We start from the raw sequence: 72,089 nt of genomic DNA, 5'->3' as shown, positions 1-72,089 counted from the left end.
TGGCCCACTTTGGCCCGCCTAGGTGCGTTTTCGGCCATAACTCGCCGAGGGAAGGTCGGACACTGTCGGACCCGACGGCTTTCCCCCATTAATTCGACCACGCTGAACACGATGGTGTGTGGCTCGTATTTTTCTGACTTACCGTTCTTGAGATACAGCCGATTTCGCCCTTCTTTTCGAGGCCACGCCCCCTTATTTTGAGAAAGTTGGGTCGGACTCGGTATCGTTGGAAAGCTTAGGTCCTCAGCTATCTACACACGTTGGTTTCACGAGTCTAGCACTTTCCTGCCCAGAGTTAGGAACTTATCATCCCTTGATTCACTTAGCCTATTTCTTAATTACACCTGGACATGTCATTTTTACTAACCTTAACCAGTCCAAAGTTCTTGCTGGATCGTCTGCTGCATGCTGGACACTCAGTGGCGCCACCTGTGCCCAAAAAAAAAAAATGGGGCACAGCCAAAGAGTCCAAATACTTCCCTCTTTTCACTCAACTGCAAAAAACTACTAGCGGAAATATAGAAAGTGACGTCGGACTTTGTTTTTCTGGATAGCTGAGGTCCGTAGCATTCCGTAGAACTTTTCCCCACGTCTCTAGCACATTCCTAGCCAGAGATATGATCCTGGGAGCATGTGGAGGCCAATTTTGGCCCACTTTGGCCCGCCTAGGTGCGTTTTCGGCCATAACTCGCCGAGGGAAGGTCGGACACTGTCGGACCCGACGGCTTTCCCCCATAATTCGACCACGCTGAACACGATGGTGTGTGGCTCGTATTTTTCTGACTTACCGTTCTTGAGATACAGCCGATTTCGCCCTTCTTTTCGAGGCCACGCCCCCTTATTTTGAGAAAGTTGGGTCGGACTCGGTATCGTTGGAAAGCTTAGGTCCTCAGCTATCTACACACGTTGGTTTCACGAGTCTAGCACTTTCCTGCCCAGAGTTAGGAACTTATCATCCCTTGATTCACTTAGCCTATTTCTTAATTACACCTGGACATGTCATTTTTACTAACCTTAACCAGTCCAAAGTTCTTGCTGGATCGTCTGCTGCATGCTGGACACTCAGTGGCGCCACCTGTGCCCAAAAAAAAAAATGGGGCACAGCCAAAGAGTCAAAATACTTCCCTCTTTTCACTCAACTGCAAAAAACTACTAGCGGAAATATAGAAAGTGACGTCGGACTTTGTTTTTCTGGATAGCTGAGGTCCGTAGCTTTCCGTAGAACTTTTCCCCACGTCTCTAGCACATTCCTAGCCAGAGATATGAGCCTGGGAGCATGTGGAGGGCCAATTTTGGCCCACTTTGGCCCGCCTAGGTGCGTTTTCGGCCATAACTCGCCGAGGGAAGGTCGGACACTGTCGGACCCGACGGCTTTCCCCCATAATTCGACCACGCTGAACACGATGGTGTGTGGCTCGTATTTTTCTGACTTACCGTTCTTGAGATACAGCCGATTTCGCCCTTCTTTTCGAGGCCACGCCCCCTTATCTTGAGAAAGTTGGGTCGGACTCGGTATCGTTGGAAAGCTTAGGTCCTCAGCTATCCACACACGTTGGTTTCACGAGTCTAGCACTTTCCTGCCCAGAGTTAGGAACTTATCATCCCTTGATTCACTTAGCCTATTTCTTACTTACACCTGGACATGTCATTTTTACTAACCTTAACCAGTCCAAAGTTCTTGCTGGATCGTCTGCTGCATGCTGGACACTCAGTGGCGCCACCTGTGCCCAAAAAAAAAAAATGGGGCACAGCCAAAGAGTCCAAATACTTCCCTCTTTTCACTCAACTGCAAAAAACTACTAGCGGAAATATAGAAAGTGACGTCGGACTTTGTTTTTCTGGATAGCTGAGGTCCGTAGCTTTCCGTAGAACTTTTCCCCACGTCTCTAGCACATTCCTAGCCAGAGATATGAGCCTGGGAGCATGTGGAGGCCAATTTTGGCCCACTTTGGCCCGCCTAGGTGCGTTTTCGGCCATAACTCGCCGAGGGAAGGTCGGACACTGTCGGACCCGACGGCTTTCCCCCATAATTCGACCACGCTGAACACGATGGTGTGTGGCTCGTATTTTTTCTGACTTACCGTTCTTGAGATACAGCCGATTTCGCCCTTCTTTTCGAGGCCACGCCCCCTTATTTTGAGAAAGTTGGGTCGGACTCGGTATCGTTGGAAAGCTTAGGTCCTCAGCTATCTACACACGTTGGTTTCACGAGTCTAGCACTTTCCTGCCCAGAGTTAGGAACTTATCATCCCTTGATTCACTTAGCCTATTTCTTAATTACACCTGGACATGTCATTTTTACTAACCTTAACCAGTCCAAAGTTCTTGCTGGATCGTCTGCTGCATGCTGGACACTCAGTGGCGCCACCTGTGCCCCAAAAAAAAAAATGGGGCACAGCCAAAGAGTCCAAATACTTCCCTCTTTTCACTCAACTGCAAAAAACTACTAGCGGAAATATAGAAAGTGACGTCGGACTTTGTTTTTCTGGATAGCTGAGGTCCGTAGCTTTCCGTAGAACTTTTCCCCACGTCTCTAGCACATTCCTAGCCAGAGATATGAGCCTGGGAGCATGTGGAGGCCAATTTTGGCCCACTTTGGCCCGCCTGGTGCGTTTTCGGCCATAACTCGCCGAGGGAAGGTCGGACACTGTCGGACCCGACGGCTTTCCCCCATAATTCGACCACGCTGAACACGATGGTGTGTGGCTCGTATTTTTCTGACTTACCGTTCTTGAGATACAGCCGATTTCGCCCTTCTTTTCGAGGCCACGCCCCCTTATTTTGAGAAAGTTGGGTCGGACTCGGTATCGTTGGAAAGCTTAGGTCCTCAGCTATCTACACACGTTGGTTTCACGAGTCTAGCACTTTCCTGCCCAGAGTTAGGAACTTATCATCCCTTGATTCACTTAGCCTATTTCTTAATTACACCTGGACATGTCATTTTTACTAACCTTAACCAGTCCAAAGTTCTTGCTGGATCGTCTGCTGCATGCTGGACACTCAGTGGCGCCACCTGTGCCCAAAAAAAAAAATGGGGCACAGCCAAAGAGTCCAAATACTTCCCTCTTTTCACTCAACTGCAAAAAACTACTAGCGGAAATATAGAAAGTGACGTCGGACTTTGTTTTTCTGGATAGCTGAGGTCCGTAGCTTTCCGTAGAACTTTTCCCCACGTCTCTAGCACATTCCTAGCCAGAGATATGAGCCTGGGAGCATGTGGAGGCCAATTTTGGCCCACTTTGGCCCGCCTAGGTGCGTTTTCGGCCATAACTCGCCGAGGGAAGGTCGGACACTGTCGGACCCGACGGCTTTCCCCCATAATTCGACCACGCTGAACACGATGGTGTGTGGCTCGTATTTTTCTGACTTACCGTTCTTGAGATACAGCCGATTTCGCCCTTCTTTTCGAGGCCACGCCCCCTTATTTTGAGAAAGTTGGGTCGGACTCGGTATCGTTGGAAAGCTTAGGTCCTCAGCTATCCATACACGTTGGTTTCACGAGTCTAGCACTTTCCTGCCCAGAGTTAGGAACTTATCATCCCTTGATTCACTTAGCCTATTTCTTACTTACACCTGGACATGTCATTTTTACTAACCTTAACCAGTCCAAAGTTCTTGCTGGATCGTCTGCTGCATGCTGGACACTCAGTGGCGCCACCTGTGCCCAAAAAAAAAAATGGGGCACAGCCAAAGAGTCCAAATACTTCCCTCTTTTCACTCAACTGCAAAAAACTACTAGCGGAAATATAGAAAGTGACGTCGGACTTTGTTTTTCTGGATAGCTGAGGTCCGTAGCTTTCCGTAGAACTTTTCCCCACGTCTCTAGCACATTCCTAGCCAGAGATATGAGCCTGGGAGCATGTGGAGGCCAATTTTGGCCCACTTTGGCCGCCTAGGTGCGTTTTCGGCCATAACTCGCCGAAGGAAGGTCGGACACTGTCGGACCCGACGGCTTTCCCCCATAATTCGACCACGCTGAACACGATGGTGTGTGGCTCGTATTTTTCTGACTTACCGTTCTTGAGATACAGCCGATTTCGCCCTTCTTTTCGAGGCCACGCCCCCTTATTTTGAGAAAGTTGGGTCGGACTCGGTATCGTTGGAAAGCTTAGGTCCTCAGCTATCCACACACGTTGGTTTCACGAGTCTAGCACTTTCCTGCCCAGAGTTAGGAACTTATCATCCCTTGATTCACTTAGCCTATTTCTTAATTACACCTGGACATGTCATTTTTACTAACCTTACCAGTCCAAAGTTCTTGCTGGATCGTCTGCTGCATGCTGGACACTCAGTGGCGCCACCTGTGCCCAAAAAAAAAAATGGGGCACAGCCAAAGAGTCCAAATACTTCCCTCTTTTCACTCAACTGCAAAAAACTACTAGCGGAAATATAGAAAGTGACGTCGGACTTTGTTTTTCTGGATAGCTGAGGTCCGTAGCTTTCCGTAGAACTTTTCCCCACGTCTCTAGCACATTCCTAGCCAGAGATATGAGCCTGGGAGCATGTGGAGGCCAATTTTGGCCCACTTTGGCCCGCCTAGGTGCGTTTTCGGCCATAACTCGCCGAGGGAAGGTCGGACACTGTCGGACCCGACGGCTTTCCCCCATAATTCGACCACGCTGAACACGATGGTGTGTGGCTCGTATTTTTCTGACTTACCGTTCTTGAGATACAGCCGATTTCGCCCTTCTTTTCGAGGCCACGCCCCCTTATTTTGAGAAAGTTGGGTCGGACTCGGTATCGTTGGAAAAGCTTAGGTCCTCAGCTATCCACACACGTTGGTTTCACGAGTCTAGCACTTTCCTGCCCAGAGTTAGGAACTTATCATCCCTTGATTCACTTAGCCTATTTCTTATTTACACTGTTAAAAAAAAAAATGTTGTTTTCACGGTAAAATACCGGCAGCTGTGGTTGCCAGAACTCGACCGTTAAATTGCGGTAAAACATTTTTGTCATGTACGGTAAACAAATGTATTGATACTGTTGATTTTACAGTTACAAAATGTGCTTATTTCATCATTTTACCGTAAAAAATAAATAAATTACATTTTAAAAAACATTGTTTTACCTGAAAATTTACATGAAAAGTTGTTGATTTTACTGTAAAAAAATGTGCTTAATTCAATACTTTACCGTAAAAAATAAAAATTTTACATTTTAAAAAAACTATGTTTAATTTACATGAAAAGTTGTAATTTTTTTACAGTACAATACCGGCAGCTGTGGTTGCCAGAACTTGACCGTTAAATTACGGTAAAACATTTTCCTCTTTTACGGTAAAAAAATATATTGTTACTGTTAACTTTCCAGTTAAAAAAGTTTGCGTTTTTGTAATGATTAAAAAAACTGAAATTCAGAAATAAAATCAGAAAGTAATAAAAATAAAGAAAATATTAGATGTAAATATTTTAAAATAATCAGCCAAATTAGCAGTTCTATTGTTGGATGCAGAACTTGCCAGACAATAGTGTATTCTGTGTCATTCATTCTATTCTGTAAACTTAAAGGCTGAATATGTAGGATTACCAGAACAACAGAAAAAGAATTCCAGCAGTTGATTGCCAGACCGTTGCTAGGTAATTTTGAAAAAATATAGCTTTTAATAAATATTTTACATATTCAACCTTTAACCTCTTCATGCAGAGGCCATTTTTGGCAATTTCCGCCTGTTTTTGTATCACTGCAATTAAAGCTTAATAACCACAGAAGTACTAATTCCACAACTATGGTTTATGGCTTAAATGAAAGACAACCTTTGTCCCTTTACATCTATATGTATAAAATATTGAATTGAGTCATTCCATAAAAAAATGGGCTTCTGAAATTACTATTTAAAAAAAAAAAAAAAAAAAAAACGAGTTTGAAATTTTTGGTGAAAAGGTGATATATCAAAATCCTAATTATAAAACAGGTTGAATTTTACATATATGGTTCACACACTCCCTGTCCACATATGTACCAAATTTTAGGTTGATAGGTAAAACTACTGAGGCACTATAGAGTTTTTCCAAACAGTGTCCCTTGGCGATGTACAGTATGCAAAACCTGTCCAAAATTGTCCAATTTGGCTAAAATGCACACTGCAAGATTTTAGTGAGTTTTTTTTTTTTTCAACAGATAACCTATTGGGGCCAATCACACACTTGATGGCTTTTAGGAACACCAGTTACATAAGTAAAATGCCATTTGAAAATTTACTTTATGGGGATGAATATTTAGTGTCCAAAACCCATCCAAACATGAATTTACCTATTTTCGCCTGTATTATATTGTTATTTTCCTTTATAACTCCAGAAGTAAACATCCCACAACCATCAGTGATGGCTTAAATTAACAAGGACATTTGAAATAGTTCATTTTGTCTGTTATTATTATTTTAATTAAACTTGGGGCAGTAAAAGCACACTTTTTGTGGAGACTTGTATTGCTTACTTGTTGACACTAGGGGGAGAGACAACCACAGGAACCAGCTGGGTGCAGGCTTAAGCTTTGCCCAATCAGGGATCATTATATATCAGGTCACACCTTAGAGTCTCTGCTATTGGACCAAAAAGTTTTCACCCCCGTGACTTTGATTGACAGGCGATGCCAGCTGCGCAAAGCGGGTGCGCAGTCTGACGGAGAATGACTCATTAGCATTAGCACTGCAGGTAAACGTACACACTGATGGATTATCTGGTCACGATGGATTAAATCGCCCATGCCTGTTTTGTCGACCACATCTTCAGCTTTAACAAGAGGGTAAGCTTGTAATTTTATTCAGTGTTTTAGTGGGTCAATTATTGATCATTGTCCGTATTTTTCGGCACTCGAAAATGACTTCCGGGTTTGTTTGTGTTGAGTGAGCAGGCTTGTTTAAACCTTTAATGGGGTAAAAACTGCATTTTTGTGCTTTGCTTTTGTTTATATGACAGTAAACGATTTTTTGGTGGTGAAAGAAGAGGTGTACAGATGGTACATATGTTTAAATCACCTTCGTTGTTGACGTGACGTCGCTTGTGGGCTGCCGTAGTCTGATATTGTTTGAGACATTTTCAGTGACTGTGAAAAAACCGTAGCACCTAGAAACTTCATTTTTTTTCTACTTGTTGCCGAAAGTGTCCTTAAAAGGTCTATGGTGGAGTTTTCATTACAGCATGCCTACTTTTCGTTATATTAAGGACGCCGTTCATGTGTTATTGATTTGGGACGCCGGCGTCCCAACCACTAGGGGGCCTGCGTGAACAGGTTAATACACAGAGCATTAATTGATATTGTCAAATTATTTCATGTACCAAAACAGCAAGAAAAAATATCCATATCACCGTAACATTTTTAAACATAGAAAATCTTTATTTGATATTTATCAAATATTTTAAGTTTAAAGGGGACCTATTATGCTCCTTTTTGCACCAACTAAAATAGTTCCTGGGTGTCTTAAAGACATGTCTGTGACGTGCTTCGGTCAAAATACCCCAAAGATCAAACATCACAGCATTCTCAAAAACAGGGCTCTGCAAAACGGTCTGTTTCAGTGGCCCCTCCCTTTAAATGCAAATGAACCACTCCCTCAGCATTGCGTTACCATGACGATGTCTACTACTAGTACCTATACTGATTTGGCCAAAATGTAGTATGCAAACAAAAGCTAAATCTGCAGTAGGCAAATTGCCAGATCTCCAGTATGCATCTGACCAGTCTACATTGTGTAATGAAATGTGCCCATGACCTAGTCTCACCCTAACCAAAGATGGTATAGAGTAGTCTTTGCCATGTAGGCTACTGTAACCATGTAACATGTAATATAAAAATGCAAAAATAAATATATAAAATAAATTAAAAATATATGCAGAATGGTCAGTTCATTGTAAAACAGTTATTTATTGATGTAAATGTGGTGATTTGTGCACATAGACTACAGCAGCACTGCTCCTCTCCTCCTCCTTCTCACAGCTTCACTTTTCATTCAAACTAATTCAACTGCCACAAGATTTCATCAATGAGACCAACATTCTGCTAAATAGACTAACCACACGGCGGTAAACGTCTAAAAAAACCTGCGGGTATGTTTATTAGCGATGGTTTTCTCTACCGCGATGAGCACGGACGCCTGCCCGGCCAAGGAGGCCTGCAGACGGGCTCTGCCTGTGTGAGGAGCCGCTGCAGCTCCAGAGCTCCGGTGCTCCGGCGGTCCAGCGTTACGTCGGTCCGGCGAACAACGTCGCCCCGGCGGTACGTCGCTCCTCACCAGTCTATGCTCCTCACACAGGTACAGCTTCACTTACATGAAACGTCGGCGTAAACTTCTAAATAAAACTTAGTAAAGTGACGCTACAGCGCTACAACATGCAGGGAAGAAGCAGGAAGTAGTCCGCTCCGCTCTCCGCTGTGACACCAGGCACAACAGAGCAGCATGGGTGGAGGCGGGGCCGGCTGGAGCAGAGACCTCGGCATGACCATGTAGGGGAGTCCGGCACGCATCGACGTAGACGCGAGCTCATGTCAAAAAAAACTCAGCGCAACCGAGTGTAACAGGTGTGCAGAGAAATCCCAATTATCTAGCAGGGTTTACCTCCAAATGCATTAACCTCAGGATATGACACTTCCACGGCCTCTAGAAACCATTATCCAACATTTTAAAACATATATAAAAGTCTGAAAAGCTGGAAAAAGCATAATAGGTCCCCTTTAAAGGAAAACCCGTTCCTCTCAAGTGATGAGTGTTTGATATGTGACTCTACAGATGTGTGATAATGTATTGAACGTTGTTGAGCCTGTAGTTTGTTCTAGATCAAAAAAATGGCAGGTCCTTTCAGTATATCCCATTACTGCGATTGTTGCAGCAGATACTTGATTCTACTGAAGTGTTGAATAGAGTTGTTGATACCCACAGAACACAGAGCAGTAACACTGACCAGCCTGAAAACCAGCAGTATCGCTCCATAACTCTATTCAACACTTCAGTAGAATCAAGTATCTGCTGCAACAATCGCAATAATGGGATATACTGAAAGGACCTGCCATTTTTTTGATCTAGAACAAACTACAGGTGTTAGAGGGTGAGCCTCTGAAAACAGGATTGCTGGTTGAGGCGGTGGATTATGGACGATGAATCCAGTTAAAGAATCAAGGGACTTGGAGAGAGGGAGATCAACTCTTTCTTCTTTAATAAAGCTTGTTGGACTTCAACCACATTGTACAACATGTACATATCTGTTTGTATGGATGCGTGTGTGGTATTTCTTCAAGAACACAAACAGGATAAGGAACAAAAGAACACACAGAAAGTCTGTGCAGCTTCAGTCTGCTCTGCTGCTGGCATTCCCCAACTTCACCAGCCCGCGTTACCGTCTCTGACCAGTAGGTGGTGCCTCACCTATAGGGCTTTCTCACAGCCGCCCCCAAATGTCTACCTTGAAGACATTTGAAATCATGGAGAAAGTCCATCAGCTCTCGTTATCCTCTGGGTCTCTGATCCTAGGCAGCTGGATAAGCCGGGCCACCGGCCGGATGTAATTCTTGCCCTTAACCTTGACCTTGGCTGTTCTGATGTTACCATCTGCTCCAGGATAGATTTCGACCACCTTTCCCACCGGCCAGAGGGCGCGTGGGAGTTGCGGATCGACAATCAGGACCACCTTGTCCATGGCCATCTGGCCTCCAGTAGTCTGCCACTTCGGTCTTCCCTGTAGACTTGGCAGGTATCGTCGGATGAAGGTTGACCAAAAGTTGTCTGCTAACACCTGACTATGCCTCCATCGTCGTGTCCCCAGGATACTGCTGGAGTCGTACAGGGCCTGTGGCAGCGAGGAATCATGACGACCCATGAGAAGAACATGTGGCGTAATCGGGTCAGGGTCAGCAGCGTCAGTCGAGACATATCCGAGTGGTTTAGCGTTTAAAATCCCCTCAACTTCGACGAGGACAGTGTAGAGGACTGGCTCTGGCACTGACTGATCTCGGAGGATGACTCTGAGCGCTGTTTTCACAGAGCGAACCTCCCGCTCCCAGGCCCCACCGAAATGTGGAGCACTTGGGGGGTTGAACTGGAAGGAGATCTTCTGTTTCGCCAGTTGATCTTGCAGCTCAGGTGCCATAGCATCAAAGGCCTCCCGTAACTCCCGTTCTCCCCCAACGAAGTTGGTACCATTATCACACAGGAGTTCAAACGGCGTGCCACGCCTGGCGATAAATCGGCGCATAGATAGCAGGAAGGCATCTGTGTCAAGGCTCTCTAGCAGGTCGAGGTGGACGCACCTGGTAGTTAGGCATTTATACACGATCCCCCATCGCTTCTCAGTCCTGCGGCCGATCTTCACGATAAATGGGCCAAAACAGTCCACTCCTGTGGAGTAGAATGGCGGCTTGTAGATGCGCAGCCTGCAGGGCGGAAGATCCGCCATCTTGGGAATATCTGGCTTGGCGCGCCAGAGCTGGCATTCCCTGCAGCTGTGCTGATGCTTCCGTATTGCCTCCCGACCACGGAGGACCCAGTACTGGCGTCGCATCTCAGCTAGTACCCGTTTCAGGTCCCGGATGGAGAAGCTTGTCGTCAAAGTCCTGAATCAACAGTTTGGTGATCTGGTGCGTCGGGTCCAGAATGATCGGGTGGATGGCATCTGCTTCTAGCTCCTCAGCATGCCGCAGTCTACCTCCAACGCGAAGTAGCCTTGTGGCCTCGTCATATTCAGGTGAGAGTGTGACCAGACGACTGTCGGCTGGAATGGGTCGGCTGGCCTTGAGGGCTTTTAGCTCACCAGGGAAAGAGTCCTGCTGAGCTTGAGCCAGGAGTACCTTCTCAGCGGAGATGTAGGTTGCAGCGTCTGCAGTCTGACAGTCACTAGAGGCAGCCGCCCCATGAAGGGAAGTGACAGTCTTCTGGACTAGATCCTTCCAGGTGTGGAACTGAGTCGCATCAGGTAGGTCTGGGTTCTGAGCCTCTGATATAATGCCGACGAGGGTGGACTTCCTGAGTTCAAAGGAGTCAGGGTCATCTTCCGCTGCTGCTGGCATAGTCGGCCACTGGTCAGGAGGCTGACGGAGGAAATCCGGACCATTAATCCATCGGTGAGGATCCGCCAAATCCGAGAGCCTCAGACCTCGCGTTATGTCATCGGCCGGATTTCTCGCAGAGTTCACATATGCCCAGCTGGTTACCTCGGTAAGGGTTTGAATCTCCGCAATACGTGTGCCAACGAAGACCTTGTAACGGCACGACTCTGATCTCAGCCATTGGAGCACCGTAGTGGAGTCTGACCAGAGGAACGTCTGCTGGATAGGTATGGTCAGCTCTGTCTGGATAAGCTTGGCGAGTTGAGCGCCAGTAAGCGCTGCACTAAGTTCCAGACGTGGCATGCTCAGGCGTTTCTTCGGTGCCACTCGTGATCTGGCTAGCACAAAGGAGGTGTAGACGTGACCTTGGTCATCGACGGTGCGTAGGTATGCTACGGAACCGTACGCTCTCTCTGATGCATCACAGAAGACGTGAAGCTCCGTGGATGCAGTAGGCTTGTCAGCACCTGGAGGTGCGTAGGTCCGTGGGAATTGGAGGTGAATGAGATCGGGGAGCTCAGTCACCCAAGCTGTCCACTGCTCTCTCAGGGACTGGGGTTCAATTGGATCATCCCATCCGATGTCTTGCTTCCAGATATCCTGGATGAGGACCTTAGCCCTGGTGGTGAAGGGAATGATAAAGCCCAGTGGATCATACTGGCTCGCTAGGGCTTTATAAATGTTCCTCAGGGTTGGCTCAAGGTGGTCCGCTGGACGGAGCTTAAAGCCTAGAGAGTCGGTGAGGCAGTTCCACTGGAGGCCCAAGGTCGACTCCTGCAAGTTGTTACTGCCCTTAGACAGCCAAAGCTCACAGCACTCTGATTTGGCTTCTGGGGGAAGATGCTTGATCACTGCTGGCACATTGCTCGCCCACTGCCTGAGATCAAATCCTCCTTCCAGGAGTAGCTTCCGTAAGTCATCAATGAGGGCTTTGGCGTCAGCAATAGTGCGGGTACTATGTAGACAATTGTCCACATAAAAGGAGTGCTCCACGACCTCGACCAAGCTGGACTTGTCACCACAGTTGTCTCGAACATGGCGCTGGAGGGCATATACAGCGCAACAGGGGCTGCATGTAGTGCCGAATGGCAGCACCTGCCATTCATAGATGGTTGGCTCCTCCTCCCTCTGCATGTCTCTCCAGATGAACCTCAGCACCGGTGTGTCAGTGGGCTGCAAGCGGATCTGGTGGAACATCGCTTTTATGTCCCCACTCACAGCAACCGAATGCTGACGGAACCTAAGCAAGACACCAAGTAGGGACGGCCCTAAGGTTGGTCCGGGCAACAGGAGCTCATTCAGTGACTGCCCTCTGTATTGGAATGAACAGTCGAAGACAACTCTGTCCTTTCCGTTGTGGTGGACCATGTGGTGTGGAATAAACCATGACTCTGATGACTGGCCGGCTTCCCCTGGTGAGACCTTTGATACGTAGCCTGCTTCCTCCAGCTTACGGATTTCAGCGCAGTAAGACTTAGCTTGTGTAGGGTTCTTAGCGAGCTTCCGTTCTGTGCTGCGAAGTCTAGGGAGCACTGCTTCCGCAGGTGCCCAGAGAGCTACATCAGTTGTACGGCGAAGAAGAGGAGTGGCATAGCGTGGAATGCCATCTACTGTCACTCTAGTGGTGGCTTTCTGGAGCAGAGCGAGAGCTTGTTGGTCTTCCTTGGAGCGAGTGGCAGCCTTCTCACTGTAGGGCAAGGTGTCCAGTTGCCAGAGGCGTTCCACATTCCTGAAAAGCTCACTAGAAGCTGAGACTGTGGCAACGTGCAGACACTGCTGGACTCCAGGTGAGAGATGGACAGCATCAACTGGCCCTTGAAGCGACCAACCGAGCTGAGTGCAGATAGCAACAGGTCCACCTGATGGCCCTGCATGCACTGGTTGGACTGGGGTAATCAGGTGTGGCATATCCGACCCGATTAGGAGTAGAGGTTGGGCGCGGTTCACCGGAGGTAAGGGAAGCTCTCTGAGGTGTTTGTATTTCTGCTGCAGCATGGCAACTGGATAGGTATGCTCAGCGAGAGCCAATCCCTCTGCAGTGAAGGCGTGAGATATCAGGTGCTTCTCGGATGGCCGTAGTGGTGATGATACCTCCAGGGAGACTGAGGCGCCATTGAGTTGCTTAACGCTTTGGTGCACAGTCTGCAGGGGTAGAGTCTCAGGATAACAGACGAGGTTGAGCTGCTGTACTACCTGAGGAAGGACGATGCTCCTTTCTGACCCGTCATCGAGTACTGCATAAGTTTCCATCCTCCGGTTGCCGTTATGGAGGAGGACCTTGACCACCTTCAGCATTACTCTTTGAGATCTATTGGGCCGGTCCAGATACACCTTTGTAGGATGTAGACTGACCGTGTACACCTTCTGTTTGGTTTCCTGAACTGACTCATGCAAGACCGTAAGGTGCGTTTCCTTACAGGTTCTACAAGGGCGCTTAAGCGTGCACCGGTCCTCAGTGTGATTGCGTCCGCATTTACGACACCGCTTGCCGTCCTTGAGCCACTTTAAGACCTGGTCGGTGTTCAGCTTCTTGAATTCCTCGCAGGAATTAAGGTAGTGGTCCTGACTGTCACAATATGGACAGTAAGGTTTGGGCTTGGGTTTGGCTTTCGCCTGTGTAGGCTCTGCCCCGAATGCCTCTTCCCTGAATACCTTCTCAGCTACACTGAGACACACAGTTGTTGGCTTCTCTTTGGGTTGAGCGGTTCGTTGATCTCTCCTGACCGGTCGGGGGGTATCAGTCTGATACAGCGTGGCTGCTCGACTGGAGATGCGCCTCGCTTGAGACTTTGTTTGGAGCCAGGTAGCCAGGTCCTGAAGAGTGTAGGTTCTGTCGGTGCCAGTCTGCAGAATACCATATCGCAGGCAATACTCAACGAAGCCATCGCGGTAGGTGGGAGGCATCTTGCTGAGCAGGCGATCAACGTGTGAGCCACAATGGAGCTCATATCCATTTTGTCCCTCGAGGGTCTTTAACATGCCTACCAAGGACTGGACGGACAAAGCGAACGAGTCGAAGGCGTTGGCGTCACCCATCTTGAGCGCAGGCGCGTTGAGTATGGCACCGAGCTCACTCTGGACCAGCTGTCGTGGCTGCCCATACTTATCTTGTAGAGCCTGCAGGGCACTCGTATATGGTGCCGGGTCATGCATGTACGCCTTGGCAAGCTGCAGTGCACTTGGGAGCTTTATATGTCCGATCAACACTTGGTATTTGTATTGCTCGCTGAGGTGAAGGTTGCTTCCCAGGACGTTGTCTAGTGCAAGCTTGAGCAGAGCAAAGTCACTCTCGCGACCACTCTCGAACACTGGCAGGGAAGGTCGAGGGATTCCAAGGGCTGTTGCGAGGAGTAACTCGGCTCCGGGTAGTGGTGTGTAACCAGGGAAGGGAGCGGAGAGAACTGGAGCAGTCTGTTGCCCGTGGTGAGTCGAGAAGAGTGGCGGAGCTCCATGGCTGGCGTGCTGAGCGGTGTTGAATGGATTCATGGCTGGTTGGCTGTAGCTGTAAGCGGACTGGTACACTGTCGAAGATTGAGACTCTACTGGATTGGCAGGAGGTGGTTGGTTCAAGTGTGTACTCGTTGCCGGTGCTGGACCACTAGGGAGTTGTGGCTGAAAGGACGACGCCACCTGAGGCGTAGTATGGGCGAGAGTTGCTGAGCCAGGTGGTAGTCTCACAGACCTAGGTGCCATTGGTACTGGACCCTGGAGCTGTGCTGTTGAGTTTGCCAGGGGCGCAGGTATCGCTGGGGTGGCAGCAGGTTGCATTATTCGCTGCGGTCCAGTAGGAGGCGCCGTAGAGACTGGAATGACTTGTTGCGTCGCTTGTGAGGGAGGGATAGGCGGCAGCACTGCAGGAGCAGGTGTTGGAAATAACTGGGTAGACTGTGAGAGCCGGGAAGTGGATAGAAACGTGTCAGCCTGTCTTCCCTGCACTGGCGTTGGTAAGCCCAGGTAATCGTCTGACTTGACGGAGTGTGAAGATGAATGTGCAGGTGTCCAGCTATTAGAAAGCATAGACGAACGAAGCTTAGCGATCTCAAGGTCCTTTTCAGCCCTCGTTAGGCGTTGCTCTATTTCTAGCCGCCTAGTGAGTGCTTCTCTGGCTTTGAGTGCCTCATCTTGGAGTCGCTGTGCTTCCTTGGCCTGATCATCCAGCAGTTTACACTCGAAGTCAGCTTGAGTCTCATGCTCAATCATATGGCGGATATCTTCCAGCTCCAACTGCTTCATTCTCTCTACCAAGATGGCAGCTTGTGCGGTTGAGAGACCCTGAGTGGGATACGTACCAACTGAGTAACCTGTACGCCTACTGGATCTGCTATGGCTGTGTGAACTTCTGTTGGACGACCTGCTATGGTTACTGCTGTGGTGGCTGCTAGAGCGGGAAACAGTAGCCAGTGGGTCTGGGTGCACAGATGGCTGGAATCCAACATCGTAGTCATCCAGGTAAGCAGGTAAGCGATGCTCTCTCTGTGGACGTTTTCGGGGCTCTGCGTCGTCTGATGCTGCGTTGTCCATAATCCTCTTCTTAGGTTGCACTCAATCCGGCTCGAAGGACCAATGTTAGAGGGTGAGCCTCTGAAAACAGGATAGCTGGTTGAGGCGGTGGATTATGGACGATGAATCCAGTTAAAGAATCAAGGGACTTGGAGAGAGGGAGATCAACTCTTTCTTCTTTAATAAAGCTTGTTGGACTTCAACCACATTGTACAACATGTACATATCTGTTTGTATGGATGCGTGTGTGGTATTTCTTCAAGAACGCAAACAGGATAAGGAACAAAAGAACACACAGAAAGTCTGTGCAGCTTCAGTCTGCTCTGCTGCTGGCATTCCCCAACTTCACCAGCCCGCGTTACCGTCTCTGACCAGTAGGTGGTGCCTCACCTATAGGGCTTTCTCACAACAGGCTCAACAACATTCAATACATCATCACACATCTGGAAGATTCACACATCAAACACTCATCACTTGAGAGGAACGGGTTTTCCACACCCATCTCTTATGGAGCGATACTGCTGGTTTTCAGGCTGGTCAGTGTTACTGCTCTGTTGCAGCAGATACTTGATTCTACTGAAGTGTTGAATAGAGTTATTGATACCCACAGAACACAGAGCAGTAATAGGATATATTGACAGGACCTGCAATTTTTTTTTTTATCTAGAACAAACTACAGGCTCAACAACATTCAATACATTATCACACATCAAACACTCATCACTTGAGAGGAACAGGTTTTCCTTTAAGTACACACCATCTCTTATTGATACCCACAGAACAGAGCAGTCACACTGACCAGCCTGAAAACCAGCAGTATCGCTCCATAACTCTATTCAACACTCAGGAGAATCAAGTATCTGCTGCAACGATCGCAATAATGGGATATACTGAAAGGACCTGCCATTTGAAACAACATTCAACACTTTTTTTTTAAAAGTAGTAGAACATAGTTAACTGAGCACCTTCCATTTCTAGCTTTCTGTGTTTGATTTGTGAATCTTCAAGGTGAACGTACAGGAACACTATAAACAAATGGTTATCGACATGTATGGGCGGTCTCTTCCTGTACTTCCTCCTCCCATCACCGCACCACCCCAAAAAAGAGTCACCTGAGCAATTTGAGTTTCAGTGCTTGCACTTTGGGGGAAAGCTTGGACGATTCCAGGTCCATCAGGATCTTCTGGTAAGCTTCGAATGTATTCTTCAAGCTTTTTGGATAGCTTAGATTAAGAGCATAGATCAACCCATAAAGCATTACGCATGCACGGTTGATACTTTGGAGGTTGTGGAGAACTTCGACCCCTTCCAGGACCACACCGACATCTGCAAAGAGTCCACCAGGACCATCATGATCATCACCCTCAGCTTGAACGGTGTAGATTGCCATGGTTGTCCCTGCGACATCTGCCTCGGCCTCACTGCATTCGATGTCCTGAAAGATGGAGGGAACAGAGAACAATGAGCTGTGTCACCCTTACCTTTGACCACCAAATTCTAAGCAGCTCATCATTGAGGCCAAGTGCATGTTAATTTGAAAAAATTCCCTTAAGGCACTGTAGATACAGCGTTCATGAGAATGGGATGGAGTTCAAGGTTACAATGACCTCAAGATCTTTGACTCCCTAAAAGCCTGGAAAACAAAACAAAAAGTCACATTATGTATAAATGGAGTTGTACATTCAATGATCATCAACTATTTAAATATGATTTAAAAAAGTGGTGTTTGAGCATTGTTGATCACAATGAGGGTTGTGTCAAAGAATCTCGATGCCATTCTTTACCATGTTTGTGGTTACTCTGTGCCGTAAAGAATGGCATGTCGTGTCTCACTGCTTAAAATTAATACTCTTACGGTAATCCTTTAATTTAGTGAATATTTAATGGTGCACATGAAACATAAGAGACTAACTTACATGTTCATAGGTTCGTCCTCCTCTGAGGCTAAGGTTTTGTGCTTCCTTAAGACGCAAGGATTTCCGGGAAGACAGAGGAGAGTGCACTTTATCCAACGAAGCCTTTGACCTGCCACAATAAAAATGGAGTCAACAAAACATCCCAACTTAAAAATGTAAAAAAAGAAAAAATACAGGGCCGGGAACCCATTTTATTCAGAAATTTGTGAGGTTTCATGAAAACATTCTCATAAGTAACCAATATAATAATAATATAAGAGCCAAAGTAGGGCGAAAGGACAGTAGGAAAGAGGCAAACCTACTGCTCCCTCACTCCTACCCTCCACCATCTCTCCTAATCTCCTCTCATAGGGTAAGGTTTACTCCTCCCTCCTATCCAACCCTCTCCAAACCTCTCTCGTGCTGCCCTCCCTCTCTCCTAACCTCCTTCGTTTTCCTGTTAGGAAATAGAAGGAACTAATCTTTTCCTATCCTGACCTTTTCTCCCCTAACCCATCAACCCTTGCAAATGCCCCCTTCTACTAAATAGAATCAGTCCCAACAGCCAAAACAAAACAAAGTATCCTCACTACTACGCTGTTTTATGACTTACCTCTTCACACCCGGCTTTGGCTGCCTCAGATCCTCAGCTGCCTTTTGACAGATAAAACAATACGGTAATTATCTCATTATTTTCTCCACATATATCAGCCCTAAATACACTACAAGGTATGGTAAAGGATGAATACAGGAATGGCATTATCTTTGTAAACCTCATTGTAGAAAAAATTGAGAAGTAACAATTTAGCCCTACTTTTACATCTTTTTAACTCATTGAGTGCCATGCTCCTTTCCAAAGTTTTAGTCAAGTGTACCGGCAATTTAGACCATTTTTGACTTTTTATGTAGAGCCATAGTGCATTCTATATTATTGCTACCAACACATAATGTAGCTCAATTGAAAGGTGAAACTTTATGCTTCAAATGACCACAAACCGTTTTTTTCTACGTGCCTCCGTTCCTGAGAAAACTCAAGCTAAACATGGCTGGGTTTCACCAAAATCCCTGCTTTTTTTCTAGAAAAGGAGATAGAGCGTCTTTTATGAAAGGTGCTCTGTTTGTGTCTGTCGCTCTTCTGACACTCGCATTTCTGGATCAAAGGGCTCGTGTACCCACTGAGCAAAGAGACGTCCAAACGACGTCTTTTCTAAGTCATTTTTGCACGTCTAATATTGGTCCCCTGAAGGTGCAGACTGTTACTCCAGACGACGTCTTTTTCCGACGTCTACTGAACGTCCAGTATTGACGTCCACAGGACCGCCGTATAAGGGCTATTTGTTGTCCAAATGTGGTCATTATAGACGTCTTTTCTGCGTCAAAATTTAAACCGACATCCACTGAACGTCCACAGGACCGCCGCATGAGGGCTATTTGACGTCCAAATGTGGTCGTTTCGACGTCTTTTTTGCATCAAATTTAAACTAATTTTAGACATTGTTTTTACACTGCTTCTAGGCTCTGTGCATAACTGTAGTCCCATTTCAGAAGGTGTCAGACTGTTCCAGTTCACTTTCCTATAGCTTCATTTGGTTTTCTCAGCAGCAGATTACCTAGAAATGCATGCAAAGGTGTAATGCATTTCCAGTTCAAACCTGCTGCTGAGCCAGATGAAGCTACAGGAAAGTTAACAGGAAACAGATCCTCCACCTCCTGTTAACATATGGGACTACAGTTATACACAGGTTTACCAATAAATCACAATTCAATCCCCATTCATTTATTTCCATCTTTATTTTCTTAATCACTGGCACAAACATGTCATTCTAATAAAGTTATTGGTATCTGTTGAAATTAATACTGCTGGTAAAATACTAATAAATACATAAAGTTACACAGCCCACCTTGCTTCGGTCTGTGGCACAACAACAAATATAACACAATAAAAATGAAAGTGATAAACTCAATGTGTTTTGAGAAGAATTACAAATCAGAACCAACTACTGCATACTTAACACAGAAAATACATGTACAAAAGTGATACAAAACTGTGACAAGATTCTCCACAATGGATAATCAGTCCTGGGTGACTGCTGTGTATCCCTCTCCTCCAGCATGTGTCTTTATGAAGTCCTCTCTGGCTGTGTCATCAAAATGTATGGCTCCATCTGCACAAGAAGAAGAAGACAAATAATTAGAAATACGCAAAGACAACCTGCAGCCTGTGTCTCCACTACCAATAGGCCTACTGGATTCATACAAAACCATCTCAGCAAATGTTAAGATATGACATATGGGCTTACCTTGTATTGCTCTATAAACCTTTGTCTTCTCCCTTGATATTAGATGTCACCATCAGGGCATTAGTGAAGAGCCTATAGGGAAAAAAAACATTTATAAATAAATGTGAATGATACAGTGCTTTGCAAAAGTATTCATACACCTTGAACTTTTACTTTACACATTTTGTCATGTAACAACAGCTTTAATTTATTTTATTGGGATTTTATGTGATAGACCAACACAAAGTAGTGCATAATTGTTAAGTGGATGAAAAATACGTGTGGTGTTACAGATTTTTTTTTTTAAATACATGCAAAACTCTGGTGGAAACTGCACAACACACCATCCTCACTGTGAAACAGCACCCAGGAAGAGTAGCTAGTGGAAGCTTGTGTGTATGACAGAGCCCAGGAGGAGCTCCGTACAGCAGAGTATAGGAGGGCTGTTAGCACTGTTAGCTGTCCTGGATGCTAGTGAGTGCAAGCAGTGGATGCTATCCGCTAGCCCGATGCTAATTTCCGCTAGCACGATGCTAACTTCCGCTAGCCCGATGCTAACTAGCGGTGGCGGCTAGCATCCGTGACTACCACTCACATCCCAGTTTACCACAACAGTCCTCATAGCTACTCATTACAGCAAATAGAGCAGACACTGGGGCCGTGAAGGTGCACGCCGCAGCGCGTCTTGTGTGAATGACACATCGGTTAAAATGGGCGCCGGAAAGAAACTGACACTATAAATGCATACAGTAAACATAAAATCAACTAAACCAACCAAACTTACCTTCCACTTAGTGGAAAACGATGTTGTTGTAACCAAGGCGTTATGTTGACCACAGTCTGCTTCTGCAGGAGAAGAAACGCGCCAGTTGCTTGGTGTATTTCCTCAGCCAACCAGAGTGGCGTTTGCTGGTGCCTCAGCCAATCAGAGTATGATCACATGCTGCCTCAGCCAATCAGAGTGCCTTTGACAAGTTTAAATAATAAAGGCTCTTATCAAAGACTTATATTTACTTCTCCCTACTCTTATGAACCATGATCGGGTGAAATTATTTTCTGAAGCCATAATCTCCCACAAATTTCATTTCAAAATATATAAATTAAAATATTAATTAATTAATTAATTGAAATACAATGAAATGAAATTGAAAAAAAAACAGTAGGAAAAACAAAGATGTAAAATAACAAAATATCACATGTACTCAAGAACAACAATGTCCTAAATGAGTTTAAATTGAACATAGAAGAGATGTCTACAATGCCCACATTTGGACGTCATCTGGCGTAACAGTCTGCACCTTCAGGGGACCAAAATTAGACATATAAAAATGACGTAGACAAGACGTTGTTTGGACGTCTCTTATAATGTTTAATCACAAACAATATATATTCGTATTTATTAATCATGTTGATAACAATATTGTTTTTTGTCCACTACTACTATTACTAAAACTACTACAATCATTAATCATGTCAATTTCCTGCACCTGTCTTAGACGTCCAAAAACAGTGACCAAGCCTGACGTCCAAATGTTTAACTGCATATTGACGTCCAACTGGGGTCATGAATAGACGTCCAAATAAGTGGACCTAGTTTGGACGTCGTTTAGGCGTCCAGAATTGGTCTTGGACCGACGGACGCAATATAGACATGATCTGCACGTCCATCAGACGTCCAATGTTTGGTGGGTAAGATAAATATATACAACAACTGTTGTTCTATTCACAAATCCACCATCGGGGGCGGGGGGGGCGCCACTAAACAACAATAACACAGACGCACCGTGCCGTGTCACAGCCTCTCACCGCAGAACGTGAGGGTCTGTCGGCCACAGCGGCTCGGGAACACCGGTCCCGCCGGTGGTCGCGGTCCTTCTGTGGTATGGGTCGGTGCCGGCGGCCTGCTTTGGCCCAGAGACCATCAGATTTTACCGCGGGAGGACTTTGGAGAGGACACGGTGTTGCTCCAGATGAAGACCCGGGCGGGACTGTCGGCTGAGAGCTTCCTGTTTCGGCTCCGAGCAGCTGGAGCCTCGCGGGTGAGAGCAGAGCAGCTGCTGCATCCACATGCAGAACTCCGTTTGCAGAAGCCCAGTTATGATAAAAACTTCCAGATCATTGTCATGTTCGTGTTCCAAGGATGAGGCCGTGTTGATAGCAAGTAACTTAGTTTAATGTCTCACGTTCTCAATAACATACATGTGGCCTCATCTAGACAATCTGGTCCCGGACCATGGAGTCCGACAGCGCCGCGAAGTTGCAGGACTGCGCCTTTAGCCGCAAGTCCATCAGGAAGCTATCGAAGGGCTCATGCTGGCGCTGTGTACGAGACCGAAACACGTACCTCTCGTACGTCTCGTTCTTCTTCGGAGAACAGTGAGTCTCAAACTTGCTCAGCACTACATCCAACTTTTCATTATCTTCAGGACTGTCAAACACGAACGTGTTACATACTTCCATGGCCTGTGGCCCTGCTATCGTTAGCAGCAGCGCTACCTTTCTTGCTTCCGGCTTTGCCTCGAGTCCCGTAGCAGCAACATAAAGGTGAAACCGCTGTTTGAAGGTGCGCCAGTTCTCGTCGACATTCCCCGTTAGTTTCAAACTTTCCGGTGGTTTTAAATCCATGTCGCCCATTCGAGTTTACTCCTGGTACCATGTCATGTTCGTGTTCCAAGGATGAGGCCGTGTTGATAGCAAGTAACTTAGTTTAATGTCTCACGTTCTCAATAACATACATGTGGCCTCATGCAGTCTTGCTCTACCCCGTTATATGGTACGGTAAGCTGACTACTAACCAGTACTGCCGCCTAGCGGTCAAACATGTAATAACATCCAATCATAACAATCATGAGCTGTCATGTGACTTTGATCTCATCTATTTCAGTTCTGCTCGTCGTAGAGTCCCCAAATTTACATATAATGTGTATTAAAGTGTCTATTTTCATAATTTAAAAAAAAGAAGCAAAAAAAACGAAAAATCTCGTTTTTGGCACTCAACGCATGGGAACGAAAAACGAGAAATTATGTGGTTGGCACTCAATGAGTTCAAATCCCATGCTTCATATATGTGTGAAGTTACACTGTGATAGGAGGTAACACACAATAAAGCTATATGTGTGATGTGTGTGTGACAGAGAGAGACAGACAGAGAGGGAGAAGACCTAGGGGAAGAGAGAAAAGGCAGGACGGAGAGACAGAGAGAAGAGGGAGATAGTCAGACACAGAAGGGGGGGGAGAAAGAAAAGAGAGAGTAGGGGGAGACAGACAAAGTGTAATAGGATAGAGAGAGAGGGAGAGAGAGACCAGTTGATCAATCTTGTGTTGGTTAGAGTTCCAGTCAACATGTCCACTTACTTGCAATAACATCAAGGACGATAAGAAGGCTTCCCTCTCTCTGATGTTCTTAAGGCGTTGGAGCTCATAAGCTGACAGTCCACAACATGCATCCTTTTGACACCCCCCCACCCCCCCCCCCCCCCCCCCCCCCCCCCCCCCCACACACACACACACACACACACACACACACACACACACACACACACACACACACACACATACACACCAATAGGGGGAACAGGGGACCTGTCGGGCCAAGCTGCCAAGAGGGGTCTTATGTTTACACTTATTTTGAAAAAACAAACATGGAATATAAAATTTACTTTTAAGGTGTTTTACCATAATATTACTGAAAATGTGACTTTTAATTATTTTTAGAGAAATTGCCAAGAGGGGACTTGGATCTCTGAGCGACATTTACCTATCAAAGAGTGGACCTCCACATACTGCAGTGGAGCTGTCTGTACCCATTCATTCACCTAACGACCCATTCACCTAATGAGTCTTTGTTTACAACAATGACTTTCTCAGTTTCTTTCAAAAATGGATAATATAACTTTAGAGTTATCATTACTTATTTTAAAGTCTCTGTAGTACAAATTGTATATAAATATATAATCATGGCCACATTTGAGAGTGAATATTTTTTATTGAATTGCATGCAGTTCAGAAGTAACATGACTGCATGCACTAATATCAAGTTCTGCAGTATAAGCAACAACATTTACTTTAAACCGGCTTTAATATAGATTAATTCTTTTTTCTTAACAAAGATAATTTGCTCGTCCGTCTTTACTCATCCATAAATGCGTTGCCTCTGTCATTCTTAGCAGTCCAAGAGGGGATCTACTATCATCTCAATTTTAAATAACATTTGGTTTCAACCAATTAATAGGAAATAGGAATGCATTTTATTTATTGTTTTGCATTGCAGAAAAAAGGTCCACACTTGGTTCATATGGAATGACAGGGGTCCACTGTTGGCTGGTGCATAATGACACAGGTTCCCACTTAGTTAGCATGGAGTGACATACACACTCCATCATGTATGAATATGAAAGAAATAAGCAAAAGTGATCATTCTTAAGATATTTTTTTTTCATCAAAACTTAACACAAACATTTCTAATAAAGTAGCACCAATAATGTTTTCATTATTTTTAAATGTAGGTTGTACTACTGCAACACACATATCTACAGTCTATTAATTTTTCCCCTACAAGAGTTTTATACTCCTTGACTGCATTTTTGTTATAGGAAAAAAATATTTGAATTAAAACTAAGGGTTTTAGGTCATTTTAATGTACTTGCATCATGAATCTGTATTTATGAGGATGTATTTTATTTACTGTTTTACATTACAGAAAAAGGTCCACACTTGGTTTATATGGAATGACAGGGGTCCACTGTTGGTTGGTACGGAGTGACACACACACTCCAGCATGGGTGGATAAGCAGAAATGAGATAAATTGCTAAGTTTTGAGATACATTTTTAATCTAAATTTAATACAAACATTTGTAACTATTAATACACACAACACACACACACAAACACATGCAAACACACATATTTAAACTAAAGTAGCACTGGTGAAGTTGTCATTGTAGTTTTTTTAAAACATGGAATGTACTGTGAAAACTCAATGGCAACCTATCAAGATACTTAAGGGAATATTTCAGTTATTGACATTTATGGCTCAACAATAAAACATGTATGGGAAAATAAAGGAGGCGCTGGGGGGTCATCAGTTTGTCTGAGATACAAGGGATAATTCTTCTAGAGGATGGATTAACCTCACTAAGTAATATGTTATACCACTGCAACACACCTTTCTACAGTCTGTCAAGTTTTTGACTTACTGAAGTTTCATACTCCTTGACTGCATTGTTGTCATGGGAAAACTACTTTAAATAACTAAACTCAGGATTCAACATGGTCTGATGGCCCAGAGCCACAAAGTGTTATTCTGTAGTCACCTAATGTCCCATATAGATTAAGCTCTGTGGTGGCCACCTATTGTCACTCTTCTACTTTTTAACAGCACATGGTTTCAATCAATTTTAATGTACTTGCATTCTAAATCTATATTAATAGGGATGCATTTTACTTATTGTTTTGCATTGCAGAAAAAAAAGGTCCACACTTGGTTTATATGGAATGACAGGGGTCCACTGTTGGTTGGTGCATAATGACACAGGTTCCCACTTAGTTAGCATGGAGTGACATACACACTCCCTCATGTATGAATATGAAAGAAATAAGCAAAAGTGATCATTCTTAAGATATTTTTTTTTCATCAAAACTTAACACAAACATTTCTAATAAAGTAGCACCAATAATGTTTTCATTATTTTTAAATGTAGGTTGTACTACTGCAACACACATATCTACAGTCTATTAATTTTTCCCCTACAAGAGTTTTATACTCCTTGACTGCATTTTTGTTATAGGAAAAAATATTTGAATTAAAACTAAGGGTTTTAGGTCATTTTAATGTACTTGCATCATGAATCTGTATTTATGAGGATGTATTTTATTTACTGTTTTACATTACAGAAAAAGGTCCACACTTGGTTTATATGGAATGACAGAGGTCCACTGTTGGTTGGTACGGAGTGACACACACACTCCAGCATGGGTGGATAAGCAGAAATGAGATAAATTGCTAAGTTTTAAGATACATTTTTAATCTAAATTTAATAACAAACATTTGTAACTATTAATACACACAACACACACACACAAACACATGCAAACACACATATTTAAACTAAAGTAGCACTGGTGAAGTTGTCATTGTAGTTTTTTTAAAACATGGAATGTACTGTGAAAACTCAATGGCAACCTATCAAGATACTTAAGGGAATATTTCAGTTATTGACATTTATGGCTCAACAATAAAACATGTATGGGAAAATAAAGGAGGCGCTGGGGGGTCATCAGTTTGTCTGAGATACAAGGGATAATTCTTCTAGAGGATGGATTAACCTCACTAAGTAATATGATATACCACTGCAACACACCTTTCTACAGTCTGTCAAGTTTTTGACTTACTGAAGTTTCATACTCCTTGACTGCATTGTTGTCATGGGAAAACTACTTTAAATAACTAAACTCAGGATTCAACATGGTCTGATGCCCCAGAGCCACAAAGTGTTATTCTGTAGTCACCTAATGTCCCATATAGATGAAGCTCTGTGGTGGCCACCTATTGTCACTCTTCTACTTTTTAACAGCACATGGTTTCAATCAATTTTAATGTACTTGCATTCTAAATATATATTAATAGGGATGCATTTTACTTATTGTTTTGCATTGCAGAAAAAAAAGGTCCACACTTGGTTTATATGGAATGACAGGGGTCCACTGTTGGTTGGTGCATAATGATACAAGTGCCCACTTAGTTAGCATAGAGTGAAATACACACTCCATCATGTATGAATAAGAAAGAAATAAGCAAAAGTGATCATCCGTAAGAGAACTCTTTCATCACAGCTCCACGTTACACTTGTTCCAGGCTCTGCCCGTCGTTTTTCTCTAGAAATAGAAACTTTTTCCAACTTTTTTATCTCCGTAGCGATCGCACTCGTCTTCTCCTTCTTCTTCACTTCTTGCTCTGATCTACAGTCTCATTCGTTCTACACATCCCAGAAGCCCCAAAATTACTCACAGTGTGGGCGACAGCGTCCCCATTTACCAGCCGCAGAAAACTGCGTTTGACATATGTCAATGGCACTCAATGAGTTAAGTGGGAGGTACACAATAATTCTATTTCTAATCAAATTTATTTTGAAAACAAATAGTAGACTGGCAATCTGATTCAGTGATTAATTTGTTACACATTTGGGTTGCTTCCTAATGATTTTTTGATGTTTTAGTACCCAGCCTAACACAAGTGTGTATATTCCTTACTATCTACAGTATGTATGTGCCTTGTAGGCACTTTACTTGCAAGTGTGTGTATGCAGTGTTTTATAAATCTGAATATTTTTTGTCACATCACATCTACCCCGACACTTTAGAGCGCTTCTGTCTCGACGCCGTGTTTGCCTTCGTTCTGACCTGAACACAGCATGTGTTGTTTGGGTTAGAAACATGCACATTTGCAAAGGAAAAAAAGCTAAATCGATTAGCGGAATCATTAAAGCAGAAGTAAGTGGTCCGGTCGTTTTCGCTAATGCTGCGTTCCAGGCAGGCTTTTGAAATCGTAAATTACAGCTTCAAGTCACAACTTACGACTTTGTAACGTTCCAGGCAACCCACTCGTGTTTTTCCGACCTGTTTTACCGGTGAAAGTCACTATAACGGCCACTCGTAACTTCTGACCCGTGAACTCGTACCAGATCGAACTGGTACAACTTCACGGTCGGAAAAATACGAGTTTCCTTGAACGCACCATAACAGTCATTGTCCCTACGTCACCACATTCAGGCACATCCCTTGGCTGCACACACAGCCCTGCATGCCGTTCTCTCTCCTCATTGGATAAAAACTGTAGTATACGATAAATGTTTTCAGAGCAGAGCAGAGTGACTGACAGACCCGTGTTTCAGACCAAACACTCTATATAAGTGATTGCTGTCGGAAGATATAACTATTTAAGACTTATATTAACACAAATATATCACTTACTTCTGCTTTAAAGCATGCACACACACAATCCCAAGGAAATGATCACGTGGGAACCAGTTCTGAAGAGGAACCGGTTCTCAGTTCCCACCCATAGACTTCAGTCTATGATGTGGACACAAAAGCATTCCTCTACATTGAAGTAGTGAAGTCATCAACACTCATGTATTTCACAGATCCTAAATCCTGGTACACACATAGAGATTCTCTAAATTTCAACCAATTTTTTTTATCTGTGAAAGACCCCACACATGAAGATAAAAAATCTGTGATTGAACAGTTTTGATCGTATTGTGTGTGGTGCGCTGTGATATTCCAAACACAGCTCACCACACACATTAAGATTTTTCAGAATCTTGACCCTCCGGTCAGAAAACTCAGAAAGAGATCCGTATTGTTGTAGCTACTCTTTCGGGTCTATTTCCGGAATGGACAATGAGAGTGATGTAATTTTTTTTTAATGAAAGCGGGACACTTCAGCCTTTACAACGATACCGTCTGTGTGTGTCTGTGTGTCTGTGGCTTCGGACGCCGAGCAGTCAAGGGCTGTGAGCGGCGGTCACATGATCGCTTAAACATGGCTGCTCTATTGCCGGCTATTGCCGGCTATGATCGCTACCGTCTTTGCTATCGGCTATCAGGAAATCTCCCGTGTATGCGTGAATGTCTGTGTGAACCTCATGTAATGCCAGGGTTGCACCGTGGCTCTCTGTGGGATTGCCGGTGTTGTGTCGAGAAGTGGCTTGCCGCGAGCAGCATGCAGAGCTTGGCAAGCAGGCACTTCTCAGCACAACACCAGCTTTCCACACACAAGATGACTTTTGATTTGTAAATATTGAACATGTTTAATATTTACGATTATCGGCGTCAAACGTTTTCCGAGGCGATTGTTGTGAGAATTTTGACTCTTAACACACCACACACTACAAGAGAATCTCATAAAATAATCTTAAGACCTTAGGATAATCGGCCGATTTTTGTCTTTGGTCGGAAGGGGGAAAATCGGAGCAAAATCATGTGTGTGGTAGGCTTAACTCTACCTCCACTCTCCACTCTAAATGTGGAACTGGCTTCTGAGAAGTGAGTGAAGTGAGTGAAGGCTTTAAATCTGTGCCAGACGACTTGTGTCAGTCCTTGACTGTCGGCAGTGTGGGGGATGGTTTCTTGTAGCTGACGATGGTCGTTAGCAACTCTGAAGGGCAACCTGGAAAAGACTAACATCCTTCAGCCAAGATCTTATATCCAAATCAGACTAGCAGACAATGGAATTCCCCAGTCCTAGGTTGGCCATGTGCTACACACCTATGGACTTCTGTGACAACTGTAAAGAGTGGGTGTCCCAGCAATAATCCACCCTGTCAAGTCTTTGATGAGTTTTGTAAAGGTGTGTGATGCCTTGTGATCAGTATAATATTTTGTCAGCCTTTATATGATCTACCATTGTGTGCCAGTAGAAATGTTGTCTGAAATTAGGATTAATCAGATTTCCAGAGATACAGGGGATAAATCAGCTATAGTGGATGGAATAACTCCAAAATACCCACTGTTGAACTACTGCAACACACATTTTTACTTACCAAACTGTTAGCTCTACTGGAGTTCATGTATACCTGTCTGAATATTTTTGGTCCACAACAAAAATGAAAACTAAAGCTAAATTTGTGTTTTTTTTCTGTATATTACACACTGTATCACATCGTCATACACATCTATAGATGAAATTGGTGTATAAATTGAAACCTAATTTAAAGTTGTCAAAAGGTACAGAATTGGCACAGGATCAGAGAGTTTACATTAAGTGGGAAGTACACAATAAAAGCTGTATTCAGTTCACACTGGTGCTCAGCAGAAATGGGTCTGATTGCTTTCAGGATGTGTGGATTGTACATTCAACAATCCCATATTACCTTATTCATAGCATCTGAAGTGGATTATAAACAAATTCAATTAATTGTGTTCAGAAGATGGTAAAACGTTATCTAATTAATGTATATTTTTAAGTAATTCATTTCTTATCTATTTTGGTTGTTTCCTAATGATTTTCTTTTGTTTCAGTACCCAGCTAAACACAAGTGTGTATATTCCTTATTATCTAGGTATAACCTTGTGCATGTTGTAGTAAGCAATGTGACTTCATTACATTTACACACAGTTTTCTAAGTCGAGTTGAACATTTTTAAAGCATTTTTTTTTTTTTGGCTTTTCATGCCTTTATTAGATAGGACAGTTCAGAGTGTGACAGGAAATGGGAGGCAGAGAGGGGGGGGAATGACATGCAGGATAGGGCCGTCCGACGCGGGACTCGAACCGGGGCTGCCTGCAGCGAGGACTATAGCCTCTACACATGGGGCGGGTGCTCTACCAACTGAGCTAAACACCGCCCCGAGTTGAACATTTTTAATGGGGTTTCAGTCTATGATGTGGGCACAAAACATTCCTCTACATTGAAGTAGTTAAGTCGCCAGCACTCATGTATTTCACAGATCCTATCTTTAAGGTAGAGTTGTTGAACTGGGATCTGAGAAGTGAGTGAATGGAGTGAGAGCGGAGTGAGAGCCAGATGACCTGTGTCAGTCCTTGAGTGTGGGCAGTGTGGGGGATGGTTTGTCGTCGCTGACGATGGTCGTTAAGCTTTTTCAGGTTGGGCTTCAGAGTTTCTACCTTCTTTCAGCCAATATCTTTATCCAAATCAGACCGACTGAGACACAGGTATTCCCAGGTCTTAGGCTGGCCATGTGCTACCTACGCACCTATGGCCTTTGGTGACTCAACTTCTGTGGCAACTGTAAAGAGTGGGTGTACCAGCAATATTCCATTTTGTCTAAAGAATTGTCAGTTCTTTAATGAGTTTTGTGAAGGTGTGTTATAATATTCTGTGACAGGGCCTTTATATGAGCCACCATTGTCTGCTAGTAGTAATGCTGTCTGAGAACAATTAACATGGAATGAGAAATTAGGATTCATCAGATTGTCATGGATACAGGGAATATGTCAGTGTGTGGACGGAATAACCCCAAAAACCCCCCTGTTAAACTACTCATTAAAAGGTATTTAGAAAATCAAGGGAAACAAAGGAACGCATAAATATAAAAAACACATGCAAAGCCTTACAAAGCCTTGTAAAGGACAATTAGGACACAGCAAGAACTATATTCCTCAGACACGGTCCACACCACTGTCAACTTTTTTTATTTGTGTTGCAGCAGTTCAACATTGAGCTATTTGGGGTTATTCCATCCACACAATGCCTTATCCCTTGTATCTCTGACAATCTGATGAATCCTAATTTCTTGTGCCATGTTAAGTAAGATGTTGTTCCCAGACAACATTTCTGGCAGAGAATGGTAGCTCATAAAAATGCTCTGTGACTCTATATTGCATTTACCCATGTCTCAGTCAGTCTGATTTGAATGTAAGTAAGTGGAGTGAAATGCACACTCCATCATGTATGAATAAGAAAGAAATAAGCAAAAGTGATCATCCTTAAGAGAAATTTTTCATCAAAACTTAACACAAACATTTCTAATAAAGTAGCTCAGATAAATACAGTGGGGCCAGGCCGTTGCTTTAAAAAGTTATATGTTAAGAACAGGAGTAATGTGCTCACGTCTATTAGTGTTAGTTAAAAGACGGGCAGCAGCGTTTTGGACAAGTTGGAGGCCACTGAGCGAAGACTGGGAGACGCCAACATAAAGTGCATTGCAACAGTCCAATCTAGAACTGATTACTGCAACGCATGGATGGCTTTCTCGAGGTCGTGACAGTTTAAAAACATTTTGACTGTGTGAATGTGTGTGGCAATAGTTTAACATAGGGATCCTCTCAATTAATTATCCCTTGTATCTCTGACAAACTGATGATCCCCCATTCCCTCTGTATTTTCCCATATCAAATTGTCGTATATCAGTAGGCTACCTCTTTGATGGTTTACTTGTACATAATATCATCGTAGGTTGCCATTGAGTTTTCACAGTACCCCCCACATAAAAAAACACAACATTACCGTTGCTACTTCATTATAAATGTTTGTATTAAGTTTTGATTAAAGTTTTGAGCTTTTGAGGTTAATCCATCCTCTAGAAGAATTATCCCTTGTATCTCAGACAAACTGATGACCCTCCAGCTCCTCTTTTATTTTCCCATACATGTTTTATTGTTGATCCATAAATGTCAATAACTGAAATATTCCCTTAAGTATCATGATAGGTTGCCATTGAGTTTTCACAGTAACTAACCCTAAGTAACTAAATATGTGTGTTTGCATGTGTTTGTGTGTGTGTGTGTGTTATGTGTATTGATAGTTACAAATGTTTGTATTAAATTTAGATTTAAAATGTATCTTAAAACTTAGCAATTTCTCTCATTTCTGCTTATCCACCCATGCTGGAGTGTGTGTGTCACTCCGCACCAACCAACAGTGGACCCATGTCATTCCATATAAACCAAGTGTGGACCTTTTTCTGTAATGTAAAACAGTAAATAAAATACATCCTTATAAATACAGATTCATGATGCAAGTACATTAAAATGACCTAAAACCCTGAGTTTTAATTCAAATATTTTTCCTATAACAAAAATGCAGTCAAGGAGTATAAAACTCGTGTAGGGGAAAAATTAATAGACTGTAGATATGTGTGTTGCAGTAGTAGGCTACACCCTACATTTAAAAATAATGAAAACATTATTGGTGCTACTTTATTAGAAATGTTTGTGTTAAGTTTTGATGAAAAATTTCTCTTACGGATGATCACTTTTGCTTATTTCTTTCTTATTCATACATGATGGAGTGTGTATTTCACTCCATGCTAACTAAGTGGGAACTTGTATCATTATGCACCAACCAACAGTGGACCCCTGTCATTCCATATGAACCAAGTGTGGACCTTTTTCTACAACGTGAATCAACGAATAATTCCTATACAGATTTATGACGCAAATACATTAAAATTAATTGAAATCACATGCATTTAAAAAGTAAAAGTCTGACCATAGGTGGCCCCAACAGGGCTTCATTTATGTGAGATGTACGTGGCCAAAAAGTAACTTTTTGTGGCTCTGAGCCATCAGGCCATGTCAAACTGTGAGTAGTTTAAGTATTTTCCCGTGACAACAATGCAGTTAAGTAGTAAAACACCAGTACAGTGAAAAATTAATAGACTGTAGAAATGTGTCTGGCAATAGTTTAACATAGGGACTTTGTGAGATTAATCCTCTCAATGAATTATCCCTTGTATCTCTGACAAACTGATGATCTCCCAAACCCTCTGTATTTCCCCCAAAGATAACAAATTGCCGTGCCAATACTTTAATATCAGTTACTCTTTGATGGTTTACTTGTACATAATATATCATCGTAGGTTGCCATTGAGTTTTCTGTAATATAAAACAGTAAATAAAATACATCCTTATGAATACAGATTTATGATGCAAGTACATTAAGATTACCCTAAATCCTAAAACCCTCTATTAAAAAATGAATAGACTGTAGAAATGTGTGTTGCAGTAGTACACCCTACATTTAAAAAATAATTACAACATTATTGGTGCTACTTTATTAGAAATGTTTGTTTTAAGTTTTGATGAAAGTTTTCTCTTAAAAACTATCACTTTTGCTTATTTCTTTCTTATTCATACATGATGGAGTGTGTATGTCACTCCATGCTAACTAAGAGGGATCGTGTGTCATTATGCACCAACCAACAGTGGACCCCTGTCATTCCATATAAACCAAGTGTGGACCTTTTTCTGCAATGTAAGTCAACTAATAATTCCTATACAGATTGAGAACACATGTATATTGTAAAATTGAAACCCTGTGCTTAAAAAAACTGGACAAGCAACAATAGCAAGGTCAATTATTTTTAATGTTTAATCAGAATTCAACAGAAATTATCTAAATGACCATTTTATCTCAAATTTTGTCATGGGTGATCAATTTTTTCAATATTTTAAAATTTCTATTATACCTAATACAGTGTTGAGTTTAAACTTAAGACATCCATGAAACTGGGACCTTCATATTTTGTTACGAAGAATAACAAATTATGTTTCAAGGTACTGGTTTGTTCACTAAGGAGCCTGTTTGATAGCCTCTCTACAGTCTGAAAGGCTGCCGGGGCTGCAAGTCGTTCACACTATGGAGGAGTGTAAGAAACGACGTGTGTGAATGAGTCGTTAAAACCCCTGCTCCAGCCTGCCGGGGCACTGCTGAATATGGTATTTTACACACACACACACTCAGGTCCCCTCTTGGCTAAAGTTGAAAAAATTAACCAGAAGGTTTTTCACATGATTTTAAGTTGATTTAAAGCATGTCCAACAGGGGACCTAAAAAAAGTCCCCTGTTGGCTGCTTGGTCCCCTGTTGGTGAATGTGTAACGACGCCAATGTCCCCTCTTAGATAGGAACAACAGTGCACACACACACACACACACACACACACACACACACGGGGGGTTTACAGGGTCATTTTCCCCATACCAGCCCAGTGGTGGTTTATGAGGACCCTGCTTTCCCGTTGTCCTAGAGAGGTGGCTAAAAGATCAAAGTGGTCTAAAAAAAATAAAAAAAATTCCTGTCTACTTAGAATTAAAATACTGTGTAAGAATCCAGAGAAACGAAAATCTAACATTTTGGTGGATTGAGAGGACAGGGCGGGAGGAGGCGTTTCCTAGCACAATGGTGATTTATGAGGACCACCCTTGTTTATTAGGACATAACCCATACACACACACACAATCAGGACAAAACCCTTGTTTGTGAGGACCACACTGGTTTAACTGGACATTACCCATATACACACACAATCAGGAAAAAACATTGTTTGTGAGGACCACACTGGTTTAACTGGACATTACCCATACACATACACAATCAGGAAAAAACATTGTTTGTGAGGACCACACTGGTTTAACTGGACATTACCCATTCACACACATACACACACAAAATCAAGAAAAAAACATTGTTTGTGAGGACCACACTGGTTTAACTGGACATTACCCATTCACACACATACACACACAAAATCAAGAAAAAAACATTGTTTGTGAGGACCACACTGGTTTAACTGGACATTACCCATACACATACACAATCAGGAAAAAACATTGTTTGTGAGGACCACACTGGTTTAACTGGACATTACCCATTCACACACATACACACACAAAATCAAGAAAAAAACATTGTTTGTGAGGACCACGCTGGTTTAACTGGACATTACCCATTCACACACATACACACACAAAATCAAGAAAAAAACATTGTGAGGACCACACTGGTTTAACTGGACATCAGCCACACACACACTTAAGCAATATTACCTGAGAGGGTTATATTGCGAAATACAACCATTACCAACTAAATAGAATGTATCATCAAAATATATTCATTTTGATGGACAATTTGCTCTCAAATTTGAATGTTTTTTGCGAGTGCACTGACCGTTTCCAGGGAAATACATGGGGTACAACTAATACAGGAAGACGCAAGAAGCGATAAATCTTAAGGAGATGCACGACTACAGCAGCCGACTGAGAAGGGGAGACATTGAAAAAGACTTTGGTCGAAATGTCTGTGCTTGCCTGTCCTGCAATAAAGAATCGCCAAAGGGATATAGAGAGTGTGCTGGCTTTTTCTCCCCTTCTCAGTCCGACTAATACCTGAAACACAATCAGTCACGTCAGTAGACTCCTATGTGTAATGGAACATAGTTCACCTCTACAGCAAATAATCCGACCCTTAGTAACGACCTAGCAACAGAAAGGATTTTCTAGTCCCAGATGAGTGAACTCTGAGCCGACGTTAATGTTTTATCACAGTCTTGGTCCCTGACAGACTTTCCCAAACTAAACCAATACCATGTCGCCAACACAGCTGATGGGGAAAGCCAAACACTGCGATTACTCCAGATTATTTAAAAGCCCAAAAGTCAGAGAGAGAGAGAGAAACATAGAGGTATCTTCTGTTTCATCCAACGAAATATTCAGCCCCAGGCCATATTTTATTTTCACCGCGGTCACAACTAGTGTCTCTTTGACCTGCACATACAGAAGGGAACAGCCACTGGGCTAAAACGGGGCTGTATATACACTAAAAAATGGGTATTTAATTGTTCTAAAATTTGAGTTTGGCACTTGAAAGGAGCACTCTACAGGAGGTTGATTAAGTTTGTGATTTATTTTCATGAGTAACATAACGTTTCTAAAATTATAAAAATAAGTATTCATACTTGTTGTATAATCACACATACAAACTACCAGGAAAAAACCTTTCTTTGTGAGGACCACCTTCGCTGTCTCTACCACCTTCATCTTCTCCATCGCCTTCATTGTCCCCGATGCTGTCATCATCTCCCTCAGCTTGACTGTCTTCCTCGTCTTCGTCATCTCCATCATCCTGCTCACCTTCGTCCAGCTCTAGGTCCAATTCATCTACAGAAAAGCATATTTGATGCAAAAAATAAATATCATTGTTGTTGCAGGTCTGTACTTCTGACATGTTATTTTTGGTATAATTTACCAAAACACTACGGCATATTTACTTTATACAGTATATTCCAGGGCTGTATTTACATCCTACCAATTCAGAAAATGAACAAAATGCTGCATACAACTTTGTTACTTTTATCAGTCTCACTCATTTGTTGAATTTATACCAGGGGTCTCCAACCTTTTTTCCTCTGAGAGCTACTTTTGGAAATTGAAAATGGCAGAGAGCTACACTGTAACATTAACTCTTTACGTTCGTAAAATCTGTGTTTCCCACTCTTCATGAAAATAGTAGCCTATTTAAGCCTCTATAATACACAATACTAAAATTTTCTACTCGATATCAACACTCAGGAATCTCTCTCTCTCTCTCTAACGTCCTCTCCCACTACAGCTGAATTCTTCTAGTACCTCCTCAGTGGGGCGGGGTTGTGGCGGGGCGATGGCGGGTCCACATTGTCTCTCTTTTTTTCGAGCCTCTCATCAGCAGAGGAAACATGATCATCTAGTGCTCCCCATCCTAGGCAGGAAAAAAGAAACCTTTATATTAAACCAAAAGAATCCATAACTGAAATGTGTTAGTGTTGAATTGTGACATGAACAAAGTCAGTTAAAATGGTATAATAGACAATTTCCATACCAGGACAAGGAAAATTGGAAATGTGGAATATAAAGTTTTAACCATGTCACTACACTATAATATATTGATTAAGCACATGTCTGTAATGTTAAACTTAACATCTTAAAAACTATGAAAACTGAACAACAAATATATCTTGATTTTTAAATAACTAGAATATAATAGGGACATAACGGTATCAGTAATACCAAAAGTCACGATAAGAAAAGTGACTCAATATTATCGTGGGCATGTACAATAAGAAATTATGGTGCTTCTGGTAAATACTGCAGTTTCAATGTGAGACGGTTGTCCATGTCTCGCGTCAGCCGACTGTTAAAGGATTAGTTGGCTAGTTGGCTGGGGTCACGGAAATAAAGCGTTTTGCTTCTTAAAACAATATGCGTTCAAAAGAGTGAAAGTTGGACCCACAGCTATTGACCCCTTGCAGCTACGTCACAATTAGAATGTTATGCGAGAGGCGACGCCATGACGGACGGCAGAAAGTGCTCAGTGATAATGTACTGCTCCATAGACTGTATGGTGCCGTCCTACAATGTGGCTCTACAACCTCACAGCATTATCACTTATTTTAAATAGAATATCTACTCATCCGTTGCAATATTCTGTTTGTTTTTTTGTTATTCACCGTAGAATATCTCAGTTTTCTGTGCTTTTTCCACTGCTAAGGAGCTATAACGTCAGTCAGTGCCACACTCCCCATACAGCAGCTGCTGCTGTCTTTGCTGCTGCTAACTACAGTTAACGGTAGGGCTGGGCGATATGAGAAAAAATCCTATCACGATAATTTTTTTCATATCAGTCGATATCGATATATATCACGATAGGACTCAAGTCACTGTTTTTGTCAAGCCTAAATGTTCCATCATACTCACAAGTGAGATTTGAAGATATCAGAAGGTTATTTCTGATTTAAATATTTATTTTTCGTCAAAAATTGAACATTTCAGATGTAATGATTAACATATAAAAGCAATGAGTAGCCTAATAACAGTTTTAGATAAATAAAACTGGTATTATATACAGTTAGTTTCAACCAAATAATTTGATTGGACAAGAGACATACATGAGTGCTGATATACAGTACAACAGCACTGGGTCTTTTTACAGACATTATCACTCCGCTGTTCAGGCGTTCTTTAACATTACATCAGACAGGAGTTAGGTCAGACTAGAGCCAGGCTCCCCATCTCTCTGCTGCTGCTACAGTTATAAACGGACGTGAAAATTAAAACCCGGACCTGACGTGGCCCGTCTAATTAGCGATCATTCTCAGCCTAAACCCGGCTGAAAAAGAAAAAGGAAGAGAAATCGCCGCGGTTAGCGCTTGCTTCGCAAGTGACCAGTGTTTAAGTCGGCACAGCTGAACAGTGTCGCTCTGGTGTGAGCAGCAGCAGCAGCGGCAGCAGCAGCAGCAGAGCGGCTACGCCGTGAGTGCGCTCCCTTTGATGTGTGACGGCGAGCCGCTCCGACTGCCTGCTGTCTCCGTGGTTAAAGTTTAGTGTTGTTTACACCTACTGTATCAGAGTTCCATCAATCGGGGTTAATGTAAACATAACGTACCACGTCTTTTCGCGGTCACTTGTCCTAGTTCTCCTCCATTTTTTCTTTCGAGGCAACACTCATTCTCTCTCTTTTTTTACTGGCGATGCCCCGCTGCTGAGGCCAGGCTGCAGCAGCCCAAACATTACCACGTGTTGTTGTGCTGTGTACAGTCTTGCTGTGCTGTGTCAATCTAACCTGGTTGGCTCAGCCATTGGTTCAGCACGGCGCAACTCTCGTTTTCATTGGCTGTTTCAAAACATGAATGAATGAAACCTATCGACTTTCTATCGACCACGTTTCATATTGCTATTGAGTAAAGTTATATCGCGATATATATCGTTATCGTTTTATCGCCCAGCCCTAGTTAACGGACCTGGAAATTAAAACCTGGTCCGACCTGTGGGTGTTGAAGACCTGACCCGACGTCTGTATAATTAGTGATCATTCTCTGATTAAACCCGGCTGTAAAATAAAAGAAAACAGGAAGCCGTCTTCGTTGTAATCGCCGCGATCCGCCGGCGGCAACTACGTTGTGACGGTGCTATGTTTAATACGAGCGTTAGCTGTTGTTAGCCACAGCATGTAGCTCAGCTAGTTAGCTTCAACTGTGTTTACATCGACTATACACTGTAGATAAACTAACTTATAATGGCATCGATAACGTGTCTGTATATCTTCACACTGGTCCTGTTGCTCAGGTAACCCCGCCGCCAGTGGCCAGCCCTGGTTCTTAGCTCTAGACCAGCAAGGAGTTGGTGCTTCAGACCAGTTTTAAGAACCAATAACCGGTTTTTAAGCGGTGGAAAAGCAAAGAACCGATGCTAGTCAGGCTCTGGCTCCGAACCAGCACTGGAACCAGCTCAGTGGAAAAGGAGGGGAAACCCTACAACCCCGGTATGTCACAAAACTATAACGCGGCCATTCAATTACATTGACGTTCACTGTTCTTTTGCCGTCTATCATGGCGTCCGCAGCTACTGCCGAGTGGAACGTGACGTCACGTGCAAGGGGTCAATAGCTGTGAGAGACAGGGTGACCAGGTGATGATCAGTAATGCAGCGCAGTGCATGATGGAAGATCAGCCCGACAAATGTATACAGACTATCAGACAATCAGGACGATTATTTCCACTGTGCTCTGGCTCAGCTGACCGGTGGTCAGATGGCGGTTATAGATCTTCACATGTTGAACTCTTTTAAACAAAGGGCAGCCAAACGCCAGGCTAAAGAGAGAGAACTAGCGAGGCTCCTCTGTTCTTTTATTTTTTTCCAGCAGCACTGTCCGGTGCAGGTGATGCACGCTGTCTGTCTGTGTATGTTTGTCCGTCTGATCTTCCACCATGGACTGTGCTGCAACAATCACCCATCACTCTTTCTGCTCTAACCTCTTTTATACAGTCTATAGCTCTAACTCCATCTGGCGAAGTTCAGCATTACATAGCCTATTGAGGTTCATAAAGCTCTCCCTTTAGCTCTGTGCTAAAACAAGGGATGGCTTCATCACTTGTGTCATAATCAGATATGATTGAAACAGCAGTGAAACAGCTGATGGAAACGTGCACAGCTGTCTACAGGTGGCAGCGTGCAGTGATGCGATGGGAGAGAAAGTAGCACCAAGTGATTGCGAGGTCTGAGAGGAGCTCGTTTTTTTTCCCGACTTATAATGAACACACCATAAGTGTCGGGAGTCACTGTCGGGATGCGAGTAACAGCTGTAAACTCGTCCCTCTGCATATTAACAATGAGCCTGTCTGTCTCTCTGCCGGTGCCGCGGTCACACTGTGTGTTACAGGATTTATTAAAACACACAACGTAGTGTACGGATTGTTTGACAGTTTGTTTTGATACTACATGTTTTACCCGGTTTCTCTGTGTCCACTGCTATTTGATTTGCCACTCAGGCCTAGTCCACACGAGCCCGGGGATTTTTGAAACCAGAGTTTTGCTCCGCGTCCACACGAGTGGTGTAATAAAAACACTCCGTACACACGCAACTAGGGATGCACGATAGTTATCGGTCCGATAATTATCGGCCCGATATCAGGAAATTATGACGTCATTTCAATAAATCCGATATCATAACTTATCGGCCCGATAAGATTTATTATATATTTTTTGTCAGCACTGCGGTATGGGTCCTTTTTTTTTTTTTTTTACCAAGCGCTCTCACTCAGAGCGCTCTGCTCTGCTCCTACATGAGACCTGCGGCCTGCAGTGAATGCTGCGTTCAGGTGGCCTCCCTATAATCAGAAAAACAATTTTCTGACTGAAATCAGAATAGTCTCTCATTTCGTCAACTCGGTCATCATTTTGGTAGTTGCCGACTTGACTTGACTTGACTTGTCCCAATTACCCTTATTACACATAAACCATAGAAATATGAACATAAAAAGGTCTGAAGAACGGCTCGCAAAACGGGAACAGGGAACTTCTGTCAACACGTGAACGCAGCACAGCGTGCGTACTGGGTTTGTAAACACAGAACATGACGGCGCTAATGTGGGGCGGTAATAAAGAAGACAGTTCGCTGAATATCTGTAATAAATGTTCAAATGAAGCTCCACGAGGAGGGAAAATAGCGCGAGCAAACCTGGTCAGTCACCTGAAACATGAGCGTCGCTCCGACGGAGTTTGTAAAGCTACGAGGACGATGCTAACGACGCTAGCAACATAAAGCTAACTGTAAGAAGCCACCAGGACACAAACACACAGACACACTCTCCCTCTCTCTCCCCCTCAACCACACACACACACACACACCCCTGCACCCCCCCACCCCCTCTCACACAGACACTCTGTCTGTCTGTCTGTCTCTCCCCCTCTCTGAAAAGTTATTAATTTGTATGGAACCAGTCAGGCTTTTTTAACTTGTGGGATGCACTTTTCCCACTTTGTATTTATTTTAAATGAGTAAAATAAATAAATAAAACAATGCAAAGTATTTGCATCAGTTCTAGTCTTTCATTTTTATATCAATAAGTAATGCAGCTTATTTAAATAGATGCTCATTTGAGATATCAAATAGTTTTGTCTGATATCTTTTAGCAAATGTTTCAGTGTTTCCCCCAGAAAATGTGTTAGTTAAGGTGGTGTCTGTCCTGTTGACGGGGGGGGGGGGGGGTTCGGCGCGCCGGATTAAGTTTCGCCACGCGCGCTGCTTTTATGCATGCGCGCTTCTCTGTGGTGTGTGTATGTGTGTGAGAGGATGCGGAGATGAATGAAGGCGCTCGTCCGACGGGGGGGGGGGGGGAGGGCGGCGGCAGCGGCGAATATCGCTACATTTTTAATTTTTTTAAGACGTTAGTTTATGCAGCAGCTCATTGTTGTTAAGGCGGCCGCCTTAACAGGAAAGCGCTGCGGGAAACCCTGTGTTTGAAAGGCTTGTTAATAGAATATCTTCATTTAAAGAGTCAAAACTGTTTTTGGTTTGTTTATAGTATTGATGTCATGATATATGTTAGGTCCTCACTAGTCTTCCAAGTATGTTATCGGTTCTCGGTATCGGCCTTCGGAAGCAGAAAGTTATCGGTTATCGGTATCGGTTTCAAAAAAATGTTATCGTGCATCCCTACACGCAACCGTGGAATCCGCTACCAAGTGACGCAATGCACGTGTAATATGCCACAACCATAGACTGTGGCGATGTAAGGTAACAACTTCAGCTTTTCACTTCCCTGTCCTTCCTCTCTCTCTCTCTGCCCGTTTTAACTCCATCTGGCGAGGTTCAGCATCACATCAGGTACATTAAGGTCTCCATTTGGCTCCGTGCTAAAACAAGGGATGGCTTCATCACTTGTGTCATAATCAGATATGTTTATGTGAACTATCCGAGCAGTAAACTCAGTGAAACAGCTGATGGAAACACACAGCCGTCTACAGGCGGCAGCGCGCAGTGATACGGAGGGAGAGAAAATAGCACCAAGCGATTGCGAGGTCAGACTTTTTCGTGGACAACGGTTTTGTGATGCAAATGTATCACTCTTTTGAACGCATATTGTTTTGAGAAGCAAAACGCTTTATTTTCGTGACCCCAGCCACCTAGCCGGACTGCATTAGTCAACACCAAAACCAGACCGGAACTCTGCTGACGGGACGCAGTCCGGGGAAAGTCACTGTCACAGCACGTAACTGGTGATGGGGACGCCACATAGATTCATGTCAAAAGACCCGAACTATCCCTTTAATCCTTTGGCTACTGGCAAAGGGGCTGTGAGCGACTGGTAGCTCGCGAGCAACGTGTTGGAGACCCCTGCTTTAACATAATCTTTAATATAATCCATAACCAACCTCTGCATCCTAATCTGTGAAGTATGAGGGCTTTGTCAGAAAGGTGTCCTCATAATTCAGGTGTGTCAGGTGAACATCTGACACACAGCACAGTTTGCTGCCTGATCAACATGAAAGGTGGGGGAGGGGACTGTCCTTGCAGGACACTGTGTCCTCACAGTCCTGCGCTGTGTCAGGTAGTTAACAACATTCAACAGTGTATGGACTCGTGAGCACTGTCATAGAACAGATTTATGATTGGATGTAAAAGCATGTCATCACAAGAGTACAGTCAACTTACAGAGTTATCCTTCGATGTTGCAGGATTGGAACCGACCCGTCATCCGGTCATCACTTCCACCAGCAGCTTCCTGTATGTGTGTGTGTGAGAATGACAATAACAAATCTGAGATTACTTTAAGCAGAAACAATACTCTTTCATTCCAAAAATCATCAGTAATGACACCGCCATGTTTACTGCAGAAATGTCAGTACTACAATAAAGACCTGAAGGATCAAAAGCATTTCTAACATATTAAAGCAAGTAACTGTGAAGGTACAAAGCACAACTTGCCTTTTCTGATGCTGCCTCGCTTTCATTGGCCTTCAGCCTTCAGGTCACATGGTGCTTCACAGGGTTCCTGAAATTGGACAGAGGAAATATAGTGTTGTCTCATCACGCCATCACTTAGTGGTCATGTAAAAGAAGACATGAAAAATTTGTCATGTGCAGATGTACACATGCCTACAATGACCAGGCTGGCCATCTACTACACCTAATGCTGTGAACCTGTTCAATATTCATTCATTAAAGCAGATATCAGTGGAATGTTTTTGTTAATATAAGTCCTAAATAGTCCTATTTTCCGTCAGCAATCACTTACATGAAGTATTTCAGCCTAAACACGAGTCTCTCCGTCACTCTGCTCTGCTGTAACCCGAGGAGAACATTTTCCTTGTGGGATACAAGTGTTATCCAATGAGGGGAGAGAACGGCATGAAGGGCTGTGTGTGCAGCCAAGGGATGCGCGTGAATGTGGTGACGTAGCACGAGGACCAATTGATGCCTGACAAGGGCGGGGGCTGCTAACTCATGGTGCGTTCAAGGAAACTCGTACTTTGTGTTTTTCCTTCCTGTGAAGTCATACCAGTTCGATCTGGTACGAGTTCACGGGTCGGAAGTTACGAGTGGCCGTTATAGGGAACTTTCACAGACAACAGGACGGTAAAAACACGAGCTACGGGTTACCTGGAACGCTACCAAGTCGTAGTTGTGACTTGAAGCTGTAACTTACGGTTTCAAAAGCCTGCCTTGAACACAGCATTAGCCGAAACGGCCGTGCCACTGATATCTGCTTTAAATATCACACCCAAGAGCGGCAACAGCGCCCACTGATCTGTATCGAGACTGTTGTTATTCCTTCACCCGGGTCAAAGGATGCTGTGTGTAAAACCACGCTGTGGTGCAGACGATGGCCTTGCGACAACCTCGCCCCCACTGAGGAGGAACTAGAAGAACTCAGCTGTAGTGGAAGAGCACCTTTACTGAGCCCAGCTGTGCCGTGCCGTGACTGTGTAGTCGAAAAGCGCCACAAGTCTCCTGAACCCTCCACTTGCAGTTGACTTGAAAATCGTCACTTACGCTGATTTTAATCTAAGTCCTCACAGGTGGAAGAATAGCTAAATGCACACAGGTTCCCCACACACTGTAATGATTGCTGCTTTAGGTTTTCCTGCAACAGTGAGGACTTAGACTAAAAACACAGTCTAAGGGCGCTTTCACACCTGACCATTTGTTCCGAAACAGGGAGCGTTTACGTCATATATCGGTTCGTTTGGTCAGATGTGAACACAGCAATCGCGCTCGATGCGGAACAAAACAAGCGGGCCGAGATGGCTTGGGAGAGGCGGTCTCGGCTCGTTTCCATCCGAGCCCTGGAGCGGTTCGTTTGTAGTGAGAACGCAACCGACACATGTATCGGAACAAATTGACTGGTTACCTGGCAACCGGAGGCGGAGGACCACGGGCAACTGCCCCAAAAACATAATGGAGCATCAGCAGCGTGTCGTCTTGGCCTTAAAACAGGAAAGCCGGTGGCCAAAAGAAAAGAAAGACGCAAACTCAAGCCACGAGTCCACCAGCCTTTCCAAGCTGACCCGCGGCGATCAGCACCGGGCAGAGCTCCGCAAACAACCCCTATAACTAGTCATGCTACGGTGCCCGTTTACTAGAAGAAAAAAAGAGTCAAACTGTAGGGTGTTAGAGCAGTGGTTCTCAACCTTTTTGAGTCGCGACCCCCAATTTCACATGCACTGCTGTCCGCGACCCCCCGCCCCAACACACAAACACACACACGCCGGTGTGAACGCATGATGGATAAAGCGCAGCGCTGTCCGCGGTGGGTTTTTTTTTTTTGCCTTTTTAGTTCTTGATCCCTGCACTGAAAAAAATAATTGGCTGCTGTAGTTTTGTCTCCTTGGCCAATATTCCGACCTGGAGGTTTTCATCAGGGCAAAAGAACAAAACAAAGTGACGGAGTTTAAATAGATGCGGCTGGCGAGTTGATGCGGTGTCCACACACCCGGGCTGGTTTATGTGACATGCGGGGACCTGTCGGCGCAGGAGCGAGTGGAGCGTGGATGCAAGCCAATCTCCTTCAACCATGCACGGAAAAGGGGAATGACAAGAAAAGTTTTTCTAATTTATTAAGAAACAATGCCCAGGTCAGCAATGCATGCCAAGAAACATGTCGTTCATTCGCCCCCTCCAGCCACATCAACTGGGGTCGGGAGGGACCCCAAGGTTGAGAATGGCTGTGTTAGAGGACAATTCATCTGACATAACTATGACACCTGAAACTGAAAACACAGCTTGACCAACACAACCTGACCACCTCTCTCTCTCTCTGTCTCTCTCTCTCTCACGGGCAGTGACACGCTCTGTCATTCATTCACGTGTCAGCACTGAGACAGCGGACAGCACGCTTGGTCACTAGCTAATAATAATAATAATAATAATAATAATAATAATAAATAATAATGTAGCCTATTAGACTACATTTGTAGCTATAGCACATTATAGGCATACTTCAAGGTCTCGCCCCAGCCATAAACCAGTCAGCTTGGGCATTTTTTTTAATTGAACTTAAACTAAATACTCGTCTGCCCAAATATTAATAAGAAATTGAACCTCCTCACTACTGCAAGTCATCCCGCGGTTCATTGTTGCCATTGTTGCTGATCAGCTGATGGGGTGTTGTTAGGGCCGTTGCTATGGCGCTGTTCCACAGCGCAAAGCGCTGTACCGCTTTAGAATCATGCAATGTGAACACAAACGGCCCAGAAAAAAGAACGCAACAGTTGTATCGGTTTAGTTGCTGAATCGGAACAACTGCAGGTGTGAAAACGCCCTAAGTGATGCTTTCAATTGTGGTGATTGCAGGAGGCTTGGATGAAGTTACACAAGCAGTTCGGAGCCATTTTAAGATTTTCAGGGGCTGGTTTACTACTTCTTTTTTTGTTTTACAGAATTGGTTTCCTTTGATATTTCAGAAAGTGTTGGTGGATTAAAAAAACTTCTTAGATAATGAGGATAATGATGTTAGTATGTGAACCGCTGTGTGCGAATGTGGGGTAGGGGGTTGGCTAACGTCACATGAGAGCACACGTCATCCACCCTCATCCTCAAGTGGATGACGTGTCGTGTGCTTCCCCCTCTTGATGCTCTATGGTCTGTTTCCAATATCCATGTGCCTTTCAATTAACTATTCTTTATTGAATCAATTACTCTTAGTATTAATAGCCTTTGTGTTTTTTCAGCTACTTTTATTAGAAACTAACTTCTTAATTCTTTACTTTTACACCAGGCTACAATTTTAAAGGGATAGTTCAATATTTGCCTATTGCCACAATCTGTATCACATATAGTCTTAGGAGTAGGTTTGTTACCTTTGTCTCTGCAAGCTGGTTTGAGATCGGCGGGGCAGAGACGAGGTACATGGTACCTTCCGCTTTCCTCAAATACGCAATCTAACAACTCCAAAATGCTCTGGTGGACAAGTTGTGACCTGCACATTCACCAGGCTATGAGATAATCATGTATAATTATGTGACATTACAACACATGAAGCAAATACTATGAACTACTTGCACTTTTAAAGTGGAAATGAAGCAGCCAGCCAATTTAACATAATTCATTAAATGGATTCCCAGTGTGCTTAAAATTAGGCAAACTAACACATGAAACACAAGCATTTAGGAGAAAATGGGAGTTAAAAATTGCATGTTTTAGCTAGTGCGCCGCCATCTTGTCGTTCGACTGTCCGTGACGTCACAGGGTTGGTTGCCTGGGTTGGCTGACAGCCACAGACAGTGAAAGTGAAGGACATAGCTACAGACAGAGACGGTAAAACATGAAACTGTGGAGGCACTGGATTAGAAGAGACTCAGAGGAGACCTCTACTGTGTTGCTCCTTCTGTGAACTAGTTTTACAGTGTTAAAAACTAGAAAAAAACCTCTGTTTTCATTAACTGCCACTAATAAGGAGCCGCAGCAGCAGCGGAGCTGTTAAGACTCCTCTGCTGATCTCGGTGTGATCATTTCTACAGCATGTTTACATCCAGTCTGGATGTGATCCACAGGAAACTTCTGATCAACCCTGAAAGTTGATCATTCACCGGATCAACCAACAACAACCTGACGTTACTCCGACAGTTTTCAGTTTCTCTGCCTCAGCCCGTCCTCCCCCGACCGGCCCACGTTCACACCGTGATAAGCATCGGTCACCGCGGGGAGAGAGACTGGACCCTCTGGTCCCACACCGAGGAGCCTTCACAACCTCACACACACACACACACAGCAGCGATCTGATGGCATCTGATAACATCGGTATTAACAGTAATAGCGCCCATCACCATAAAATAAGAAGGGAAAATGACTTCAAAATCTCTGATCTCATCCTCCACACCCAGCCCTCAGCAGAAGTATGAGGGCTTTGTCAGAAAGGTGTCCTCATAATTCAGGTGTGTCAGGTGAACATCTGACACACAGCACAGTTTGCTGCCTGATCAACATGAAAGGTGGGGGAGGGGACTGTCCTTGCAGGACACTGTGTCCTCACAGTCCTGTGCTGCGTCAGGTAGTTAACAACATTCAACATTATTCAAACTGAATGTTTCATATTCAAACAATAAATATGTCTTACCTTTACTCCAGGTGTCCAAATCAGTCAGCAGCAGCAGTCATCCAGCTCCAACTGTTTAATAATCCACCGATTATTCCCGTTTACATAGCGTTCCTCATCTATGGCAGCCAGCGTGGTGCTTCATTCATTTGCATTGTGTTGAAAAAAAGAAAAGAAAAAGTTTCAGCTAACGTTAGCTTTAGCTTCAGCTCCTGACAGGAGAGGCTGACAGAGGAGACGGTGGAGCCTCTCCGCTGTCGGTACCGAGTCCAGACCACAGTCCAGAGGACCAGACAGTCCGACACACCGCAGACCGTGTCCGTGTGGAAGTAACGTTGCACCGGGAGAAAACAAAGCGGTGGAACCGGACAACACAGGTCCGGTTGAAGAAACACGGCTATTGCCGCTGCTAAAAAAACTTTTTTCAACACAATGCAAATGAATGAAACGCGCTGGCCGCGAGGAACGTGATGTAAAAGGGAATAATGGAGCTGGATGACTGCTGCTGCTGACTGATTTGGACACCTGGAGTAAAGGTAAGACATATTTATTGTTTGAATAGTCTTCTGCTGAGGGCTGGGTGTGTGGAGGATGAGATCAGAGATTTTGAAGTCATTTTCCCTTCTTATTTTATGGTGATGGGCGCTATTACTGTTACCGATGTTATCAGATGCCATCAGATCGCTGCTGTGTGTGTGTGAGGTTGTGAAGGCTCCTCGGTGTGGGACCAGAGGGTCCAGCCTGTCTCCTGTCTCCAGACTGGATGTAAACATGCTGTAAGAAATGATCACACCGAGATCAGCAGAGGAGTCTTGTTAACAGCTCCGCTGCTGCGGCGGCTCCTTATTAGTGGCAGTTAAAGAAAACAGAAGTTTTTTTCTAGTTTTTAACACTGTAAAACTAGTTCACAGAAGGAGCAACACAGTAGAGGTCTCCTCTGAGTCTCTTCTAATCCAGTGCCTCCACAGTTTCATGTTTTACCGTCTCTGTCTGTAGCTATGTCCTTCACTTTCACTGTCTGTGGCTGTCAGCCAACGCAGGCAACCAACCCCGTGACATCACGGACAGAACTAATGCAAAACGTCAAACTAAACTTAACATTTCTCCTTAATGGTTACATTTCATGTGTTAGTTTGACAATTTTTAAGTACAGTGGAAAACAGTTTAATGACCTATGTGTATTTGGCTGGCTGCTTCACCTCCATTTTAAAATCCCTCCACTCAGCAGTCATGTCTGGAATAAAGTTTCGGCTGCATTTGCCTCGTAAACAACTCTGTGTCGTAATGTTACTTGATTATTTCATATCATGGAGAATGTGCAGGTCACAACTTGTCCACCAGAGCATTTTGGAGTTGTTGGATTGTGTAGTTGAGAAAAAAACGGAGGTACTGTGTGCCTCATCTCTGCCCGTGGATTTCAGAACATGCACTAGCAATTAAGGTAATGAACCTACAGCTATGACTATAGGGAATATGGCAATGTGCGAATTTACCAAAATGTTGAACTATCCCTTTAAGGTGACTACACTAGGAGAAACAAACATTAATATATTGGATGAAAAATGTACCTTTTATACTTGTTAATAAACCTTACCTCTAGGAAGGCTTTATCCTCTCCTTGAACAACATGTTCCAGTGCATCCTGGTCAGGAGTCTTTCTCCTCCTCCTCCTCCTCCTCCTCTTCTCAGTCATCTTTCCTGTAATAATGTCCAGATAATAACATAAATTTTAAACAAGCTTTAATAATTGCCATGTTGCATTCACATTCATTTGAACATTGAAACTGTTGAGTGAGCTATAGCCAAACTGATGTGCCAAACTCACATCAGACATTCTCTCTCAACATTAAACATGTTTAAATCAGGTCAACTGGACTAGACTAGACACCAGACTAGTTTACACAAACGGATGAAGCATTTGATCAGGAAAAATAAGGAGGACTGGCTCATTGCTGTTTTTTTCTCAACATAATCACATGGCATTTGCATACAATCATTGCAGCATTTACAGCAAATTAAATAAACCTGCACAAGCTCAGCCCACAAACCTGAAGTTAACCCTCATTAACACAACGTCCATTTCCACCTCGATCATTCCCTGAATGTTTGATCATCAGAAAACGACATGTTATTTCTTCATTCACCTCCATGTTGCTCAGTCTCCCCTCCCTCCTCTCTGCAGCCTGATCTCATGTGAACCAGCTGACCCGACGTTACTGATCAGAATCAAGAATTAAAACCGAACTAACATAATCTGAAAGGCATTTCTTACTAAATAACATTTCCAAAACAGGTGTCAATTACATAATTGCTGCTTTATGAGAACTATCAAGTTTCTGTGTACTCACCTTCTTGTTTGGGGAAGAATTGTTGCTGGCAGATTGGAGACGCTTGGGTGCCAGGACTCGTCCCTTCACTTCAGGCCCCTCCGGACCATTTGGATTTACTTCCTACAAGTGACAGCACTACCACCATTGCCTTGAGGGAATTTCTTACTCAAAACAAACAACCCATTGGACTCAATGATGAACTATTGGTGGTCAAGGTCAATGTGACCTAATGTCCATCACATTCTCATGAACACTACATGTTATCAGGCACACCTAGAGGGAAATTACTTACATCTGGCATAAAGGACAGAAAGACGACACACTTACCACGTATTCTTTGACCAATGTGTCCAGGTCTTCACAGAGGTAGATGTTGAGACATCTCAAAACGCAATCACGCCTCACGTTGATGTCTTGATTCTGAAACAAACATTACATGATTCCATGCTGGTCAGTTTCACCCACCCTGGGTTAGACCAAAAAAATACTTACATTCTCCATCTTTGCCATCATGGGTCCGATTTTCTTCCCTGCAGCTCCCCCTTTAGTGTTGAAAACCCTGATCAGGTCGCCGGTCAGGCGGTCTAGTTCCCCCAAAAATTTTGAGGTCAGTGGTACAGTTGTCAGCCGCATAAACTCCAAGTTGATCTGTAAAAGACAACAGAGACAGGACACCGACTTAAAACAGGGGTGGCTGTTGCTCAGTTGTTAGAGGGGTCAATCATAGACCGAAGGTTAGTGGTTCAAATCCCGGCTCTGACTGTCCACATGTCAAAGTGTCCTTGAGCAAGGCGAGAGCGCTGCACAGCAGCTGGATGCCGCCATTGAATTGTTAACTGGGTGAATAAGAGAATGCCATTGCAAAGCACTTAGGTTTGGGCAGGGCTTGACGCTAAGCTTTTTTCTAAGTAGCACTTGGGAAAAACGCTGAAAAATTTAGTAGCACACAACATTTTGTAGTAGCACAATGGAAATTCAGCAATGTTGGCAAAGATGTAATTTTGAAACAAATAAAGTACTTTAGCCTAATCCTAACCCTGCTAATTTTTAATGTTATAACTGGCTCTTTGCCTTAACAAAAATCAGGAAAGACAAACAATGCAAATGTGTGTGAGAAAATAGAGTATTTATTACAACCAATATTAGTTTTTAGTTTCGCGCTGCAGTCTTCACTGTGTATGCGCATGTCACCTCTCTGTTATGGAAGGACTGCATTGGTTAGAGAAGCTCTCTATCAGATCTGATTACAGGTCTGATTTGATTTTCCCTGGGTTTTGAGACCAAGGTGGCAAAGGCCCTGGGGTGGGGGTATTGATGAGCAGCAAACCTATATTTCTTCTTCACCTTTTCTTGCTTCCTTCACCTTTCAAACAGAGCAGAGCTCCGTGGAACAGGAGGAGAGACACAGCCCGAGACCGTGTACTGGAGGGAGAAGCAGGTCGAACGTGCACGAAAAAAAAAAGCGCATCGCACCGAATGTGCACTGCTACGGCGCCGCCTTGGCGTGCATGACCTTGAAAGTAATGTGCGGAAAAGACACTGCATCTGAACGGCCCCGATGTACACAAGCTTTAATCAAGGTGGCAACCAAAATCACCAAACAGGCAGGGGGGAAAAAAATATTGCTCATATTAACTCATTGGCTGCCATTGACGTCTATAGACGTCAGTCTAATTACAACCGTCCACTGCCATTGACGTCGATAGACGTCAATTGCGTTTTTCAACGGGAAGGGCTGGAGGACGGTCTGGCGGAGCTTGTCCATCAATATCAGGCTTGTAAACTAGTGTGAAGACGTGTAACTGTCCTGTAGGTGGCAGCAGTGCCCTCTTTGGATGAGAGATCAGCATTGATTATGAGAAGAAGAAGCGAGATGACAAGAGATATGCTAAAGAAACTTATGCACGGAGCCTATGTGTTCCGCACGTCGGCACCAAGGGGGCAGTTGTCGGTCTGAGAAGTGAAGCTCACTTCCGCGTTCAAAAAACTGCAATCCCCTCGGATTCCTCTGGGGGCTGGTGTCAGAAGGGAGCATTCCCCATAGACCCCCATGTTAAAATCGCCGACTTTACATCCTCAGTAAACATGTTAAAAGCCTGGTGTCAGAACGTTTTTTTTGTCTCAATCGATAGTTTCTACCCCCGCACACACTCTGAGGGGGGTGAATTTTTTTTTAACTCTACCGTTTTACTGTTATAAGGTTAAAACTCTGACCAATTAGGGCGCGGAAACGTTGAGTGACAGGTCCGAGCAGCTCCGTGGACAGCTGCTTCGAGGCCAGTGGGCGGGTTCTCGGCCGGCCAATCCAACATGGCGCTGTTCAGGCCGCCATATTTGAGTCACAAAAACGACTCCCCAAAACCAATGGGTGACGTCACGGACGCTACGTCCATTCTTTTTACAGTCTATGGTCGGCACATTATGTACCGTGTGTGTCGTGGTAGTTCAGAGAGGAAGAGGGTCGCGATCGTGAGAAAATGACGGCGATCATTGAAAAAGACACCGACGCTGGACACCGGCGATGAAGCCGGGCCGAGTGGTGAGAATCAGCAGCTGACGGTGCGTCACCACAGACCAGAGCCCAGCTCAACTGACGGCTCGGTGGACGTGACCCGAGCGATTCCGTCCGGATCAACCAGGAGCAGCAGAGACTCGTCCCCACGCTCCAGAAAGACATGAAGGTAATAATATAATACATCAATGGTAAAAATAATAAAATAAACTAACTTGCTAGCGAGCTAACTTTTACTGCTTAGAGAAGGGCGGATCGCTTTGATCGGAAAGGTTAGAAAAAAAAAAACTCCACATCACACTTGACTACATCTATAAGAGATGTATTTTTATGGTAATTCTATATATTTCTATAATTTACAGGTCGTGGATCGAGCAGTGGTCGACCATGGGGCAGAGGTCATGTGACAGCTACAAACGTACAAAAAAGTTAATGCATTTTTACTGATATTTGTAAATAAATTATTATTTTGCCATCAAAAGTCCTTTCTCAGTGTTGTTTTTGTTGTTTTATAGAAGGAGAACACTGTTCAGATGTGTGAGGTGTCACTAAAGCAAAAAATATCAACGTCAAAGTCACTGTTCTGCTTGACATGTTTCTTTCCACAAAAAGCTTGTTTTCTCAGAATTTTGGTCAAAACTGCTGTTTTTGGCGAAACCAGCCTAAGTTCTACTGCTGTTTACTAAAGAACGGAAAAAGGTAGAAACAAACTTTTTTTTTCCTATTGAACAAAGAGAGTCTACTCTTTCTCTTGGTAGTTTCGGTGTTTATATAGTCATAGAACACAATATTCTGTGGGTCTTATAAGATCGTTCAAAATGCTCTAAAACGGCTGGCAGTATGGGGCTCTCTGCTCTGAAAATGGCTGGCAGCCAATGAGTTAAACAGCATGCAAAACGGTGCATGTACTACAGTTTCTGTCAAAGTCGCACTGATGCGACTGAATGTAATTTACTATTCGCACTGGAAATTATCAACTCGCAAATGCGAGCAAAACAGTCGCACTGTCGAGCCCTGTTGGGTGCACAAAAGCGCCATTTAAGTGCAGACTGATTACCACGTGTGACAATGTCTGACATTGAATTAAGTTACTAAACTTCAGATTCACACTTGCCTCAATGACGTCAAAGAGTGCTGGCCATTTATTGAAAAACTCTGGAATCTTTGGCTCCTGGAGAACCTCCTGTCTCCTGAGGGAGAATGTATGCTGCATCTTATCCTTGATGAGGGCCTCATTCCTTTTCTTCTTTTTTACCTGAAATGGAATGAAACTTCATTGTCATATACAGTAAAGATACTTGTATAACGAGATATGATGAGAAACTCTCAGCAATGGTACACATTACAATTGGAAACAGAAATATTAAAGCAGATGTAAGCGATCCGGTCGTTTTGGCTAATGCTGCGTTCCAGGCAGACTTTTGAAACCGTAAATTACAGCTTCAAGTCACAACGATTTTGTAGCGTTCCAGGCAACCCACTCGTGTTTTTCCGACCTGTTTTACCTGTGAAAGTCACTATAACGGCCACTCGTAACTTCGGAAAAACACGAGTTACGAGTTTCCTTGAACGCACCATAACAGTCCTCGTCCCTACGTCACCACATTCACGGCGTCCCTTGGCTGCACACACAGCCCTGCATGCCGTTCTCTCTCCTCATTGGATAAAAACTGTACTGTTTTCTCCTGGGCTCAGAGCAGAGCAGAGGGACTGACAGACCCGTGTTTCGGTCCGAACACTCTATGTAAGTGATTGCTGTCGGAAGATATAACTATTTAAGACTTATATTAACACAAATATATCACTTACTTCTGCTTTAACAATATGATTAGGGAGTAAGAATATTTTACAAACTGAGTGTAATAGATAAAGAAAAATGAACTGTGCAAAGTAACCACAAAACAGCTAAAGTGTCCAGTGCTGTGCAAAATGAACTGTTGGGCTGCTTTAGCTGAGCTGGACAAGAAGTATAGTGCAAAAAACATGACGGGTGAAAAGCTCTTATGTACATACTGGCCATGCCGTGAAGATGGTGTAATCATGGATAGGTAAGATAAGATACAATGTATTGCACATTATACCTCTGTCAGTAGGGCCACCCTTTCCATCTCCAGACTGTCTTTCACCACTAGGGATGTTCGGACAGAAATTTACATCTCCCTTTCTGGGCTTCTTGATGTTGGCTGCTGGAGTCTGCTGGCCACTTCGCTTATTTTTCAGAGAGTTGATGGCAACCTCGGGGTGTCCAGCTCGGCTGAGGAGAAGAACAATGATATTTTTTCAGCACCTTTCACTGACGATCACAAATTGCTTCACAATTTAAACACAATGGGCTCCATTTTAGTTTTGTCCTTAGCGCCATGTCTTTCATACATTTATGCTGGCGCAAAGTGGCACAAGACCTTAAATGCAAGACTTCTAATCCGTCGGACTGGCATTTAACATCTTGCTCCACCCTCTGCTGGCACAAATATAAAGCATAAGCCTTGGTACTTAGGACAAAAACAAATAAAGAACCCATTAAATAAAACACAAACCTCAGCTTGGTGCGGAAGTTCATCATTTTTATCTTCAAGTAATGCTTCCAGCCACAGTATCCAGTTCGTGTTACTTTTTCCAGTAAACATGGATGTGACTCTATCAGAGTCTTTTCCACTTCCTCTAAATGCTCATGCCTTGGGTACGCCGTGTACTTTATTATTTCCTCAGCTAGGCCTTCAAGGATATCTGAGCGTACTTTTGGCGTAGGACACAGGACAGTTCCGTGTTCCTTGAACTCATCATTTCCTTTCTGGAGCATAATCTCAGCACAGGATGAGAAGCGGGGCACGACAAAGGGTTTAGGCCAGGAGCAGGATCGGGTCTCAGGCGATGACAAGATGATGGTATCATTGCTGGAGTAGGAGTCTAAATCACTTGGTTCTTGTGATGAAGAGCTGGCTTTGGAAGGAGTGCCTGGGATTGTGCAGCAGGCATCTTCCGTGAGTGGAGCGGACCTGGTTGTCTCACGAAGCATGTACACCACTTTCAAAGTCCCTTTATCTTCAAGTTCTGATGTCGACAAGAGATTCATGAACTGATTATCCATGTCTTTGTCTTTGTACTGAAGTCTGAACTGCTCAGTCACTTCAAAGGAAGTCTTGATTTCAAGAGCCAAGTCCTCCACAGTTCTTGGTATTCCGGATTCAATGGTGAGTTTTCTTGCATCCTCTTCACCTCCAAAGAGGACTCTGAAGGTTACTCGTGCTGCCATCCTGCTTTGCTAATCTAAGGTGGATACAGAAATACAGAGTAGACATTAGTCTTGTTATTCAAATGTTCAATCACTCAGGCAGAGTACATGGTCAGGACACAGTCATTGCCTAGATCTGATGAGGCTAGGACAGCGAGGAGGGTAACAAAGGAAGTTAGTAGAAAGGAGGCTAGAGGAGACTAGGAAAGTAGGTGGTCAGTAGAGAGCGGAGACTAGGAGAGTGAGGTGGTCAGAAGAGAGCGGAGACTAGGAGAGTGAGGTGGTCAGAAGAGAGCGGAGACTAGGAGAGTGAGAAGGTCAGTAGAGAGCAGACATGAGTACAGAGAGGTATGTTTATGTGGTGGACTAAAACCAAATTTGTTACTGAAGAATTTTACACGGCACTGTAAATTATCAAAATCAAACCTGTAATGACGATGTGTCTCTTCAGGGTCACCATACGTCTGGATCCGACTGTTTAGGCCACAAGTGGACAGTAATCTGTCAGCTCTTCAAGCTGAACAAGGGCAACCTCTCTTCCTGGTGACAACGTCAACTGAAAGGCCCTAAAATGGTCCTGATACCAAGCAAAGTATAAACAGACTATGAAGCTCAACTCATCTCTCACTATACATATTTGTATGATCTCTGCAAATTCAGGCATTCCAGCTGTTGACCCACATGCCAAAAACATCCCATTTCTGTAGTTGATCCCTTTAGTGGTGACATTCTTTGTGAGATTCACTTGACTGATGTCTGGATACTTTTGTCTGAGAGCCAATACAACCTCCTCATTCAAAACATCAACTGGGACTATGGAGACATTTGTAACTTCCACATTTGATGCACTGAGAATGGATGAATGCAAGTGATAACTGATCAATTGCTGGTGTTTGTTTGCGAGAGTGAGTGCAATATTCCTGAAATTATTTGTGTGTCGAGCTACTTGTTTAAAAAAACTGTGTTTGGCCTCAAACCGTATAGTCCATACACCCACAAGAGGCCCAAAGCACCTGATCAAATGTGAGTAATGCTCGATATAATGGTGTTTAGGTTTCAGCGTCTCACCTGGGATAAGCTCAAGCAACCTGTGTCTGTGCTCAGACACTTTGACATCAAGGTATGCGATGGTCTCTTGCGTGTGAACAGGTGCCACAACCAACTCTACGATTTCCTTCAGGTCTAGTATCACTTGCCAAGCCAGCTCACCCTCTGGTATAAGGTCGCCTATGAGAAATGGAAGGAAACGTATTAGGCACCAATTCTCATGGGAGTTGCCACCTATCGTTTTCCTTCTGGAATAGGTAAGTGGCATGATGTGAGGCCGATTTTTTTTGTCACTCCACTTATAAGGAAATTTGAGTATACGTGTGTTAAGATAATCCAAACTGAAAAACTTCTTGGAGATCAGAATGCTCAAACACAGTGCTAGTTCAAATGGGACAATGCCCTCAAACAAATTGTGTACTATATCTGGGGGGTAGCCTGTGCTGACGTGAAAATGTTTAAGATGTTTAGTTAAAGGGCAAGCTCTCTTCACTCCAAAGCAACTCGTTTGAGTATCCTGTGCAATCTTCAGATGTGCGTCATGTATTTCTTTGGTTCGTAGACAAAAAGCACCTGAATGAACATCCTTTGACTGTATCTCTACTTTCTGAGCAGTACAAAATCGGCAAATATATTGCCCAGAAAAGCTCTCTATAAAACCAGCCAAACTGTGGGCGCCCAAATGATCAGCAGTTACACTATGCACTGTTCCTTTGACAAAAGTTACAAGCTTTGGAATGAACACACCATGCTCTTCTAGTGTAACAAGATCATGTAAAAGTGGCTCCAATATTTTTCCATATCCATATGCCTTTACATCGTCACTCTTACACAAAACTGCCAAATAAATTGAGGTGAGTGCTGAGTGAGAGCCTGGTGGCAAGTTATTCAGAATCCAATATACACTACACAACTTGTGCTTCTTCCGTGACGTGCCCAAAGGATTACACAATTCGAAGTCATCAATGTATAAGGTTAAACAAAGTTTTAAATCATCACTTGAGAGGAACGGGTTTTCCTTAAAGTACAGACCATCTCTTATGGAGCGATACTGCTGGTTTTCAGGCTGGTCAGTGTTACTGCTCTGTGTTCTGTGGGTATCAACAACACTATTCAACAGTTCAGTAGAATCAAGTATCTGCTGCAACGATCGCAGGATTGGGATATATTGAAAGGACCTGCAACTTTTTTGATCTAGAACAAATTCTACAGGTTCAACGACATTAAACACTTTTTTTAAAGGGATAGTTCACCCTAGAATGATATTTCGCTCATTATCTACTCACCCTCATGTTGACTAAGGGCTGGAAGAAGTTTCAGATTCCTCCGTGGCTTCTCTGAGTTACAGGGGGTCTCGGCATAGCAGTGCATGTCCATATAACGGTTGCAAAGGGACACCGGAGCTCTTCGTAAAAAAACACACACAAAAAAACATCCAAATACCTCCATGCTGCTCGTATGTAATGTCCGTCTTGTGCTGAAGCCCCAAATTGCGTAATTGTCCCGAAAAAAATTAAATAAGTCTATATTTTAAAGCAGAACTTTGCAAGTCGGCCGGAAATAGCTCGCTCCTTCGTTGGTTTCTCTTTTTTTCCCTCTCCGGAGCTCCCCCACAGTTCTGGTAGGCACATGTCACTGTCGTAAAAAAAAAAAAAAAACTCGCCGCCACCACCTCCGCCCCCTACACGTGCTTGTGTTTACTGCTGTTTGCTAAGCCCTGCTAACACCGAGCTAATGCTAACACGAAGCTAACGGAGCTAATGCTAACACGGAGCTAACGCTAGCACAGAGCTAACGCTAATAGGGCCACACACAGACACAAAGACACAGACATACACACACATGAATAAAGGTTCCAAAACGCGAAGGTGTGTGTGTGTGTGTCATGATGTATTACATTATCTTATAAAAGACCCATGGTGTGTGTATCTGTGTTAGCATTAGCTCCCCGTTAGCCACAAGCTGAACTTCCTCAGTACAAACATTTCATGTTTCCATGGTTTCCTCCGACTTTCCGAACTCAAACCAATCACGATTCGTGACATGCATGACGTCATATGCGTTCTTATCTCGTACTGCCGTAAGGCAGTTTCTCGCGATACTTCTATCCATTGACGAGATTTGTAACACCGAGACGGACGACTGATCTTGCAAGTGCGGTTTTCAGCCAGTGGGGGGGGTGAGCGCATTGGCCTAGACCCCATTCACTTCATAACAGGTCACTCAACCATCACAGTGACTCTGAGCCACAATAATTACAGCCCAAATCCTGCATAGTTCCGCTTTAAGCTTGTTTGTAGCGGAAGCTTCTCGAAGCTCCTCTTCCTGGTCCGTCCAAATCTCGCGTGATTTGCACCGGCGTCAGTATGCGTCAGTGCGGTTACTGCGAATCACGCGAGATTTGGACGGACCAGGAAGAGGAGCTTCGAGAAGCTTCCGCTACAAACAAGCTTAAAATATAGACTTATTTAATTTTTTTCGGGACAATTACGCAATTTGGGGCTTCAGCACAAGACGGACATTACATACGAGCAGCATGGAGGTATTTGGATGTTTTTTTGTGTGTGTTTTTTTACGAAGAGCTCCGGTGTCCCTTTGCAACCGTTATATGGACATGCACTGCTATGCCGAGACCCCCTGTAACTCAGAGAAGCCACGGAGGAATCTGAAACTTCTTCCAGCCCTTAGTCAACATGAGGGTGAGTAGATAATGAGCGAAATATCATTCTAGGGTGAACTATTCCTTTAAGTATTCTTTTCTCTTATACGCTGTAGAAAGTGCACCACCTTTCCCCAGTGCATTAATTAAAGGATTAGATTTACACAGTAAATCAGCTAATTCATTAGCAACAACACCATCAACCGCAATGTCTTTGTTTTTGAAAAAATCTGAAAGCCTGCTACAAGTTATCGGCACAGACACTGTACTTAGCAAGTAGTGTAGCTCGTCCACCAAGTTATCTACTGCTACAGATGGAACGTGAAAAACATTTTCTAATTTCAATAGAACGGAGGCAAGTTTTTTTTCTACAACTTCAGGAAGGTCCTCTGAATTATCAATATCACTATCTGCATCTGACTGACTATCATCTATGTTTGCAGAGGATGTGGGCCCATCATCAGGACTAGCAGACTGAACAGTGACCTTAATTACACCTGCCCTAAAATCTGATAGACTGTGGGGATTATGTTTACGATTTTTATGTGACTTAAAAGTACATATATATTTGTCTGAAATGCACATCCCTCAAACATACAAGTTACATTTTCTGGTCTGGGCTGGAAGGAGGTTTTCAGGTGCAGAGTGGCAAAAGGCAGAAGCCAGTTTTATTTTAACAACAAAAAACCACTCCAAAGGAGGGAAACAAAAAACACTCACGATGAGGCAAAAAGGCAAACAGGCAATTGGACAAGGAAGCTCAATAAACTATGGACTATGGGCTGGGGTGAACGAAGGACGAAACACTCTGGCACAAAACAAAGGGAGACACAGAACCTATATAGACACACAGGTAATGGGGAACAGGTGGAGACAATTAGAAATCAAGGCAGGCAGACTGGTGACACACAAGGGAAGGGCAAGTGACCTGAAACGAGAGGGCAGTTAGATTTCAAAATAAAACAGGAAGTCACAAGACAAAAACAAGAACACCATCACTGTGTTGTGACAATATGTTAGAAATAAATCTGGCCCAGAACTTCATGACTGTTTGAGAGAATGCACACTAAAAGCCTTGGCCATTTGTGCTGTTCAAAAAAGAGTTTCAGGTTTAAATGGACAAAGAAAATGTGGCCAATATGGTTCATCCATTTTAAAAGGACTGTAAACAGCAGCTAAATATAATTACAGACAACTAGCTACAGAACTTTATAGTGTAACATTACATCTCCCTGTTTTCTATTTCTTTTACAACGCAATGAAGTTCTGTAGTGTTCACAACGGGTTCACACAGGCTCAAAGAGGGAAATTACTGAGTTCAGGGGAATCAGCTGGTGGCTCTGCCTCAGCTGTGTGATACCATTATGAGAGGCGACCAGAGATTCAGACTGGTTTGAATCCATCTGACCATCTGTTTGCCTTTTGGGAGGGGTTCATCTCTTCCCCTTACCCCTGTAAACTGCAAAAATGGGCGCACGATCGATAAATACAGAAATTTGAAATTAATCCAAAAACAGTCATATAGTATTCTTTTCTCTTATACGCTGTAGAAAGTGCACCACCTTTCCCCAGTGCATTAATTAAAGGATTAGATTTACACAGTAAATCAGCTAATTCATTAACAACAACACCATCAACCGCAATGTCTTTGTTTTTGAAAAAATCTGAAAGCCTGCTACAAGTTATCGGCACAGACACTGTACTTAGCAAGTAGTGTAGCTCGTCCACCAAGTTATCTACTGCTACAGATGGAACGTGAAAAACGTTTTCTAATTTCAATAGAACGGAGGCAAGTTTTTTTTCTACAACTTCAGGAAGGTCCTCTAAATTATCAATATCACTATCTGCATCTGACTGACTATCATCTATGTTTGCAGAGGATGTGGGCCCATCATCAGGACTAGCAGACTGAACAGTGACCTTAATTACACCTGCCCTAAAATCTGATAGACTGTGGGGATTATGTTTACGATTTTTATGTGACTTAAAAGTACATATATATTTGTCTGAAATGCACATCCCTCAAACATACAAGTTACAGTTTCATACTGTCTAAGATGTTGATAAGTATGACAAAAGTAATCTTTCTCAGTTGAAAGTTCTTCACACCGACACGTCTGACATTTGAATGTAGTTGACTGAGCAACTGCTGTTTCTAGCTTTTTGTGTTCTCGATATATGTGAGTCAAAAGGTTCTTCCAGGTTGTGAATGTGCAAGGACACTCTACATATAGGGATATCTGCATGTGCGGGCATGGTGGAAATGTCTTAGCCTGAAGTGTTTTATTAACTCATACCTTGAAGATAATATACTGTCACATAATCTGCATGGCCACATTAACACAGCACCTGTGAATGAATACAAAGAAGAATAAGTCAGTTACATTATGTCACAAAAACAAGTTACACATGGCTACAAAAACATCAGTTTTCAAAGTGCATGTATAATCTACAGCACTATTTATTTATGTATTTTCTGTTATCAATGAATTTATCCTATTGACTTTTAGCTTTGATACCTTAAACAATTTTAAAATCTCATTAAAGCAGAAGTAAGTGGTCCGGTCGTTTTCGCTAATGCTGCGTTCCAGGCAGGCTTTTGAAATCGTAAATTACAGCTTCAAGTCACAACTTACAACTTTGTAGCGTTCCAGGCAACCCACTCGTGTTTTTCCGACCTGTTTTACCTGTGAAAGTCACTATAACGGCCACTCGTAACTTCTGACCCGTGAACTCGTACCAGATCGAACTGGTACCACTTCACGGTCGGAAAAATACGAGTTTCCTTGAACGCACCATAACAGTCCTCGTCGCTACGTCACCACATTCACGGCGTTCCTTGGCTGCACACACAGCCCTGCATGCCGTTCTCTCTCCTCATTGGATAAAAACTGTAGGATACGATAAATGTTTTCTCTTCGGCTCAGAGCAGAGCAGAGGGACTGAGAGACCCGTGTTTCAGTCCAAACACTCTATAGAAGTGATTGCTCTCGGAAGATATAACTATTTAAGACTTATATTAACACAAATATATCACTTACTTCTGCTTTAACTGTCAGTGTGTGTGTGTGGCGCGCAGTGAGCTCCTTGTCTGTTCCTCTGAGCTCCTACATTTAACTTCTCAATAGGCCGGTACCGAGAATTAAATCGGGCCAGGTTCGCGCTTCAACCCTAGTATGGCTGACCGCATCTGGTAATTTAATCTGTCAGGGTCTGCGGTCCCGTGAAAAACAACGAATATTCATGATTTCATAAATGCATAAAAAAACCTGGACACTCCGGACAGGACATGAAAAGTGTCCCGGAGGCTTCTTACAGTTAGCTTTATGTTGCTAGCGTCGTTAGCAGCGTCCTCGTAGCTTTTAAAAACTCCATCGGAGCGACGTCATGTTTCAGGTGACTGACCGGGTTTGCTCGCGCTATTTTTCCCTCCTCGAGGAGCTTCCTCGGAACATTTATTACAGATATCCAGTGAGCTGTCTTCTTTATTACCGCCCCACATTAGCGCCGCCATGTTCTGTGTTTACAAACCTAGTAAGCACATTGTGCTGCGTTCACGTGTTGACAGCAGTGGCGTAGGCAGAATTAAAATTTTGGGTGGGCCAGTACAAAATTGGATGGGCCATCTTTTCTCAGGACAGTGCATTTCATCTAGCACACATCACTGTTAACCATTTTATTGCACAACTTTTTTCTTTTTTTTTTGTAACTTGCTCTAGACCAACACAATATTTGATACATACAGATGAAATGATCTTTCCTGCCACTATGATGATAAACTGTATTTAACTGTACCTATGTAAACAATAAAACTCAGTAACCAATCACACAGGCAGCTCCATGTTGTCCCTGTGTGGTGTTCAGGGACAGGTCAGGACAGTCTGAGGACAGACAGCTTCGAGGTTGAAGTCCTATAAAAATGAAATGCCCCTTTGACTGTGACAGGTCTGTAGCTACGTCTTGACCACATGTCAGCTGATCAAGTAGGCTAGAGGAAACTCCGCTCCACCGCGAGGAGCGCTTTTTTAAAATTAAGCTCCGGTAGTGACCGGCTAATATACGAGAGGATAGGCTACTGTAAAGCAGCGCAGATCCGCTGTATTTATCAAAGCGTCACCATGCTGAAGCACCGGGTCTGTTTGAGCTGCGTTCATGAAGTTAGAGGCTATTCAAACTCTTCAGGCAGTGATCAGTTATCAGTGTCTGCAGCTTTTTGACTCGTTATAGCCTACTCACTGGTCTCGGTGTTTTAGCGATGGTGCTACATGGCTGAGTCCAGTATTATACAACAGGTAACATTGTCTCTTTTCACCTCCTCTCTCCCTTGTGTGCTCAGTGCGCTGCACCAACGTTTTAAACAGAGATCCGCTACATGTCTGTCAGCTTTGTTTGTTTATATTTCACAGAACAACTCCCATTGAAAACGATCGATTAACTGCATTTAATTTAATTTAATCAATAAAATTTTTCTTCTTATGAAACGTGGACGGGCGGGCCAGTGATTCGTGTGGGCGGCACTGGCCCGGCCAGGCCCACTCCTGCCTACGCGCCTGGTTGACAGAAGTTCCCTGTTCCCGTTTTGCGAGCCGTTCTTCAGACCTTTTTATGTTCATATTTATTATGTGTAATAAGGGTAATTGGGATAAGTCAAGTCAAGTCGACAACTACCAAAATTATGACCGAGTTGACGAGTTGTTTTCCGAAATTAGGGACTATTGGACTATTCTGATTTCAGTCAGAGAATTGTTTATCCGATTATAGGGAGGACACCTGAACGCAGCATTCACTGCAGGCCGCAGGAGTGGAGCAGAGCGCTCTTAGTGAGAGCGCTTGGGAAAAAAACAAAAAAAAACAACCCATACCGCAGTGCTGACAAAAAATATATAATAAATCTTATCGGGCCGATAAGTTATGATATCGGATTTATCGAAATGACGTCATAATTTCCTGATATTGGGTCGATAATTATCAGACCGATAACTATCGTGCATCCCTAGTTAACATGTGCCCCGAAAGGAAAATGGCGGCGCTTCGCGGCTATTCGCTTCCACGTCCGGTGTGTCCATGCCATTTGAGATACCCGAAAAGCTTTGAATGAAATACATTTTAATTCGCCAATCATTGATTATTTTTCCTACTCTACGTCGTGGATGAATAATACATCCATGCTCCGCATACAGCACGGAGTTTAGTGAATTGCTAGCTAACGTTAGCTAGCAGGTGCCAGTGAACACGAGGTAGTAGGCCTCAAGATAAAATAGCTTACAATCATCACAAACTACGCAGATTTGATCATCAGTGAATTGATATTAATGTAATACAATAAAAACTGTACGAATAATACACAGATTGATGTAAGAAGACAAAGGATGACTCGGATTACTCACCATTAAGCCTGAGCTAGGAAGATGGCGTCCAGTGGAAAATGAGGATGTCATTTCCTGTCATGTCACTTCCTGTTTTCACTTAAACCGGTAGCCTAAATTGTATGCAAACCAATCACATACATTTTAAATAAAAGAATCTTGTTTGTTTCACAGCTTTGATTATTTAAACCATGTTAATATGTATTAAAGCAGATATCAGTGGAATGTCCTAAATAGTCCTATTTTCCGTCAGCAATCACTTACATGAAGTATTTCAGCCTAAACACGAGTCTCTCCGTCACTCTGCTCTGCTGTAACCCGAGGAGAAAATTTTCCTTGTGGGATACAAGTGTTATCCAATGAGGGGAGAGAACGGAATGAAGGGCTGTGTGTGCAGCCAAGGGATGCGCGTGAATGTGGTGACGTAGCACGAGGACCAATTGATGCCTGACAAGGGCGGGGGCTGCTAACTCATGGTGCGTTCAAGGAAACTCGTACTTTGTGTTTTTCCTTCCTGTGAAGTCATACCAGTTCGATCTGGTACGAGTTCACGGGTCGGAAGTTACGAGTGGCCGTTATAGGGAACTTTCACAGACAACAGGACGGTAAAAACACGAGCTACGGGTTACCTGGAACGCTACCAAGTCGTAGTTGTGACTTGAAGCTGTAACTTACGGTTTCAAAAGCCTGCCTTGAACACAGCATTAGCCGAAACGGCCGTGCCGCTGTTATCTGCTTTAAGTAATTACATTTAATATATTTTAGAATTTACAGAATTATACAGATTATAATTAATTTCAATAGCCTACATAAATTTAAAAAATATTTAATTTAAATAAAATCTAATAGATGTACTATATGCTTAAATATAAACTCTACCATGATTCATTTCTGTGAGTGTAGGCTATAGTTATTTACACCATGTATTTATCCCATGCAGCCGCGCCGTCCTCTCCTCCTGCGCTCTGGGAGTGGACAATATGACAGAGAGACAGTGGTGATAAAATATAGAGAAGGAATTTTGATTTTGAATTTAAGTTAGATTCTAAGAAGATGTTTCTGAAACACCAGTCCGATGCAAAATAAGGGCGCTGTTGAATTAAATCACTGTGGCAACATGGATCTAACGCATACGGGTTGAAATTAAATGTGTGACGGCCGATAATAAAAACATAATCGTTCTTCTCAATCATCATTTCCTGAGTCTGACTTCGGTTCACCACCACACCGTCTGTGTCAGTTTTTAATGTGACAGTGTAGTGCTTTATTGTTTTACTATTATTATTAGTACTAATAACAGTGAATAACTCATTTAAATCAACAAGCCATTGTTTCAGTCTCACAACAAGATCAGAAGAACTGAGTGGAGAGGCTTTATGTCATTATAGAAATATACAGTTAATTATCCTGAATGGTAAATATATATATAAATGTTAAGTACAATAACAAATGATCTTGTGCTCAAAATATTATTGTTGTTAGGAACATCATTGATAAGAGAGTTGTTCATAGAAAAATCTCAATTCCTGTTGTGATTAAAGCCCTGAGATGACCATCAGGTAGAATTTTTTTTTTTTTTTTCCCCCAGGTAGAATTTAACAGTGCAGAGTAAAGGTCAGTAACTCTGTCTGTGGTTAAAGTTCTGCTGATCGAATGTTCACTGGAACAAGTGAACCAGTTTCAGCTTTAAGATCATCATACACAGGGCCGGCTCTAGGCATAGGCGATATAGGCGGTCGCCTAGAGCGCCAACTGTTGGAGGGGCACCGCCAGTCAAGGGGGAAACAAAAAGAAACAAAGATAATAATATTGATTTATGTCCGCTGGCGCCCCCTCACTTAGTGTTTTCTATGTAGAAAAAAAACCCCAAAACAAATAAATAAACAATGACAAAAATGTTCCTAAATTGTGTATAGTCACACACACAGCAGATACCTGTCTGCAGCCGAAATGCTCTCAAGCCGTTTTCTTGTTAGAAACGCCACATTTTTAATTAGATGTGTGGCACAAATGCCGGTGCGTTTGCGCGACCGTCTCGATATGTTTTTTTTTTTTTCATATTTTGGTCATTTACGCAGTAGAAATGCGGTTCAACTACTGTGATTGGGAGGCTCTCCTCTTTCAAATACGCACGGCCGCACGCCCTTGACGACCTGTCAATCAAAACAACTGTGAAGCGCTTCGAAACAGCAGAGTCGTTCAGAGGGGGAGAGAGAGAGAGAGAGAGAGAGAGAGAGAGAGAGAGAGAGAGAGAGAGAGAGAGAGAGAGAGAGAGAGAGAGAGAGAGAGAGAGAGAGAGAGAGAGAGAGAAGCAGTGAGGATGATGACGGTGCTTCAGAGGTTGAACGTTCTGACTAATTTGATGAGGAAGATTATGAAAAAAGAAGAGAGAGTTGAGATTTCAGCCTGCTCAGACAGCAGGGCCAATGGGCCACAGCTCCAGATCAGCTCCAGCTCTGTATTCAGACCTGCTGAGCTATCAAACTAGTTTTTTTTTCTTTTTTTACCTCTCAAACAGTACCACAATGACAACACATATATAGGGTACATTATATAGGCTAAATATTGTACATTTTGTGTTTTTTTTTGTCTATTTAGTTGATATTTGGAGACAATTTCTCATTTCGGGCTACACACATCTCATGAAGTTTGAAATGTAATGTGAAGTCAATATTTAGCTTCTGTTATCCCACATTTGAGACATTTGGTGAGAATGACAGTTAGGCCTGACATTTATGCTCAAAAAGCAATTTCACAATTTTTTTTTCTACACTTATCGCCTTATATCATACAGTATATTCCACTGCTTTTGTGAAGCCCAGACTTTCGTATAGCCATTTCAAGCACCACAACAGTTTGTTCTCATGATTGTGAAGAGACAAATTTTTTCATGTCTTCACCCAGGATTTACTCAATGCAATTTTACTGATTGTTGTGCAAATTGTGTATCTCAGGGTCAGAGGGGACATAGAGATACACTGCTATGTTATCGTTATCATTGTTGGGGGGGGCGCCTGAGAGTAATCTCGCCTAGGGCACCAAAATGGCTAGAGCCGGCCCTGATCATACACACTGTCATTTTAGAAATGTTTCTATTTACTCACAGTATATGTGTCAGGTCTGGGCTGGAAGGAGGTTTTCAGGTGCAGAGTGGCAAAAGGCAGAAGCCAGTTTTATTTTAACAACAAAAAACCACTCCAAAGGAGGGAAACAAAAAACACTCACGATGAGGCAAAAAGGCAAACAGGCAATTGGACAAGGAAGCTCAATAAACTATGGACTATGGGCTGGGGTGAACGAAGGACGAAACACTCTGGCACAAAACAAAGGGAGACACAGAACCTATATAGACACACAGGTAATGGGGAACAGGTGGAGACAATTAGAAATCAAGGCAGGCAGACTGGTGACACACAAGGGAAGGGCAAGTGACCTGAAACGAGAGGGCAGTTAGATTTCAAAATAAAACAGGAAGTCACAAGACAAAAACAAGAACACCATCACTGTGTTGTGACAATATGTTAGAAATAAACCTGGCCCAGAACTTCATGACTGTTTGAGAGAATGCACACTAAAAGCCTTGGCCATTTGTGCTGTTCAAAAAAGAGTTTCAGGTTTAAATGGACAAAGAAAATGTGGCCAATATGGTTCATCCATTTTAAAAGGACTGTAAACAGCAGCTAAATATCTGTGTGATACCATTATGAGAGGCGACCAGAGATTCAGACTGGTTTGAATCCATCTGACCATCTGTTTGCCTTTTGGGAGGGGTTCATCTCTTCCCCTTACCCCTGTAAACTGCAAAAATGGGCGCACGATCGATAAATACAGAAATTTGAAATTAATCCAAAAACAGTCATATAGTAAGTCAGAAATCAGTCATACAGTGTAAACCCAGTTTCAAACTGTTTGTCATTCCTCTTTCAGGGAAAATACGGAGACACTCCCAGAGATCCTTTTGAAGACTTTGGAGGATTTGGGAGATGATGATTTTTATACATTCAGGTGGCACCTGTGGCAGAGAGGAGTCCTAGAAGACCTCCCATCAATCCCAAAAAGTCGACTGGAGAAAGCAAACAGAGAAGACACAGTGGATTTACTGGTCCAGACCTACTGTATAAACACTGTGAAAGTCACCAAAACAGTCCTGGAGAAGATTAATCAGAATGATCTATTGAGAAATTTCACACAGCCCATCTCAGAACCCAAACGTAAGTTTGATCAAAAATGTGAAGTTATAAGGACGTTGTAGAGTGGTCAATCGAAACCAGGTGGATGAGGACAGTTTCATCATCCAAAGAGCTTCTTTGGTCTTGTCAGCAGAGTGGGGAGTTTCTGTAGGGAATCTTAAATGTCACATGTGGGTAGTGGCAGTCTTACAGCCTGGTCGCACTGGACGCGGAACCGAAGCGCAGCGCCCTGGAGCGGAGGCAGTTTCAGATAGGCGCACATGTTAACCAGTCTGCCTGGTCGCACATCTCACGCTGTGGAGCGCAGTGCACGCACCTGCAGCGCTTCAGATCGGTTCAGTTCTATTTTTCATGCGAGCCGCGAGCGCCGTCTGTCAGGCTGGATAGACCAGATCGTACCAGACAGGAAGTCGGGCACAGAAAAGGCGAGAGAATCCGGTCAATTTTCAAAATAAAATAAATAAAATGATGATTAATTAAGTTGTTGCTTGTCCGTCTATAGCCTAAATATTTGTCAGTTGCGTCTGCACACCAGACACACACACACACATGTTTAAAATTACATGTGTGTGTGGAAAACCGAGTCGATGTCTGAAGGGCGCGGAGAGAGGAGGAGAATACGCTCCCAGTGCAACCACCCAAGCGCCCGAGAAGCCGCGCGCAGCTTCCGCGTGCAGTGCGACCAAGGGGTTACAGCCTCACTGAGCTCCAATCAAACTTTGACCTCCAAGGCTGAAACATGAGGTCAACAGTGAAGTGTCAACGCTGCAGTTCCTCTCCTGGCAGGTTGTTGAAGCATCTTGGAGAACTTGCCACAGTTCTTCTGTGGATTGCGGCTGTGTCAGTGTCTTCTGTCTCTTCATGTAATCAGAGACTGACTAATGTGAGATCAGGACTCTGTGGTGGGGCTGTAGCATCTGTTGCAGGACTCACTGTTCTTGTTCATTGAAATGATTATTTTTGACACTGGCGGTAAATTTTGGGTCATTGTTTTGCTGCGGAATAAATTTGGGACCGGTCAGAGGCCTTTTGGATGGTAATGCATGATGGATAAGAATCTAAACATATACAGAGTCAAAACAGAATCGAGAAACGTGTTAAGAAGCAAAACAATACATGAAAATATGTGGGAGAGGTTCACAATGATGCTAAACATGGAGAGGAATTGATCTCTTTGAAATGCGTCTTTTATAAAACTTTCTAAATGAACACAGAACAGAGAAGGTGTTTCCATGATTCATGTTTTCTATGCAATAACTACAATAATAACTTTTCATTGATGTCATTGGGCCTTTATTCTTACAGAGATTCTCACTGGCTGCCAATGTAAACTCAAATCCAACCTGAAGGAGAAGTTCCAGTGTGTGTTTGAGGGCATCGCTAAAGCCGGACACCAAACCCTTCTGAACCAGATCTACACAGAGCTCTACATCACAGAGGGAGGGGCTGGAGGGGTCAATGATGAACATGAGGTCAGACAGATTGAAACAGTGTCCAGGAAACCAGACAGACCAGAAACAACCATCAGACAAGAAGACATCTTTAAAGCCCTACCTGGAAGAGACCGACCAATCAGAAGAGTGATGACAAAGGGAGTGGCTAGCATTGGGAAAACAGTCTTAACACAGAAGTTCACTCTGGACTGGGCTGAAGACAAAGCCAACCAGGACATACACTTCACATTTCCCTTCACCTTCAGACAGCTGAATGTGCTGAAAGAGAAAAAGTTCAGCTTGGTGGGACTTGTTCATCTCTTCTTCTCTGAAACCAAAGAAGCAGGAATCTGCAGGTTTGATCAGTTCCAGGTCGTCTTCATCTTTGACGGTCTGGACGAGTGTCGACTTCCTCTGGACTTCCACAACACTGAGATCCTGACTGATGTGACAGAGTCCACCTCAGTCAACGTGCTGCTGACCAACCTCATCAGGGGGAACCTGCTTCCCTCTGCTCGCCTCTGGATAACCACACGACCTGCAGCAGCCAATCAGATCCCTCCTGAGTGTGTTGACATGGTGACAGAGGTCAGAGGGTTCAATGACCCACAGAAGGAGGAGTACTTCAGGAAGAGGTTCAGAGATGAGGAGCAGGCCAGAGAGATCATCTCCCACATCAAGACCTCACGAAGCCTCCACATCATGTGCCACATCCCAGACTTCTGCTGGATCACTGCTACAGTTCTGGAGGAGCTGTTGAAGACCAGAGAGGGAGAAGAGCTGCCCAAGACCCTGACTCAGATGTACATCCACTTCCTGGTGGTTCATCTAAAACTGAAGAAGGCCAAGTATGATGAAGGCAAGGCAAGGCAAGGCAAGGCAATTTTATTTGTATAGCCCGTTTTTACCACCAGTTTGTCTCAAAGGGCTTTACATGGCATCGTAACAACATCCTCTGTCCTTAGACCCTCACATCGACTGAGGAAAAACTCCATGGAAACCCTTTTAACAGGGAAAAATCGGAGAAAGCTCAGGGTGAGCAACAGAGGAGGGATCCCTCACCCAGGACGGACAGACGGGACAGAGATGTTGTTACAGACAAGAAAACAGTTTACAGTTTGTCACAGAATGTGCGAAATATGGAAATGTTAGCAGGAGTTGATGAAGGCAGTCTCTGGTGAGGGGAGGGGGCAGGGGGGGGGGGGGAGGAGGGCGGTCAGCTCGATGGGAGGGCTGGGTGGCAGACTGGTCCATGGGAAGGACGGGGAGGCCGGTGTAACAGCAGGGGAAGGGTGGGAGGGGGGCGGTGCAGGCGGCGGCTGGTGCAGAGAGATGGAGCTCCGGTGGATCTGTGGAAACACAGAGAGAGTGAGAGACACCAAGGCCAAACTACAAAGTACAGCAGAAAATGACAGTTCAAAAATATACTGAGGAGGGGAGAGGAGGGGAGAGGGAAGGAGAGGAGAGGAGAGGAGAGGAGAGGAAGAGGAGAGGAGAGGAGAGGAGAGGAGAGGAGAGGAAAGG

General features: G+C 43.6%; 1 protein-coding gene and 1 long non-coding RNA gene across 2 annotated transcripts; both read right to left on the bottom strand.

Moving 5' to 3' along the window:
- Positions 1–16,639: 16,639 nt before the first annotated feature.
- On the bottom strand, positions 16,640–55,891 carry LOC146960933 (uncharacterized). Its single transcript, XM_085771927.1, has 6 exons — positions 55,376–55,891; positions 53,753–53,893; positions 50,619–50,774; positions 18,040–18,080; positions 17,448–17,556; positions 16,640–16,966 (listed from the first exon to the last, which is right to left on the bottom strand). Exons 1-6 carry the CDS (start codon positions 55,889–55,891, stop codon positions 16,640–16,642), a joined length of 1,290 nt encoding a protein of 429 aa, XP_085628053.1.
- On the bottom strand, positions 36,029–49,488 carry LOC146960934 (uncharacterized). The gene is made up of 5 exons (XR_015035335.1): positions 49,391–49,488; positions 43,184–43,254; positions 42,915–42,980; positions 36,575–36,683; positions 36,029–36,106 (listed from the first exon to the last, which is right to left on the bottom strand). It is a non-coding gene; the product is annotated as an uncharacterized LOC146960934 (long non-coding RNA).
- Positions 55,892–72,089: the final 16,198 nt, after the last annotated feature.

The sequence above is a fragment of the Trachurus japonicus genome, unplaced genomic scaffold (assembly GCF_045865225.1).
Source record: "Trachurus japonicus isolate A0001 unplaced genomic scaffold, Traja_1.0 AP029824.1".
Lineage (NCBI taxonomy): Eukaryota > Metazoa > Chordata > Actinopteri > Carangiformes > Carangidae > Trachurus > Trachurus japonicus.
The sequence above is the reverse complement of the archived record's forward strand: the minus strand, read 5'-3'. Positions and strand labels throughout refer to the sequence as shown.

Bases quoted from the DNA above. Each gene is read 5' to 3' on its own strand.
- LOC146960933 (XM_085771927.1), bottom strand. From the start codon at position 55,891: ATGGCAGCACGAGTAACCTTCAGAGTCCTCTTTGGAGGTGAAGAGGAT. The intron at 53,894-55,375 runs GTACGCTCAGAT...ATTCCATTTCAG, and splicing joins TCCTGTGTCCTACGCCAAAA to GTAAAAAAGAAGAAAAGGAA. The intron at 18,081-50,618 runs GTAAGTATTTTT...ATCTGTCAAAAG, and splicing joins TGATGGCAAAGATGGAGAAT to GCAGCTGAGGATCTGAGGCA.